At 36.3% G+C, this 65532-nt stretch overlaps 1 protein-coding gene across 1 annotated transcript; it reads left to right on the top strand.

The window, feature by feature from the left end:
- Positions 1–9152: 9152 nt before the first annotated feature.
- On the top strand, positions 9153–50508 carry TPO (thyroid peroxidase). The gene is given in 15 exon segments (XM_072332758.1): positions 9153–9213; positions 9962–10055; positions 10187–10237; positions 11640–11721; positions 15626–15795; positions 18026–18158; positions 21842–21971; positions 24510–24716; positions 31465–31980; positions 40659–40917; positions 41444–41614; positions 42222–42459; positions 46306–46514; positions 47036–47206; positions 50348–50508. Coding segments are annotated over 14 exon segments (2592 nt in total). The 5' UTR covers positions 9153–9213.
- Positions 50509–65532: the final 15024 nt, after the last annotated feature.

Genomic DNA, 65532 nt, shown 5'->3' with positions numbered 1-65532 from the left:
TTTTTTAAGCAACCTCTCTTTGTTGCCTCAACATATTCCCGAGCCCCTGGAAGCTATGTGGTAGCAGACTTCTCCATCTCAAAAGGCAGCACTGGCTTCCTGCTGAAGCACTGTGTAACCCAGCAGTCAGGGCTCTCAGATGGGGAGGTGTAATCCTTAGCTCCATTCAAAAGGAATCACTCATTCTTCATCCAATGGCGCTGTGATGCAAAATGCAGAGCTGCACGGAAGGTCTCATTTACAGGCAGTTTATATTGTGTTTTACTGTGACATATCGACATACTGAACTTTTTCAGCTCCCTGTGGTAGTAAATTTTGCTTCTCGTGGCAATAGATGTAATTGTTTTGCACTAAATTATATTAACTATTTAAGCTGCTTAGTTTTCTTTCATTCTTGGAACATTAGATCTGAATTATTTTCTGCCATTCACAGTCCAAAAGAGAAGAAACTTCCTGCTGATTGGAAAAAAAAAATATATATATATATTTATTTAAACTGCAGCCAAAGTGTTTAGACAGTGGCTAATTTCAAAGTAATAACATTTATTCTTTTCTTAGGTTTTTTAATACTGGTTGTTGCTGGTTTTAAACTCCCTTCGGGGGAGCTATTTTCTGATTTTCTCCACAGTTCATTTCTCTGAAGGTAGGTCAAAGACAGTCTTCGCAGCAGTACATGAAATGAACTCAGAACTAATAGTATCACAGTAGGCAGAGAAATGGGGTAGATTAGTTTTTAACTAACTTAAGAGAAGCTTTTTTTGTTTTTGTTTTTGTTTATTTTTTCCTTAAAGCTGTGCTTTGGTTTTCCCATGCAGCCTTATTTAATGATGCAGCTTTAGTACATCCAAAGAAGAAACTTAACAAGACTATATTAAAAGTAGAGCTAGAAGAGTTTAAGACTACTTGTTTAGTATCTGTACTATCTGTGAAACTCCCATTGCCTGAAATACTTATTGCCTCCTGTAGTGGAAATACTATGTCACAGCCTGAACCAGTGATTGAGCACCTGGTGGGAAAGCAGGGCCAACCCAGGGGAGCTTAGGTGCATGCAGTGCAGCTGAGTGACCAGAAGAGGTGGAGCCAGGATCGACCCTTTCACAGATCTCATTTAAGGGTTGGCAGTGGAGGTGAAAGTATCTCTTGCTGGAGATTCCTACTTGTCTGAGTTCTTCTTGAGGTAAGTAGCTCTTTTCCTTCATTTGCGTGGTTGCTGCACTTGGGCTTGTTCTTGTTTGTTGCAGCCAAAGACTTTGCCACCTTATTATTATCATCACAATCCTTTTCATCCCATTATTGAGTTACACCTACTCAGCGTGGAGATAACAGATCTTAACTGAGGACCTGTGACAAGCACAGGTTTGAAGAATAATTGTTTTGTGGTCTCATACTGGGTAGTTTCCAGTTCAGCAGTAGCTCTGGGTTGTTTCTGCAGATCTACACCAGTCTGTGTTAGTAGGAAGTATTACCTAATCCAAGGACTCTACCTTAAGAGTTTTTTTTATGTTGTTGTTGTTTGTTTGTTTGTTTGTTTTTTCTAACTAGCATAAAGCATTACCTCTTCATATTTTTTAAAGCATTCCTGTTTGATCTAAAGTCATGGTGGAAATCAGAATGGGTAAGTGATAGTTAAAGGAGACATAGGACAAAATGAGCAAAGTAAGGGAAAAGAATATGAGGGAAAATAGAAAGGAGCTAAAATCAGAATCGGTCAAGGATTTGGACATGAGAAAGGATTGGAAAAGTAGGAATAGATGTGTGGGGTCAGCAAAAGAGATCTAAGGGCAATGATAGGGGTAAAAATGAAGGGAGGCCTGACAGGAGAGTGTCCTGCCCCAGAAGGGTGGCAAATGTCTGTGCCTTTGACTGAGAGTGAGAACAGTGCCTAAAGCATTGGCCAGTGTGAAGAACACAGAGTCAAGTCAAAGAGAAACTTCAGGTGATAAGTGAGCTAGAGTTAACACAAGTGGGGGGAAAACTTCCCCCCCCCCCCCGCCCCCCCAAACTTGCACATTGGATATATAGGCCCATGGCATTCTAGAGACAAAGTAGTTTATGTGTAGATATAAAAGTTGTACATGCTGGAATATTCATAGCTTCGTGAGTGTCTCCTTCCTGGCTCTTAGGGAAACTTTCCTGTCTGCTGTCCAGAAACCAAGATGAAGCATCTGTTAAACCATTACCAGACCTGGCACATACACTATTTTCAAAAGAATGTTATGGCACAAGCAGTGGAGTGCAAAAGTCATCATGAACTCCGTTTCCCGTGGGGCTCTTGCCATCTGCTTGCTAGTTATATGTACCACAGTCTATCTGTTGTACAGGAAACAAACAGTGCTTCTGGCAGCTTTCTTCTGCCATATAATTACTGCTACTGGCACAGGCAGACTTCCAGGAACGTTATGCCTTTTCCTGCCCATTACTACTGCCACTTTTCATGTGTTCACACTTTAAAAGATAAACTTTCTGCCTCTGCTACCTTCTACCATCCTTTAATCTGTTTGTTTCTGCCTTTCCCAGCCTGTGTTAATATCTCTATCTGTCAGAGAAAGTACATCACATTACCCAAGATGAGTTTCCTGTGCTGCAACAAATTTGCTCATATTCATATAGTGATATAAAAGTGGAGTACTTTGCATCTGACAAAATGATGGTAACCTTGAATAAAAATCAACTTCTTGATAAGGCAGATATATTCACTGTTTCGGTGAATAAAGCTGTTTGTCTCAGAGATCTTGAGGAGACAGGTAATTCAGGGCAATCTGGGCATGCTCCTCCGGTGGCTAATTCTCTGGGAAATAGGAGATCTACACTCCTAAGCATCTTCCTTTCTTCTCAAATGCTTTTCCCTCTGCATGAGTATCTCCAAATACCTGTCTGTTGGGGGCCATGACTACTGTGTTTATCTGTTACAACTAGATTTGAGAATAAATAACTTGTGAGAATGTGCGTTTCTTCACCCAGGGCATAGGTTATTAGGACCCTGCATTCTAATGGTGGATCTGCATGGGCATGAAAATGTGATGACTTTTTTTTTAATTTAATTGATGTAAATTCAAGTACTTACATGCTGCCATGGTTATTGAGTAACAATGCTCAGCAGCTGAACAGAAATAGAGGATCGAAATTTCTGTGTGTTAGGGGAAATAGAGGTGACATCATTTTTAGGCTTATATGTTTTGAGGAACATATAGCATTTCATTTTAAGTTTATAAACATATCTGCATGAAGTTTATAAACATATCTGTTTGAGTTATGCACAGGACTTCAGGCTCTGCTTAATGTTTTCTCCCTTGTCTGCAGAAGAGTGACTTCTTGTTCATGGTTCTTCGAAGGTACTTCATTATCTTTGTCACATCACCAACCGTTTCCTGGTTCTATCATGTGGTGTGTCCTTATTTATGGCTGAATACCCAACCAGAACAGATTAATCATGTACTCCCATTAGAGTTCTGAAAAGCTCATTTTTTATTTAGAGGGCATCAGGAAAGCCTAGGAATGTTATAATGGTATATTCCACCTCAAAGGGAGGAGCCTGAGATACTTCTGTCTTCTGTGGCATTCAATCATTCTGAGAAACTGAATAATGAGATTGATTGATTCCCAACTGTTTTCCTTATTGAAGATCCTTTTCTTACTTCAATGCTAGTAGATTAAACTTTAGCAGTTAATTTTCAGGGGATCTGTGCATCTCTGTGGTATAATTGTGAAAATCATCTCTGATACAGGTTTTCTCACATCTGTTAAAAACAGCCCATTGACATGACTGAGGAATTAGCAGGGTTTATTACAAGCAGTTTATTTACATACATCATGATTAGGGAGTTCCACTAGCACTGGTGAAGGCTATAGTGTCCCAGGTGCATTTGATTTAGTGTACACTATTAGCTTTCAGTTCCAGAGACTCCAGCATTGATGTAAAGCATTGATTAACACATTTAGTTATTTCTGAGGGGCAACTATGGTCCTCTCAGGAGACAAGCAGTACTGCTGTTAAATACAGTTCAGCTGACTAGGGCGCAAATTTGCTGTCAGTAGTGAGAGGACAACATTTTGCCTCAAGATTCAATGATACACCAAAAGAAGCACTGGATACATTTTTAAGAAAAAATATTTTCCAACTGTACTACGCATAGAGTGTCCAGGTGGTTTGCATCAGTGTACACATGAGCAGGTATCAGCTAATGTGCCACCTTCTCTCAGATTGCCTGTAATAGATACCTGCCCACATGCCACTATAGACCTTGTGTTAAGCTAGAGGTTAAAATAGAAGGAGTAGCTGGATTTATCAGTCTGTCACAGTGTGTATCATTATTTTTTGTCTTATTTAGGCAAATGAGACCTTAGTGAAAGATGAGTCATTTTATTGTGACTATTTGCATGTAGTCTTACGTGTAGACCTGCATACTCTTATACAAAGACATTGTCTCTCTCATCTCTTCAAATATTTGAACTATCTTTTGTTAAATCTTTGATTGTTTTTTAATATTCATTTAAATATGATGATTTTCATTCTTGTCTTTAGTTAGCATTTCATGCTGAGTGCCCGTTGTCTATCATGTTCATTTTGCCTGTGTATATTTAAACGCAAATATGTGAGTTACAGCATTGCTTGTGTTTTTGTTGTTGGTTTTCATTTTTCTTTCAGTCTGAGACTTTTCTAAAACATAATTTATTAATCCACAGAATACTCTGAACTCAGCAGAGCATTAAAATCAACAGCTCAAGTTCAGTGGAACCTTGACATGACATCAGATAGCCAAGATGTTTATATTACACAGTCATAAGATACACTTGAATACTAAATGTCCCAGAGTGGTGCTGTGTGACCTCTTAATTTGTGGAGTACGTTTAGTTGAACTTCTGCAAGTCATTTACTTTCTTGATTTGTGACACACCAATAAAAAACTGGAGACTGATTCAGAGTCATGCACATTTACTCAAATGAATATGAACTTGGCTGAAAACAGTTTGAGAGTATTTCTTTAGATTTATAGTGTGTTTTTCAATTAATAAAATGTTTTAATAATGTAGGATGTGTCTACTGAACAATCTATTTAATGATCTGGTAGCCATATTGTGAAATAATTTTATTACTACTTTTACTGAGTAAAAATCAATGGCTGTTTCCTTTCAATACCCCTTTCTACAAACTGTTTGACAATTCAATTCCAAGACAGTGCCATGTTTGGGAATCATAGAATCCTACCAGGCAATTCAATAAAGCAGACCAGTAAAAAATGTTTTAAGTGTGATGATGAGTTCAGGCACTGTTATTTCAATTTAATGAAATAGTTTTGCCAATGGATTCTTAATCATAATGTTGATAACACAAACTTGACAGATGCACTGTCTAAGGAAAGGTATCTAGCCAAGCAAAACTGAGGCTTTCTGTACAGTGTGGAGAGAGAATAAGGTTCTTAAGAATAGGATTCACTAATGCCATCATACTGACTCCTGATGCAGCGAATAATAACTGCCAAGAACCATACATATAGCATAAAACAAGTTTAATGGTATAGGATTCTCTCTTCTCTCTCCGAATTACGGTCTTTGTCCAGTCAGGATTCCCCACTCTTCTCCTTTTAATAGATATTTATGTCCTTTACTTGAGCACTTTTGCTACACCATCTCTTTTTGTTATTTTGCATGATGGATACAAAATGAAAGTGTGCTGCCACTGCTAGAATTTTCAGAGTAACTCAGTGTTGAGAGGTAGAAGATGAAAGACATTGGACAAAGTTCCAATTGATATTGACAGATCTTCTGTCATGAGAGATCTATATGTCAAAGCACCTACTAAGACTTCTCTGAATATTTCACTCACTGCAGGGCACTTCAAAGGGAGGACAGGAATACTGCCCAGCTATACACACTTTAAGTACAGCAACAAATCACTTTCAGCACCAGCACTTTCAATTTTCCTTCTGGGATCTTAAATCCTCTTGTGGATTTATCACTAATTACACTAACTGTCATTCACAGGCAAAATACCAAAGCTTGTCTTCTGTAATTGTATTTTATGGTCACTGTTTTTGTCTTCTGAAGATACTTAATTTTTAAGTTACAAAAGATCATGCTATTTACCTTCTTAATATTTGATCAGCTTTATGACAATGATGTATTTACCCACCACCCCGAAATCCAAGCCATCACCTTCATTATATGTTATTTCTGTGGTCTCTGCAAGAAGGCTATTAATTATAAGTTGGAAATCCTGCCATTAACTTTCCCTTAATTCCCTTAAAATGCTATGACTGAAAGAGACTGAATTTTTCAAAATCAATGCTTTTTCAAGATGAAAAATGATTTTTTGTCACATTTTAAAAATAAAAATTTTTGTCATTCATGCCATTTGATTTTAGATTTTGAGCATATATATCTTAAAAAATTGTTCATCTGTTCCACGTGCTTCCACATAACTCATAATTTGCTATTTAGTTGAGGCAGAGTTTTCATACAGTGACATGCAAGGTTGGTGTAAGTTCAGACACAAGGAATACAGTAGAGAAAGCTTAATTTACCTTTGTAGGTTCTTCTTGAAGTCCCAGAGTGGCCTGACGTCAAGATATCAGTGAAACTTGATAAACTCTTCTTGTAATCTACTTTTCTTTCACCTTCTTATTTATTTATTTATTTGGCTTTGTAACACTTTGCTGAATTAGCTGGAATGCGTCTGATTGTTGGTAATTGCAAAATGCTAAGCTAGGAACCTAGGCAAAACTGGTTCTGCTGAGTTCCTTATAGTCATACTTTTTGCCTCTCTTCTGCAAAGTCATTCAAGGAATTTTCATAAGCAGAGGGATCAGAGACTAATTTTTCTATTACAATTTAGACACTCACCTTCACGCCATGCTAGAACCCAAGATAACTACTAAATGCTGAAAAATATTGTTTTCTATTATCAAAAATAGCTTCTGTGGCTGCTCAGATTTATCTTGGAGGTCTCTCATTCTAACCCAACATTTGTAAGGGCTGATAATGTCTGAGAGAGCCTAGTAAAGCTATAGGCTGTTACAGTGCAAATACAGGAATCTTTATAAGGTTAAATAAATGTCTATTTATCTAATTTAATGTTCCCTGTATCAAATATCAGTTGAAATTGCTCAATATTTTGATTATGGAATATTCATTCTAAGTAATGTTGTAAGGCTGCAGAAATTTGTATGTGGGGATAACAACATAAATTCTTTTGCTTAGGGATGTTTTCTTGAACTGAATTTATTTATTAACAGTTCAAGGATTTGACTTTTAGGTCTTTAACTTTTAAGAATGCAAATAGACACAGTGCTGCTCTTCACGTATAAATTCAAATCTCGAAAATATAATAAATTTAATGTGTTAAGACCTTTGTGCTAATGTTCTTAGCTGTTAGGATTCACTGTTGCTTTTTTCAACAGTGGTGCTTAATGTAGGTATTATTTTATACTTGTCTTTCATGTTTGGACAGTCACTGATGGGCTCAGCCACGGTTCAACAGAAAGGTATGACATAGTAATAATGGCTGAAGAAAAGTGAATAATGGAAGATTCAGTATAGGAGGGATTCATTCAGCAGGATATTTATCTAACTAATCTTCACTGACAAGTAGGCAACATATGAATCTTGAATTCAAAAACTGAAGTTGCTCTTAAGCCAATGCGTTCTCTTTTGATGGTGTACAATGACAGGATTCTGAATGAGCTACAGTAAGAGTGAGAATATATGAGAATGTATCTGCTTCTATCTGTGCTGATCCAGAATAATGAAGATTTCTCGTAAAGCTGTGATCAAGACTCAGAGAGCAGAAAATATTTATACTCTTTAAACAATTAGTTATATTACAAACTGTATTTATATTTTCAGCAAAAGAAGCAACATAGGTGTTGCCATTCATGTTTTCCTCCTAGATGAATTTGCTGCTGGTAACAAAATACAGTTCAATACTTACCATTACTTCAAGTGTAACAAATGAGCAAAGGTTGAGGTTCTGATTTAAATGTTAAGGAAAATCTTCTTGAACTCTTCAAGAAAGTTCCAATTTTTTACTGTAACTGCGGAGATAAGCACGCCCATTTTTATGTGTTAAGAAAGTGCCTAAGTTCTCAGAAGTGAAACCCATGGTACTTGTGAAGTATGTGAAAGGAGATAGTTGAAAGCACTTTATTCTATTAGGAGTTCGGAATGTATCTGCTTTTCTCAGTGTTTTGCTGTGCCATGCAAAAAGTCAATCTTGTTTACATTTGCTTATGTAAGGAAAAGGCCCCTATCTAAGTAGCAGAAGCCTACTTATCCAGTAAAGGTCTTTCCCTTTTCCCTCTCCGCTTTCTTTTCACCCAAGTCTACTTATTCATGTAGGGAACAGGATTTAACTTAAGTCTGCCATAATAGCCTTATGTTTTGCCTCCAACCTGTTCCCATGTTCGTGAGTTTTCTTTGGTCATCATATATGATGTACAGAAGTTCTAGGACTCTTCCTGCTACACAGCCTCTGCTTATTATCTCTGACACAGAGTAAAGCACTGATCTTTGGCTCCACCTTGTGATTTCCCTGTAAAGACCAGCAAAAATGAAATGGAAATCTCAATCCTGATTCCAAGGCTGATTTGATCTCTCTGCCTAAATAGGAAATGAAAAACAAACAAAAAAACACCTTAGGTCAAAATATTGACTTCAGAAGAAACAATGGTGTTGAAAAAGTATAAATAAAAAGAAGCAGCCTAAAAAATGTAAAATAAATTACTCAAGAGAGCAATGCAAAGTAAATGGCTATTCAGGAAACTTAGTAGGCAACCTGAGGGCTTTCAGCAGAGGAAATAAAGATCATTTTGTTAAAGAGTCAATACCAGAAAAGATAAAGTAGGACACAGATTTACCTTCTTTTCCAAACTTATTGACAAAATGAACTAATGAAAACTGTACTTCAGTAAATTTCCTCTGCATTTCCTTTAAAAAGAAATCTGAGAAATAACTACAAAGGTAACTGTTTACCTATTAGGGGGGAAAAAAATAAGGAACTAAAGCTCTGACATCAGTTTCTGCACTGTGTGAGGATACTGTGTTGAAAAGAGGATTTTTGAAATCATTTGCACTTTTAAAGCTTGAGTGAGTAGCACTGCATCAAGCGGATAGTGTAGGCTGGGCCCCAGGAAAGTACTTCACTTTAATATTTCAGGAGAGTTACTGCCATCAATAAAGTACAGAACTGTGGAAGATCAGCTGCTCAGCAGACAAAAGGTCAGACTATGAAACTTTTCTTGCCATTTTTCAGAGCAACTTTGTTATATTAACTTGTGGAAAATAAGAGGGGCTTTCACATTGACTTCCTTTGGGTCTACTACCCTGAAGTTGTAGTTGATTTGTTAATTTATTATTTTCTTTATTGATCACAATGTAGCATGTAAAAAATATTGCTTTTTGGATACTTTACATTTGTATTTGCACTGCTGTAAAAACTCAGCAAGCAGCATATTGAAATGGAATATTTGCAATGTGAATGTATTTATTGCACAGCTTTGATATTACATTTATACATGGACAGGACTATAGACAGGTCTGGTAGATGTTATTCTTAGTTTGTCCAGTTTCACTGTCTTGTGTGGAATTCAAAGTTATAATCAAACCATATTAAGACACAGAAGTTCAAAACAAATGGTGAAATATTACTTAACTTCTATTATGTAGGCTAAACATTACTAATAGTGTCAGAAAATATCATGATGTAAAGAAAAGTGTTGTATTACCTTGTGTTAGAAGTTTCCTGAGGGGGAAAAGAATTAATAAAGAATGAAAATATAGAAATGGAAATACAGTTATTTCTAAAAATGAGTATTTTAAATTTCAATAACACACTTAAAAATTTGTCTACAAGTCTAATTTAATAGCAATATTTACTACACACAAGAAATTATTTATAATACGGCTTATAATTATCTATAAAATGAAGGCACATATTTTGTAAACATTTCTCTCTTCTTTCTTCTAGATGAAAGTGTTCATTGTTTTGGGAATTTCAGCAGCTATAGCCTTCACAGCTGTTTTCTTCTCTTCCCTTCAGACTGGCAAAGATGTCCTCTTCGGTAAGTAACAGACTAAATATATTATTTTATTTCATCGAGCAATTTAGCTTAATCTTTTATTTTCTTTTTAATGTGCAAGATATCTGACTTCCATGAGAATTATTCCATGAGCACTTTCTTTTGAAATGCAGCTTCATCACTTGACAATGGAGAACACGACACATGCTGTGTATCTCAGTTATGTATGTATGTATGTATGTCTAAAAGTGATTGAATTTTCTTAGTGGCATCCATATGTCAACTGTAATGTTTAGAAGCATGATGGCTGGATTTCTCTGCCAGCTGGCACACTGCTGCTGTCCCACGAGGCTGCACATCTCCATGGATCTATTCCCATTAGCACCCTCTGGTTACTGCAGGGACTTCAGAGCAACTCAGACTGCAGGAGCACCTATATTCGAATGATAAAATCCCACATTTTTAAGTACCAGAGCTATTTATTTTACATCTGATCAATCTAAATCAGTGAGGTTTGGTAGACTAGTACAATAGATACAATACCGATTTTTGAAAGGATAATTTTCAAGAGGCTGATTTTTACTTTAGTAGAGTAGAGATTGTGAAGAAACAGGATTTTTTCAATATTTATTTGTCAATAATTTTTGCAATATTTACATTGCCTTAACTGTTAGATAAAGTTTGAAAGGGAAAGATCTTAGGAATGTTTTCATCTGAAGTAATTGTAGAATCACAAATAAAATAAAATAAGTAAATACAGTGATATCCAGACTATAAAATAAATAACCCCTGAACCAATATCCAAGACATTGCTTTAGATGGTAAATAGATTTTGGGCTTTCTCTGTGAAACAGGATCAGATTGATTTTTCTATAGTGGATTTTCTGCTTGATGCTCCCATATTAATTGCTGGTAAATGTATAGTTTAAAATGAGGTTACATTTTAAGTTAGTTAACACAAAATGAACATATGAATAAATGGAAAAGAATGAGAGAGAGTGGAATTTAGGCATAGAAGATGGATCTTCTCCTCTGGATTAGAGCCTAAATCAATATGACAAGATGAAAAATACTTAAAGCAAAATATATTTCTCAGAGACAAAACCCTTAAGTATAATTTAAAATCTTGCTGTATCAAATTCTAAAAGTCTGTGTTAACTGTAAAGATCAGTCTCTAATTTTAACTTAGACTTAAAACCATTTTCAGATGTAACATTAAATGAATCATATATGCAGGCTCATGCTACCTGCAACGGGAGCTTGGACTTGTCCTTTCAATCCAAGGACAGCCTTATGCAACATACACATGAAGTCTATAGAGCATAATCCTCACGTAATACCATGTTCTCAGATGGACTTGTAGGTCTGGTACTACACAATGTATGTAGCTGGATTTATGCTGGAAGAAAACAAGGGAAAACCTAACACTTCATACGTGATGGAAGAAGTGATTTACTACTCTTAACTTATTTTTCAGAAAGATCAGAAAACACAGCATTAAACAACAGAGATATGTTTAATGGGGAATGATTGCATATGACAGTATCGCAAACCTATTTTATAAGTGTATTTCAATAAATATCTCTTTTTTTTGTTGTTATGTTGTTTGGTTCTTCTGTTGAGAAGAAAGTGAAGATAACTGCATTACTGAGGCTATTCAGAAGGCTTCTAATCTGGTGGATTATGCTACACAATATGCTCTGAAAAGGTAAAAAATAAAATATAAAGTGAATTTATTCAGCAAAAGGGTTTCCTAATAGAAGTTTAATTAAAATGAAACTATATATTCACCCCAGATAAATCACTGGGTCACTGGACTTTTTAACTTCCCTCGAAATACTGAACATGTGGAGATATAGACTATGAAGTGTCGATGCCTTTATGATAGTAACAGTCACATACTGGCTGAGGTTCGCATCTAGCACAGCTCCTGCTCCAGCAGGGACACCTAGAGTAGCGTGCCACACCAGCAGCACATCCAGGTGCCTTTTTTGGGTATCTCAAACGAGACTCCACAGCTTCTGGGCAGCTTGTGCCAGTGCTCCATCACCATGCAGCACAGAAGTGCTCCTGGTGCTCAGACAGAACCTCCCATGTTCCAGTTTGTGCCCATTGCCTCTCATACTGGGTAGCAATGAAAAGAACCTGGCTCCATTCTACTTTCACTCTCCTTAATGACACTTGCAGACCCCACTTTAAGCCACCTGTTCTCCAGGCTGAGGAGTTCCAGCCTTGCCTCATAGGAAAGATGGTCCAGTAATAATTACAGATATATTACAGAAAAGGTAAACAAGTAAGATCTCTCTCCTCCCTTCCTCTACCCTCTCCTCCTTCACTCTCCTTTTTTCCCCTTTCCTTTCCTGTTTCAACAGCAGCACTTGAAAATTAGATCAGTAATCCAAAGCCTTTAAATAAAGCATTTGATCTGACAGGAAGTGTTTATAATCTTTGGATATTTTTTGGGTAACACTGCTAGTAAAAGCAATGTGTGAGCTGTTTATGTCTTTTGCAGTTTGGGTTTAACCAGCCACAGGGCGAAGGCTTACACTGTCAGCAGAGCATCTAAAGACGTGTATTAGTATCAGCACTTGCCTTCCTGTTTTGCGTCATCAGAAGCACAAGTGTCCTGTGCCAGTGTTAGAAACCTGATGTCCATGAGAATGTAATTTGCTCTTGTGTTAACTGGTGTAGAATAGTAGGACTGTTAAACAGAAGTAAAAACTATTTCTGTTGCATGCTCTTATTTAATTCAGTACCTCGTGGATTTAATCAGCTTATTGAGAGACTTCTTGCTGTTTTAATCCAGGCTGCTATACATGCTCAACACCTGCCTCTAAGACACAAGTCTTTGGCAATTTGCAAAGTACTGAGGACTGAACTATTATCTATTCTCATTATTGTCTTGAGGAGGGGATGTGTTTAACTCCTTAAATTATATAATTCTACATTTTTATATCATATTAATCTAGAACTGCTAGGGTTTTTTCCCTTTGTAACAAAGAATACTGTATACTTGAATTAAAAGCTTTAGTCAGCACAAAGGCTAAAACAAGAAAGAAGTGCTTCTGACTGCATATTTGAAATTCTGGAAGTTATAGAAGTCTCAGCACTGTGAAAACTTATTTTACTTTGGCTTACAAATAATTGAAGGAAGCTACAGTGCAATACAGATGAGCTCTGTGCTATCTTTGAGACTGAAAAGGCAGTTCTGAAAAGAAAAGGCAATATCTTTTTCAGGTTAGAATAGGAAAACTCTTAATCATTCCATGTACAGTAGTCCAACCTGATGTTTGCTGAATTCCTGATCTAGGGGTCTGAGCTACAAGCTGTCTGAGACAAAATAACTGTTTGTTTGTTTTTTTCCTCAGACCTCAGCTTAACCTTGAAATGTGGTTGAACTGGACAAATAGGTTTCCTCATATCAGGTGTTTAATATAATCACTTAGATTCCTCAATTATTCTTTGCTTACCGTGTCTCAGCAGTTTCAAAGGATCTGAACTGTAAAACCCCAAACTTAATATGTTTTACTGTATTTTGTCCCAATCTATGCCAACTCAACTTGATTGTCTATGAGACTATATGCATAATGAACTTCAAAATCATTTTCAGTGTTTTGAATCCATTGTTATAGTTACAGTTGGAGAAACCCACTTGACATCATACTTCAGTTAGTGCCACCCTGGTCTTACAGCAACAGTAGCCATGTACATACATGTTTTGAGAATGAAGATACTCCCTTTATATCCTGCACAATGCTGCTGTTATGGGAGATCAGAACAGCAGCAAATGTCTAAGGCATTTGATCTGGCTTGGAATCTCTAAAAAAAAAAATTACTTTATAAATACATTAATTAAAGATGGAAAGAAATCTCAGAAACTGAATATCAGATGCTGGATGATGATGTATAGCTTGTACTTTGGAGAATTTCTTTTGTGTATATAGATATGCATATATTTTAATGTTGATCTGAACTGAGACTCAGTAACTGAGCATCTGATAAGTATAAATCATCTTCCTTCTAGATATCTCTCATCTTCCAAATTATTATATCACAGGTCATTGTCTTAGCTTCATGCGGCTATTTCTTCTTTACAAATTAAGAATACAATTTATTATTTAATTAGTAACAAGAAACAGCATCTCCTTCCACAATCAGAGCTCATCTCTGGGAGAATGAGTATGAACTGGAAGAGACTAGCATGAATACAATGAATTAGGAGGTGAAGAAAGGGGAGGAAAGAGAAGTTTGACAAACTATTAACCACTGTGATAATTTTACACAATCGATAAGATTAGAAACAAGGTTGAAGAAATTGTATGGGACATACCTTGCCCTTAAGAGTAGTTGGTTTTGTGTTTTTGTTCTAGACAGTTTTTACAGAGGTTGTCATGTAACTCACTGATACAGAAATGTTTACTTGGTCATGCATATGTTTTTTTATGGGAGCCCCAGTTTTTGCATCTTTCTTTTCATGGTTATGGCATCTTTCTTTTCTTCTACCTTACAAGATGTTTCAGGACTTTTAATACTCCAGATTCCCAACAGAATTCCTAATTGTATATCATAAACTTGAAGAATATACTGCTGAGGAGCAGGATAGTTCAGTCTCATAATCAGAAGAGTTCTCATGTTCTTTTTCTGAAAGGACGTGAATAGTTTCTGTGTAAAGGATATCTGAGAAGGTTAAGACTCTTGTATTGTATCCTTAATTGTAAGGTGCATTCAAGATCTAGAAAAGCCTTTGAAGTCACTTGACTCCCACCCAGTAAGCATTTATGAGCATTGATAAGATCCTGTCTCAGTCTTCTCCAGTCTGAACAGTCCCAGGTCCCTCAGCCTTTCTTCATAAGGAAGATGCTCCAGGCCTCTAACAATCTTGTGTCCCTCCACTGGATTCTTTCTAGAATTTCCCTAGTTTCTAGAAATTTACCTAGTTTGGAACTAGGTAATATTTACAGTTCCTTCCAACCCAAACCATTCTGTGATTCTATAATTCTGTTTTTCTTATATTTAAGTTCAAAAGATGTTGTCTAATGCAACATGAGCTGCTTAAAGTTAAAGGTAAGATCGTACTGGTTAAGTAACGTATTATCATGGAGTTATATAATTAACTCCTGCTAAACTAATGCTGAAACTCCATATACAGCTAATCACTACAAGGCAAGTATTTGGACCATCTCTGAGACATGTTTGTAATTGTCACCCGCAGACAGCATCTAGACAAGTGTGATTGTTTCCTTGGTGATAGGTCAAGTCAGGAATCTATCTGTAATGACTGAGGTGGTTGATCATATTAAAAGTTACATAAAAATGAAGCCTGTTCACTTAGATGTCTCAGAAGGTGAAGTTGGATGGTGTGATTATTCTGCTTGAGTCTTCTCAGCTACTTTGTGCTGCAGACTTTGTCCACCATAACAGATTTTGTTTCATCCTGACAGCTTCACACAAACTTTAATGCTGTTGTGTGTGCTCAACAGAAGGGCCCTTTCCAGAATTATCCTTGCAAAACAAAGTAAAAATGTAGTTTTCATTTTTGCTTTTCCAGCAAATTCTTTGATTCAAGTACAAGTACACTTATTAATGAGTTCATTGTTTTATTTTCATTATAGAAATATCCAAGCAAAGGGAATAGCAAGTCCTACCTCACTGCTGGCCTTCTCAAAATTTCCTGAACAAGACAGTCAAGATATTTCTCAAGCAGCAGAACGAATGGAAATGTCAATTCAAGTGTTGAAACAAAAAGTTTGCCAGAAATACAAGCGTTCTTTGCATCCAACTGGTAAACAAATCAGTATAAATCCCTGTTGATTTCTTGAATATTGTCTTTTAGATTAAAACTGTACTAGCTTCACTTATTTTTTACTTTAGGCAGATACACATATCTTGTCCCCATCCTGGGGCCAGGATGCTCTCCCTGTTCTTCTTAAAAGCACTCCATGTAGACTCTCTTACATTTTTCTTTACTAAAGAGTTGACTATGTTCCCACAGTTGAGGAGAGCAGCACTTTGCTATTGACTCATGACCATATTGTCTATAAATAGTCTTGCATATACATATTGTTGTAAACTTCTTGTTTATAGTGCAGTATCTTTGGGTTTTGTGCTTCTGTGGCAGAGCTTACAAGCAAAATAATACAATTTCTATCACTCTGTGATGCAGGCACTTTGAAATGTATTACCTCTGGAAATAGACAAACTTACTGATAGCTTATTTAAAGAAAATATTTTCACATTTTCAAAATTAATAATACATTGCAGTTGCAAATTTTATTTCAATTTGTTTATATTTCAGCTGTTTTTATGTTAGATGAAGAAATAAAGGTAGGTAATCAAGAAGGTTCAATGATGTATAATTATCTAAGTAAAGCATTGTTGCTGTTCAAGATTACTTTCAAGATTAATTTCAAGATGAGTCCCTCATGTCAGGAAAGCTAAAAATTCAGATATTTTTTTTTCCTTCAAAATATAATTCCTTCACTTAAAGCAAGGTGGAGATTTATAATCTGTGTTGTCTGTCTTGATATTATACCATGACAATATTATTCAAGATATCGAAGCATTAGAGTGTTGTAGGCAAACAGAAAGATATATTTTTCATTTTTTTTTTTTTTTTCCTCGAGGAAGTGTCTGATGTACTAAATGTATGGGACTTTTGTAGAACTATAAATATTTCTGTTTCTCTATGTGTATATTTATACATTTACAGACTCACAGAGATACAGTGATCTTTCTACTGGTACAGTTTCAGAAGTACTAGTGTTTTCAAGTCACAAAGTCTACAAAACTCATAAATTTACAGAACCAGTGCAATCTGCACAGAAGATGGATAGACCCGATGCATTTTATTTGTTGTGTCAACAGGTAGTTTTCTGTGAAACAAAGAACAAAACATTCTAAAGCAAACATGAATCAAAACCTAAGAAAAACTGATGGTGGGAATTGAATTCAGAGCATGACTTTGAACCTGAACTAACATGTGAATGCATCTGTATCCACAAATTCAACATGGGTAGCTAGGACATAATGCCAACATTATACAGCTGGTCAAGCAGCCCATTCTCTCTCTGCTCTCCCCACTAACTCGCATAGGTTCTAGTTGCTCAGAGGAACATTTTTCAGCTGATTTGATCCTTGAAACTTTTTTCATTTGTTTGTTTCTCGCTTACATTTTTCACTTGATTAATGGACTAAATCAGTTTAGTTTGGGGTTGGATGGGCTAAACTGATAAGAGATGAGACTGGCTGACCTGCAGCAGGCAGTGAGGAGGCAGGGGCAATAGTCACTTGGTGCTTCTACCATTTTTTTTATTTTTTTTTTTTAATCACATGAAGGTTACAGTCAGTTTGAAAGACAAAAGTTTCAGGAAGGATTCTGCTCTTCCTTCATTTTCACCTTTAATTCCAGCACTGTGTGTGAGAGAGGTTGACAGCTCACAGAGTAATACGAGTTTGCACCTCATCAGAAGGACTCTCATGACAGAACTTGCAGTGTAAGAAATGCAGCCTGTTTTTCCCTAGCCCTCAAATTCTGGGCAATAATTCTATTCCTCTCACTCTGCAAGTAGCTATAGATGTATAGCTATCTTAATTTTAATTTTCAGTATCCTTCCCGTCCCATGATTTTGTTCATTGGTATATACATCTGCTCCTGAACATTTTTTTTTACACCTTTGTTTTAAGTATAAGTACTTGCCAAATGATTTGACCACAATGCATGGAAAGAGAAGAGAATGCAGGGGAGAAGATCAAAGGAGAGGAATGAGCAGGTCCACCTCAGGTCTCAGATATGGATAGATGGCTTCCCTCTTATTCTCTACTCATGTGATAATAAAAATAGTCTTCCCCTTCACTTTATATGTCCTCTAAGTCCCTAAGACTACCTACTGCAGCACATCTAACTAATGCTCTTTCCCAGGAAGAAAAGCAAATGCTGTAATTGCTGCTGACAATAATGTCTTTTCTCCCATAGAAGCCGTATGTCAACAGAATATTTGGGTTCTTCCTTACAGATCTTTTATCAGCTGATCTGCTTACTATGATTGCTAACATTTCTGGATGTCTTCCTTATATGCTGCCACCAAAATGTCCAAACAATTGCTTAGCTAATAAGTATCGACTCATCACTGGTGCCTGCAATAATAGGTATGTATGATAAGGATTATGCCCTGAAAAATCTTTCCTCTTTCTTTTGTCTTTTCTCTCTCTCTCTCTCTCTCCCCTTCCTTCTCTCTCTTTAAACTCAATAATTTACCTTTATTTTTCCTAGAAAAACTGGGTGGGTGAGTTCAATCATCTGACATCACTGTCTCTCTAAATGAGATGCCTCTTAGAGCTCCCAAGGGTAAATACTCTTCATTTCAAATTAAGTACACTAATTTTTGCAGAGAGGCTCTACCTCTGAAAGCTTCTAAGATTATGTAAGGAGCTTTAAACATAGGGTGGACTTATTCAGTAGATATAAATTAAACAGACTGAATTCTAACCCAACTTCCATCTTTCATTAAATTAGAACAATACTGAACAGGAAAGAGTTACATCTTCACAATGAACAATAACAAAATCAATTAGATTCTCATTTTTTTTTAATTCTATCACAACCTTAATACTTAGTGAACATACACATAAAAGTTATAGGTGATATATTTAGTTTTATATATCTATTTTTATGAATGTGCTGATTGATTTATCTAAATGTTTATTGTTTACTTACTATCTGCTTCTACCCTAATACAAGTTAGGATTGTTTCCTACAAAACTCACCATAACATACGTAACTATATTTTCAAAATACTTCAATACAATAAGGATGTAAAATGGAGAATAAGAGATCTTTCAAGTATAAGGATGAATTGTATTTATACTTGTTTCAGGTTACCTAGGCTTAAATTCACAAATGGAAAGGCAGGCTGCAATCATACACTACTGCATACCAATGGAAGACCATTAGCATTACACAGGTTAAGGCATTCTGCAATACTGTTACTGAACAGTGGTAACATTCTGCAGTTTTGTTATTCAATCACTCAGTTTAAATGAGATGAATCAGTATTTCTGCATCATCAGTCGTTTGTAAGGAGCTTGCATGTTAAGCTTTTTGTTGAAAGGACACAATCCAATATGCATCAATGTCATAAATCTATCTGGATACACATGAATTCCCCCAGGCACTTGAAGAATTGCTTGGAATCTGAACTAACAGTTAGTATACTATTTGCACTGACAACTCTGTTGGAGCTTGAAAATATTGGCCAAGCAGCCAAATAGAAGCACACAGCTGAAGCTTCTAATACTCAAGCGTTGTTGCTGAGGTCTTTCTCTTAATTTTTGGGGAGAAAAACAGTTGTGAGTATACTAAAACATTGTTTTCTCTGTGGTAACTAGTAATATAATGATTTGTATAGAAGTTTCTAAAATTGGCTGTTTAAAAAAATAATAATAATAAAAATAAAAATAAATGATAATATATTTAAAAGTGAACATGGAATTTCTTAATGCATTCTTTACTTAATCAATTTGTGTATTTTGGACAGATAAGTGCAGTTACAAAATATTTATTCTGCCACCAAAGAATTTATTTTTGCATAAAATTCCTAGAACAAATGCATAACAGAACAATATGAGCATGACTTTCTTTGGAGACTATTGTCATGACATCAAAAAATGAGTGTCATTATCCTCATTCACTAGTAACACATATCAACAAATTTTACTTTTCTGTGTGTCTGAAGGCTTATGTGTGGAGCAAAATAAATGTACAATAGTAATTAAGAAAACTGGAAGATAAGGTACACCCAAGTTGGTTTTGTCTGTTTTCATTTTTATCCCAACTAATTGCATTGATATATCTGTTTTTTTAATGTTTAGGGCATTGAAAGTGATTCAAAGGTAGGGAAATTACAGTACTAAAGAAAGGCATCTCATGGTGCAAATTAATGTTCTCTAATCTTACACTTCTGAGGTACTGATATGTCTACTGAAGGATTTTGTCTTCAGTTGTTCCTAATAGTGAGAGAGAGTACAGGATGACAGGATGGCACTCACAAGTTGTCTCTTTTTCTGGTTTAATGCCAGGAGTTTAGATTACTATATTTCTTTTTTTTTTTTTTTTTTTTTTTCGTGCTTGCTATTTGAGCATCTACAAGGAAACTTATCTGTCAGCTTTTTGTTTCATTTTTGTGCCTTTAATAGTTTTATTGGGCAAGGACCCGATGGTTAGTTTGAAGCTCTAATACTATAGGAATTATGGGTTTGAATATGGTATACCCAGGGTAAAGAATGGCCTGTCCTGACTGAATCCGTTAACTATGAAAAGAAATCGGGGTGTTTCCTTTAGAATGGCTGCTTCACTTACATATAAGCTAGGTGTCATTCAAAAGACATAAATATGGAGAGTAAGCAGTATCTTGAAATTCCAGTTTCCTCCTAAGGGAGTCACAACAATATCCAGACAGTGTAATTCTACTGTTGCACTAGTGAAGGAAAAGTTCCACTTCCCATAAGCAGAATGTATCGTTATCAAATTTGACTACAGTCTGAGCGTATGATATCAAATTCTTATCATTTTGTCTACCCTAGATAAAACATTTATAACTCATGCAAGATTCCAAGACATTAACATGTTTAATAGAATAATAACAAGGCATCTAAGAGGGGTTTTACTGAAGTAGCATTCCAGTGAGCTGCTACAATATAAAAGCAATCAGGAGAAAAATCACAAGTTAAGCAGCAAAATTAACATTTCATTATTTTTAATTGAGTGAAATAGCACTACACTATGTGCAGTATTTTATGCAATTTCAATAAAGACAAATCAACTGTAACTAATTTGAATGCTTTATTGAAACATACTTCAACTTTCAAATGTGAATTATTGTGGATAATTAAGTGCATTACTCTGTCATATCACTTGGCAAATTGAGTCATATCAGCGTGCCAGAGATCAATGGAGGATTAATAAAGTAACTGCTCCCTCTTTAGTACCCAATAGAAATATAAACATATATTATAACATGCTATATTTCTACTGTCAGAGATCACTGCGTACATTTCTAAAACTGTATTTTTTCTTTTATATTTAGCAATTCTTGTATAGTTAGCAATTTCTTATTTATTGCATAGGTCATGCAAAGCAAATCTGCACTAATCCCAAGGTGTGTGCAGACAGGTGTTGATTGGAAAACTGCTGGATGATGTTAACAACTAAATGCACACCAGATCTTAGGCTTGTACGTAGGCATTTCCAAACAATAGATGCAACCAAAAGGAGCTCTGACACTGAATCCAACAGCTTAAGCTATCATTCTCCTTTCATTCTTTCTTCTTAGATCTTGTTAAGTGATCACCTTTGTATGACTAGTACCTTTTTTCTTTTTTTTTTTTCTTTTTTTTTTCTTTTTTCTTTTTTTTTTTTTCTTTTAAGCTTCCTTCACTTTTATAGTAAGGCTCCATCATATTCTCCTAAATCTTGATTCCCAAGCTATTTCTCTAAACAAGCATCTTTTTTAAAAATGTGAAAGCCCTTACCAGTATTTCTGACTCCATAGGAATGTGATTTCATTATCAGCAAGTCACAACATGGCAAGTACTTCAAAGACATCAAAAGGTAACCAACATAAATTAGAAACATGAGTCAGATAGCATGCCTTCTTGTTGAATTGATGCTGGCTTACATGAAGACCAATAACTGATTCCTTTGCTGAGATCATTATATGAACATCTTGTTACAAGGAAATATTGTCCTGTGGTTGACGATTATTTTATATTCAGCATTATTCAGAGGTGAAGGTTCTTTGTGTGCAATTCTTTGTTTTCTTCTTTTTTCCCAGGGAACACACTAGATGGGGAGCATCCAACACAGCCTTGGCTAGATGGCTCCCACCAGCCTATGAAGATGGACTCAGTCAACCTCGAGGATGGGATCCCAGCATTCAATACAATGGAGTCCAGCTACCCCTGGTTAGAAAGTATACCATGTGAAGTATTGGCTGTAAACACACCTGCCACAAAAAGCCTCCATTTATATCAAGAAATCAAACAGCAAGAAAAAGTGGACCATAGAATGAGCAGGCAGGACTCCCTGTGTAGACACAGGGTTGTTATTGCTCAGCCTTGAGAGAAAAGGAATCATAGGGTAGACCTAGACATAGTCCCCTCATGCTGAAGAGGCTGTTACAGAAAGAGGAAGGTACTTTCTTCACAGTGATGCACACTGACAAATCAAGGGCCAGCAGCTACAAGTTGCTCCATATTTTTTTCTTGATATAAGAAAAATGCTTTCCTGTGAGAACTATTAAATGTCACAATAGACTGTCTAGACTGCTTCTAGAGTATCCCTCATAGCAAATATCTAAGAGCCAAGAGCTTGCTGCTCCTGGAGCTTTAAATAGCCTGTTTGTTTCTTGTAGCAGAAAATTGCATCACTTGGTCTCCAGAATTTTGTTACTACATAAAGATGCTGATGATTTTGTGGCTCCTTATTCAGGAAAGGAAGACAAGAATGGCTATTAAATAAATAAACATAATGCATATACAACAATCTATATGTATGTGTACAAATACACAATGTTGTCACCTTGATTAACATACCTTACTTGGAAAATATTATTATCAAACCACAGTTTTATTTTTTAGAAGGTTCAATTTACTAAGCTAAGAAGACTTTGCAGTATTTACAAATATTTACAGCCATTGTGCTTAGAAAATAGCAGGGAGGAAATTCTGAACAAAAAGTATCTGCATAGGGAAATGAGTGAAAATTTCTCCATTGCAGTGTACAATGATTTCAGCTAGGCTTACTATTCCTGCTTTGTCATCATTTCTTGAAACTTGACTTTTAATGGGCTCAAAGTCTTGTTATTTTAACCACCACTTGTTTAATAAGGATGAAGAAGAGAATTTAGTGTTAATGTCACCTGCAACTCATGTTATTAATTAAATAACATGATCTCTAATCTACATAATTTAGTGCTTGGAGAGGAAAATCTGACATTTGCACAACTAAATTTCCAGGCTTTACAAACTGCCTATTTTTAGGTTCATTAGAGTACATTCTTGTGAAGTAAAACATGTTTAAAAACCTTACATAGTTTCATAGAATTTGATCATATCTGACAAGAAAGCTTCTCTGTTACAATTTGAATATATGATAAAACTAGTGCCATAGCTTCCCCACTTATATTATTTCATATTATTTCATCTTATATTATTTCATCTTTTTTTTTTTTTTTTTTTTTTTACTATTGACTAACTATGCATAACCTTTGAAAAGAAACAAATAAATAAAGTGAAGGCCAAGTTGGGTGGTGCAACCTGATCTAGTGATCAGCAATTCTGCCTATGGCAGGGAGTGGGAGCTCAAGGATCTTTAAGATCTCTTGAAACCTAAGATATTTTATAGTTCTATGACTTTATGATTCTTTCAAGGCTGAGGATTATTGTAGAGTGATAGAACAGAACATAGTTGAGAAATTTAACTCCAATTACAAAATCTTCTGAACTGAAAGAAAAAAAACTTTGAGACTTGTGACCATCAAAGTTATTCAAATACTGATATAATGACACGTATTTCTGATGAGTGGCATGTATCTCTACTCTTGACTATTTCAGTATAAAGACTGTTCTTAGCAAGTCCCATGTTGACTCTTGTCCTCACCAATTCTATTTTACTGTATCTGCCTTATGTGTTCATTATATAACCCTCAAATTTATTACACTTTTACTCTGCTACCCTTTCAGTTGCTTGGCTCCTAATTGATGGAATGTTATGCCTCCTGAGGGAGGAATTTGTGAGTGATATCAATATCCTAATCGTATCAAACCGACTGCTGATTTTGCTCCAAAGGCTCCAATGTCAGCTGAGCCTACAGCATTGGTGTTTGCAATTGTTCCGTCAAAGATCATATGTATCTCTGTGCAATTTCCACAGAAGTGATTCAAGAAATACTTAGTAGCTTCTCCCTGCCTGGAATAAGGAAGCAGAGTTTCCAGTTACTATGTATTTGCTGCCATGCCTGTCTTCTGGGCTGCGCAAGGTGCTCTCTTTATACAAAACAGCCCAGAACTGCCGCGCATCCATGCTGATCTGAGATTGCTCAGCAGAATTCATTTGTTAAAGAAAAAGAAAACAGGGAAAAAAAAAAAAAAAATAGGAAGAAAACTTACAGGCAGTATTAGAACAAACAAACAAAAAAACCCACAAGGTTTGCAAAATTATCTGTGAAGGAACAGATCAAAGATAAACAGCTCATTTGGTAAATATGAAGAAAACTTAACTGAAACATCTTAAATCTCCATTGGGCACTGGTGTTTTGTTTTGTTTTGTTTTGTTTTGTTTTTTCACTTCTTTTCTTCAAGTACTCTTCAATATGAAGTATCCCAAGGAGGGGCTGTGGGAGGAGATAGCTTTTAGTACTGTTCATCCTGATTTTAGTGTTTTATCAGATTGTGAGAAGTAAGTACTACTTGACACTCAAGGTAAATTAGTTCTTTTCCCAGGTCCGAGAGGTGACAAGAAAGATAATTCATGCATCGAATGAGGCTGTCACTGAAGACAACCTATATGCTGACATCATTATGGTGTGGGGACAGTATATAGACCATGACATTTCATTCACACCTCAGAGCATAAGTAGAACCAGCTTTTTAACGGGAAAGGAGTGCCAGATGACATGTGAAAGACAAAATCCCTGCTTTCCAATAAAGGTAAGATTTGAAATGAATTTCTTCAAGACAAATTCGAGGCTCTAGACAGGTGAGTAACATAAAATGTATTAGAGATATACATATGCTAAAATAATTGCAAAGGAAATGGATAGATCATCAATAATACAAAAGATGATAGAAGTATTGATATCTAGTTTATCAATCTATCTGTATATCTGTATATCTATATATCATCTTATAACATGAAACAGGTATGGATTTAAATTACTTTACAGAGATAACAAACTACAGCTACAGTACTTAGTACAAATATATTTTTCTACTTCTCAGGTTTATGTTGCAGAGAAACCTTATGTCTCCCCCACTGTTACTGTTTTTATGCATCAACATTCTGAATTCTATCATAGAAAATAGAGAAAGAGATCATAAATAATTCTGTTTTTTAAACTGCTAGCCAGGTAAAGTAAAAGGATTTTACCTTCACTCAGTGCGAGCAAAGATATTTCCAGCAGCTAATGCAAATTTTTGCAGAAAGATATCTTTTCAATGTACATATAAAACAATCTCTGAGGAGTTGCTGAAGCTTACATACATCACATCTTTGCTTTGTATAGATGGAAAATTTGAATTCAAAGCTTGGTAGTGAATTAGAAGGAACATAAATTGGTAGAAATATATAATTTTATCTTGTCAATTAATTTGAAAGTACGGGAATTCTTTCACTCAAAAAAAAAAAAAACATAAAAAAAAAAAAGTGAGTAGCAAAGTCAAAATACATTTTTTGTTTCTCAAAACACAGACCATTACTTTATTCTGCAGAAGGTTACTCTTGCTTACCATAATTCTTGAACTGACACATAAATTTGTGTTCAGAGCAATGTAAATTATGGACCTTAAATGGACCTTAATTACTGATAAGTTTCCTTGTGTGCTGAAGTTTGCATAGGGTGCAAGTTTTAGCAGAGCAGAAAACTCTTTTCCCAATGCAGCTGATGTGTGTACCAGAGTCTCCTTTTGATTTAAGTGCCTCATTCCACTTCAATTAAACACAAAGAAAAATATTCTTCTGACTGCAATGAGAACTGAATTAGGCCCTGTGTTGAAAGGTGGCTCTTCTCCTAGTCAGTGAGATAATCCCTAAGGAGTGCAAAGTGAAATTAATGACTGCCTGCATTTTTACCAGTCAGGTAAATTTATTTTCTCTTAGAGATTTGGACTATTGGAAGTCAACAGTCATAGCTTGAGAGTGTTCAGAAAGAACATAGATGTCTTAAGGAGTCAAATTCTCAGATCATATTTTAAGTATTTAATGTATGAATCTCTGGTTGAGCTGATTTAGCCACAATGACAAAAATGTACCAGTTTCTATCTGCCTCAAATTTCCATCTTTTGGCTAGTATGCGATTTCCTGTCTTTATACTCTTAATTAATAGTCATAGAAATATTCCCATTCCTTTATTAGGATATGCTAGGGCAGAAAGCCCATCCCTGATAAACAGTGCTTCATATGATCTGATGAAGGAGGTAGAGCATGATTCCACTATATGACAGAATAAGGTTACATATTGTATCCCATTAAATATGGTTTGCTTATGATACCATAGATATAAAACTGCAGAAATATTTGAATGACTATGATGCTTGTTTTTCTACATGATATATGTACAAGCAGTGCTGATCTTTAACTTCAGAAAGCCCTCATTCTCATGTGAAGGTAAAAGCCCTCATACTCATAAGAAGTAATTAGTAATTAGACTTTTAAATTGAGAACAGGCTCATACTGTTGTTTATAGTTTGAATCAAACATGAAACACAGGAACAACGGGAGTATAGTCATGGCTTCAAACTAGTTTAAGCTGCCTAGTAATCCCACCAGCTCAAAGAGGAAGCAGTTTAACAGATCTTCTACAAAGGACTCCTAAAGTAATGTTACCCATGTATCAGAAACATTGCAGTATAGGAAGAAGTTGTAAATGTAGGGTGTTGTGAAGGGTTTCATCACTGAGTATGTTTCACCTTCCTGTGAAGACTAATGACATGTACATGTCCTAAATTTAGATTTGAATCTGTCCTAGGAGCTGCTCTTGCTCAGTATTATATAGCCCAGCAGAGGAGTGGAATCATGACAGAACTCATGATCACTTTTGGGATTCAGTGTCTGACAGCCAAAATGGCCATGGGAAACATAAGTAAAGAAATTTGGATGCAATCCTGTTTTAGATAAGTTTCCTGACTTGTGGGTTCATTACTTTCACAGTATCACAGTATCGTGCGAGTTGGAAGGGACCTTAGAGATCATCGAGTCCAGCTCCCAGGATTCGAGCCCCTCTGTGTAGCAGAGCAGCCTTTCTGCCTCTTGCGCCACAGGGGGGATTCAAACCCTGGGCCTCTGGTGTTGCAAGCAGCAACTTATACCACTGCACCACCGGAGGCACACACTATACTTTAGTATAGTTCCATTAATTTTCAGCCTCATTTTGTTCCACTGTTACTCACAGCTTAAAGAGGGGCAGATATGAAGATGGTGGTTCTTTTGCTTTTTTTATATACCAGTATTTTGTGACTATTTTTGTCAAATCTTCAGTAAAGCTAACATCTACCTGTCAAATATTTGGAAAATGGCCATGGTTAGTTTCATACATTCATTTTTTATATGAAGACACTGCAGCTGGTTTCCAAAGGTGTTGAAATGTTTCCAAAGGTGCTGAAATGTATTATCCAACAATGCAAATGCAGAGAATGCTGTTTGCACTCCTCTTGCTGTGTACCTAGAACAGTGGCCCCCAAGGGAAAATTCAAACACATGAGAGGATAAATGTGCTCAGCCATATGGCCATGCCAGGGCTTTCACTTGGGAAGGCAGCTCTTGGTTGTGCAGGTTAGGAAAGATGTCTGGAAAATGTTATGAGACAATGCAGTTCAAATACAGATTGAAATTTTCAAAAGTGCATTAATATTAATGACAAGAATAGGTAAATTATTTACAGGTTAGCAGGAAACATTATGATTTCCTGTTCTGGACATTTCATAATAAAGGCTATAGAGAGTGAATCACTCAGTGCACACTGAGCCTGTACTTATCTTGTGGGACATTATCTGTGTCTCTTTGGAATACCATAGTGTGAACAATAATAACAGTAAACTAGATTTTTTTAAGGCCTGACACATGGAAGTGAGATGCTGAGAATTTGTCATTCTTCCATTGATTATTTTAGGCTAGAGCTGAGATACGGTAAAGCATTAGAAAGACTTTCACAGGAGAACTCTGTCTTTATTCAATATTAATTATGTTGTTAACATTAAGGTAGGCATGGCACACAAATATAATAAGATATGATTCTGAAATGCTTTCATTTGCTTAGTTCCACTACAGAAAAGCTGGAAAAGAGAGAGAAACAAAGAAGTGAAGTGATTTGCAAAAGGTGTCATATAATTTGACAAGTTCCTGTCCTAGCTAAGAACAGATCAGTCTGTGTATTCAACAGCCAGCAGAATGAGTATCTGCCTTTTCTTCTGCATTTCAGAGGTATCAACTACCTGTTAGGTGGGACCACTGACTCTTTTCCAATCTTCGTGTCCAAGATCACACATTTATGTCTTCCTTGAAGACAAACTTTCTTAACCATATGTAAGTTTTCTTTTGCTTAAGAACAAGAAATCTTTTTGATGAGACTATTTGACACAGTTCAAATTCACAGAAAGAAAGGTTTTAATTTAAGTGTGGTCATGGCCTAGACATTGTGGTCTACTGAAACAACTGCAGATTCCTACACACTGAAAAATTTCACTGTAAGCCGATTCTACCATGCATAACTGTTAACATTTAATTGGGTTAAATCAGCATGCAGCTGTACCAGGAAAACTACTGTGGCCAGAGATTGATTTATTTCTGATTTTTTTTCCTAAAGAATCATAGAATTACTCAGGTTGGAAAAGACCTCAGAGATCATCAAGTCCGACTGCAGCCTAACCATAGTACCCTAACTCAAACAACCCTCTGCTAAATCAGATCTTTTTTACATTTGTACAAGGAAAGGAAAAAATGATATGAATTTAGTACTGGAAATAAATAAATAAATAAATAAAAATAAAAATTATTCTATAATCATTTCAGAAGGAAAAAACTTTTTTCTCTGATTATTTCTGATGTAATTTGAATAATAACATAAGGAATCTCTTATTTGCACATTCAGCTGCTGGCTGCATATTGGTTGTCTCATGAAAAGCTAAAAGACTACAGTTTACAGTTCTGCAGTCCCTTAATGCTGATTGCTGCTGTTTTTCTCCACTGGGACACAGAACAGTTTGAACTGAAATTGCAGAGGCAGTTAACTAAAGATTATTCGCTATGAACTTCATTCACTGTTGTTATGTTTTGTTGTGAACCACAACTGCTCAACAACTTAAACACGACTCTTACATTTTTCCCAATGATAGCTGATTCATTCCAGGCTTTCCTCTTAACTAGAAGCAGGAGGCATTCAAATACATGCAGCACTGTGGCTGTCAAGTTCAGGCATTTGTACTGTAAAATGATCTTCCTGCTTACATTACCAACCGAAGAGAAAAAGAAGCCACAAAAATAGCAAGAGACTTACTTGTAGAGAAAAATACTATATGGTAAATCTACAGGAGTAAAGTTACTGACTTTAGCAATCAGTGATGAAAAGAAAAATTATAATAAATTAGACATTTTCCTCAAAAATAACCTACTTCAATTTGTTATTACCTAACATGTAGAAATATTTGTATAAACTCTTCAATGAACAAAACTTTAAAAACATGAAATTCTTTTTCTAATCTAAATGTTTTATTGATATAAATCCCTGCTGCCACGAGTTCTCAGTAGTAAGAAAATTACTTGGTATAATAAGTGAGGTAAAGTTTTTGTTAAATGAAACTCATTTACTCTATTCCAAAGTTGCCTTGATATTTTATTCCCAATTTAATGACTACTGCCTTTGTTTTTAGAAGTACAAAGAAGAAATTATATCATTTTATATATTATTTCTATAACATCTACAGTATTAACTGTATTCTGCCAAGGAGTTTTCAAAAGTGAACAGCAAGATAGTACAATATAAAGGAAAAGGATTTGCTCACTTTTCCACACAAAATATTTATTTACTATTAATCAATTATTTGAAGACATTTTTATTTTTGAATATTGAAGCAACTTTAGTGCTTTCTACATCTTTTTCATGTTGACCAGTTGGTTAAAAAAAATTAAAAAATTAAAAAAATTATATTCCCCAAAACTCAGAATCCTCCATCTGGTAACATTTTTAACTGATATTAATCTTTCTAAAGCTCCTGGAACTAACTCACTGCTAGGACTCATTGTTAATTCACAATGAAAAGCTACTACCATTTACGACTTCTCTGAAAGAGTGGACAGGCAGTGGAATGGGCTGCCCAGGGAGTCAATGACTCCGAAGGTGTTGAAAGAACGTTTGATACATTGTGTTGAAGGACATGGTTTAGTAAGAACTATTGGTGATTGGTGGATGGTTGGACTGGATGATCTTGTAGGTCTTTTCCAACCTTGGTGATTCTGTGATTTGGAAATAATGTATTTTTCAAAAAAAACAAAGTTCGTAATGTCAAATATGCATTTGACAATGAAGATAAATTTCAGTCATTTTGAAAACTGGTGATTTTTTATTTAGATATGAACTCTGTTCTTTGAAATAGAATTGTTCATCTGAGCCTTCCTCCTAAACATCATACGGTGCACATCAAAATTTTCTTCCATTTCTCTCTCCCCCTCCAACATTTCTGCTACAGTTCCTATAGCTGTTAAGCTATTCACATACCTTTCTGTATGTTCACCTCTGGCAAAGCTTCCAGGTGTCTGATTTGGGCTGTATTCTCCCCTCATGCCCTTATTTGTACCACAGGATTCCATTAGATAATTTCCACACATCTATCCCATGCCCTTTACCTGAATTTGGAGTAGCTGATTGAGCAGTAGTCTGAACTAGCCTATATCCATGATGACTAGCCATTCACCTCTTGGCTTTCTGAGGTTCAAAGCTTGGGAGGAATGTAATGAGAATTCTTTGCTTTTTATAAGGACAGTCAAAAAGGTCAGGCTGAATGGGGCTCTAAGCAACGCAATCTAAATGTAGGTGTCCCTCTTCACTGCAGGGGAGTTAGACTGGATGACCCTTAAGCATCTCTTCCAACTCAAAAGTCTCTATAACTCTGTGATTTAAAACTTCTAAGAAAAGCTGTCCCCATAAAATAATGTGGGAGCTGCTTGTCAGACCAGCAGAAGGCAGAGTAAATAATTATGTATGCCTTTTTTAGTTTTGTCACCAGATTAAAATTGAGTATTGAAGCAGTGCTCTATGGGATGCTCCTGCAGACACTGAAACTCTTCATTACTTTTTTATGTACAAATGTAAACCTGCTGTTTCACTTGGTGCTCAGCAGAATGGAATTTGACCAGATGTTTGCATCTCCACTGTGATGCATTTTGTGATGAATTTTAAATGTGAAGATGGGCTAATTCAGGCATAGAAGTATTCAAAAGGTGTTACACTGGTAATTTGATCTAATGGTAGAGTACATGATTTAATTTATTTCTGTCTTTTTCTTCTTTTCAATCTGAGGAGATAGAAGACCATATCTATGAGTTTAGAGAATGTCACATCCTTGCATTAGACCTGAGAAACAACTGAAAATGGAGACCATGGATGGAAATACTTATGATACTTATGCAAAACTTAATTCAACATCTGTGTTGCCTTCAGCTCAGAAATTGCATGTTTTTGTTATACAGGTAACAACCAATGACACATTATCCAAAGGGATGGATTGTCTGCCCTTCTACCGCTCATCTCCTACATGCGGCACTGGTGATCACAGTATTCTATTTGGAAATCTATCAGCTCTAAATCCAAGACAGCAGATCAATGGTTTAACCTCTTTCATTGATGCTTCTACTGTCTATGGAAGCACTTCCACTGTGGAAAATAAGCTGAGGAATTTAACAAGTGAAGAAGGCCTTCTCAGAGTCAACAGTAAACATCATGATAATGGTCAGGAATACCTGCCTTTTACAGACAGGGTTCCATCACCATGTGCACAGGACTCTAACGCAAGTGAAGATGAAAGGATTGAATGCTTTATGGCTGGGGACAGCCGATCAAGCGAGGTCACATCATTAACAGCCATGCACACACTATGGCTGAGAGAACACAACCGTCTGGCCCGGGCCCTCAAAGCCATCAACAGCCACTGGCAAGCTGAAACTGTCTATCAAGAAGCACGGAAAATTGTTGGAGCTCTCCATCAGGTGAACTGCCTATTTGCTTATTGACACATTGCAGTGAATATCCTAGAACAGAATCAATCACAGAACTTCAAATATGTTTCTGTGAGTAGTTTCAGAGATCATGCTGCATACTCTGTGCAAACTCTGTCCTATGCTTCCCTTCTGACATGTTTAAAGTTTGCTCTGTCCCATTCTTCCCCAAATGCAATGTTCTCCCTATTCACACCTCAGATCTTACTGCCCTGATTTTACTGCAATTTCTATTTTTCTTCATATTTCTGCATATTTCTCCGTGTCTATTTTGTCTGTTGAAGTCTAAAGTAGCTCTTTTAGATACATCTCTTTATAGTTTTTGGTAAAGGAAATAATTTGAAAACTATGTCTCTGCATTGATGTGGTGCCCAAAATATTTACTTTCTTATGGTAATTAAATAAACAAGTAGTTGCTCTGTATAAAAATACTTGCTGGATTTCTCAGTACTGTATTAATGAAACTTCAGGCTCTAATCTCCAACTCTTCTCTCACCCCTTCCCTCTGCCCTCTTTCCCCTTTTTCCTTTTTCATTTCCCTTTTCTTTTCCCCTTTTCTTCCTGAAATAGTCATGCAGGCTTGTGCTTTCCGCAAAATTCTCATTCTTCTCCTGCAGAATATAGCATAAATTGAAGCAGTCATGCAAAGGGCTCTGTCAGATAAGCATTCATATCAGGAAGTTCTTCAAGCTCAAGCAACACCTTTTTACCCCCTTTTCCCTCTGTTTTCCCATGTTTGTTCATCCCCAGTCCCTTAACCCCTCCCTTTTTCCACCTTTTTTCCTGTTCCTTAATACCCTAGCATCTCACACGTTTAACAGTCCCCTTAAAACATATCTTGCAAAATTCTACAGAGATTCTTTCTTCCCTGTCTCCCACAGTTAGTGCTATCTCCTCTCAGCCCTCACTCCTTTAGCATGCCTGACATTCAGAGGACAGTTTCTCTCATTGTCTTATCTTTCATCCTTAGGTTTGTGGTCAAAACAGTGTCTTTAGTGGTCTCATGGAATACCTGGTCCCATCAGCCCCTTTTTGATGGCTTGGATAAGCAGGCTATTCTACCTGACATTTCTCCAATTCTGACTGGGGCTTTTGTGTTAATAGAGATTCACCATTACATTATCAGAGCCTGGATAAACTGAAATCTAGTTGACTTTCATATGTTTTCTGATTCATGGAAACAGACATTTTGATATCAAAACGTGACCTTTTTGAAAGCTAATTGAAGAGGGAGTAGAAAAATTTCTCTATTGCAAAAATTTCCTTTATTGTTTCAGAAGTTTTAGTCAAGAGAAAAATGAAATAAAAAATTTTGAATTCATTTAAAAAATATTTTATTTACATTAATCATGTAATCTTCTTTGATGTAAATAGGCTATTTGCATCAAATAATTCCATTGATGAGTCAGAATGGCTGTTAGTATTTGTTAGAATCACAGAATTGTAGAGGTTGGAAGGGACCTCTAGAGATCATCAAGTCCAACCCCCCTGCCAAAGCAGGTTCCCTACACCACATCACACAGGTAGGCGTCCAGGCGGGTCTTGAATATCTCCAGAGAAGGAGACTCCACCACCTTCCTGGGCAGCCTGTTCCAGTGCTCCGTGACCCCCACCATAAAGAAGTTCTTGCACACATTCGTGCGGAACTTCCTATGCTGAAGATGTTGAACAAGACCGGACCCAGTACAGACCCCTGGGGGTCGCCGCTAGTTACAGGCCTCCAGCCGGACACTGCACCACCAATGACAACCCTCTACACTCTGCCAGTCAGCCAATTCTCTACCCACTTCATTGTCCACTCATCTATCCTATACTTCTTCAGCTTTGTTATAAGGAAAAGAAAAAGAAGAAAACTGAAAATCCAAAATAGACCTCTGCATGTTCAACTGTTTCTGAACTATGTCCAGTAATGTTATGACCTGAAAGAAAATTCCTTGTGCAAAGCATTATACAGCATGAACCTAAGATACTCATTATCTCAACCAGTATCACAGAATAATGAGATTTGCTTATGGCTCATTAGAACTGTGTTTCAGTTATATCTGGCTGGTTCAGAGATGGTCATTCAAGGGAGATAATTGCAGTATCTCTATTAATGTGGAATGTTAACCAGCACACTAATGACAACTGTAGTTGAAGTCATCTTGAGATTTCCACTCTAAATTTTGTTTCAGTTGCTATGCATTTCTCAAATTCTCTCTTTTTTGAATGAATAATTTCAAGTGTAATTTTTGCCTGTGGGTGTGTAATTATAGAGAATTGAACAAAAAGCCTTCCTTTCTTTCTAGACTAGGGAGAATTTAAAAATAAAATAAAATAAAGTAAATCTTTCTCTAGACCATGTTTTTCCTCCTAGATATTTTTTATCAGCAAAAATAGCTCTCATGACAGATGTTTAATAATAGAAGTTTCACAAATCTACCATACATAACAACTGCCTGTTGATATCTTGGACAAAACACATTTTTTGTTGCATTGTAGACATGCTTCTTTGATAAGTAGTTGCTTATGTAAGCCAAAACAGTGATTAATTCAATTCTGCTCTTGAATGTGAATGACACAAGCTTAACTCTCCACTATCAACTCTACAATATGCTGTACTAAAAATATATACCCTGACTGAAGAGTGTTTCCCGTTAATAGACATTTTTCACTGTCATCTGCTAAATGAAGTGAAACTATCTCCTTCTTTTAGTTGTTCCTATTTTGTTCTGAGATGTCCAAATGAGAAAAATTACATTACAGAATCACAGGATTATAAGTTGGAAGGACTCCTCCTTTCAAGTTTTTGAAAGACAATAGTTAAAATTCATTCTTCCTTTAAACAAAAAGTGTGGACAAAACAGGAAAAAGTCACTATGTTCTGGAACCACTACTGTCTTTCTATTGCTATTTTGTTGTCCTGGTTTCAGCTGAGACAGAGTTGATTTTTTTCCTTAATAACATCTGGTATGATGCTATGTGTTGGCTTTACGAGAAAAAAGCACTGTTGATAACAGACTGTTTTAGATGTTGCTGTACAAGTGCCAAGGACATTTCAGTTTTACAGGGTCATGAGATGCCCTGTCAGTAAAGGGCTAGTTGGAGGGCACAAGGAGCTGGGAGAAGACAGAACTCAACCGGACAAAGGAATATTCCATACCATATGGCATCATGCAGAAAAACACTTGGCTGGGCTTGGAGACTGGCTGGGCAACAATCAGTGGGTGGTGAGCAACTGCTTGTGCATCACCTGCACATTTATATGATCAAAATTACTGTTGTGCATTTTTTTTCCTTGTCATTTCTGTCTTAGTAAATGGCTTTTATCTCATCCCACAAGATCTGCCTTGTTGGGTTTGTTTTTTTTTTTTCCGATTCTCCCCCATACTCCCTTGGGGAAGGCAGGAGAGTGAGCAAAGAACTGTGTGTGTGGTGCTGAGGTTCCTGCCAGGTTAAACAACAACATTTATGGTTTGAGAATTGAAAATGCATGCATGTGTACCAGTTTTGCTCTGATGTGCCATTGTGACTTGTGAATGTTGAGTGAGGAGATGCTAGTCAAAGAGCAATGCAGGATAAAGATCAATCTGTGTCATGGTTAACCCACGACAATCTGATATAAGCTCTCTTCTAATTACTGTGATTTCAGAGAAGGATCTCTGAAATGATGGTGTTACAGCCAGTAGATCGCAAGTGTAGTTGTCAACTGAATTTAGCTTTCAGTTTTTCACTTCCTTCTATACTTACTTGTGTTTTCTAAGCATCTTGCATTATTACTTCTCTACCATGTACTTATACATGAGCTTAAAATGGGTCTCTTCTGCAGGTGACTTGAATGAAAATTGTTTATGAAATTGGATGATTAGTAACTCCTCTCAGAGTTTAAATTTTATGAAATGATGAATGATAAAAAAGATAAATGATATGTATTATAAAAAAAAAAAAAGTGCTATAGAAAGTATAGTTCATACTATTCACTGAACTACAAAAACATGTTTATTTTTAATTAAAACTTAAACTGTTTTACCATCATTCTTTAGGAAAGTGTTTAGGACTTCAATGTCAGGACTTCATCTGAAAATTTTTGAATATAACCATAAGAATTTCAAACCAACTGTGCATAGCACTTTAAGAGATTACACAGTGTTGCTGTGTTTGATTGTTCTGTACAATTTCTGCAATCTTTCCCAGGCATAGGTGCTCGAGTTAATTGGCTCTTTGCTATCTCAGTGAGATGCTACTTTTTTGCAGTCACCTCTGGCCAATTGCGAAGATTAGTTGTCCTATCAGTCTTACCTTTTTCTTACAGTCATTCATATATTTTTATATTCTCTTTTGCAGAGTTCTTTTTATCTTCCTTTCAATCCATGTTACCTTTACTCGCAACTTTTTCGGAAAATGCTTAAGGGGTTTTGAAAAGTCTGCAGAATCTAATGAGGAAGTGATATGAATTTCTTCATCTTTTGCACCTCATTTGAAATAGCTTTTGACATGAACAAAAAAAAAAAAAAAAAAAAAAAAATCTCAGCAAGAAGTCGAGAGTTTCAATTAACTAGTGTATGGAAGAATTCTGCTGAAGGTGGTCCACCCTAGAGGGAAATTGAGTCAGGATGCTGCCTGCGTTCCTAAAGACAGTTCAGAATCCCTGATACAACTCTGCTTTCTGAATGAGAAGGATAGTACTTTTTACACTAACAGCCTGTTTGACTTCAGATAATGTTGTGTTTGCAGGTCAGGATTTAATGATGCTGTGCCAAATCCGTACAAAACATTTTCTGACAATCTGTTATCATTTAGATTCTGTCTGTATAATTACCAAATATTTGGTTGTATTGCTAGGAAATCAGAATTTTCTTTTCTCAGATGTGACTAAATGAATAATATACAAATACTCTTAATCCCTGTTACTTTCTGACCATATTGGTTATTACAGAATCACAGAATCACAGAATTATAGGGGTTGGAAGGGACCTCTAGAGATCATCGAGTCCAACCCCCCTGCCAAAGCAGGCTCCCTACACCACGTCGCACAGGTAGGCGTCCAGGCGGGTCTTGAATATCTCCAGAGAAGGAGACTCCACCACCTCCCTGGGCAGCCTGTTCCAGTGCTCCGTCACCCTCACCGTAAAGAAGTTCTTGCGCACATTCGTGCGGAACTTCCTATGCTGGAGTTTCAGCCCATTGCCCCTAGTCCTGTCCCCACGCACTACTGAAAAGAGACCAGCCTCGCCACTATAGCTCCCACACCTCAGGTATTTATAAACCTGGATCAAGTCCCCTCTCAGCCTTCTTTTCTCAAGGCTAAACAGACCCAGTTCCCTAAGTCTCTCCTCGTAGGGGAGATGGTCCAGGCCCTTCACCATCTTTGTGGCCCTCCGCTGGACTCTTTCCAAGAGATCCCTGTCTTTTTTGTACTGGGGAGCCCAGAACTGGACACAGTATTCCAGATGAGGCCTCACCAGGGCAGAGTAGAGGGGGAGGATCACCTCCCTTGACCTGCTGGCTACGCTCTTTTTAATGCACCCCAGAATGCCATTGGCCTTTTTGGCTACAAGGGCACACTGCTGGCTCATGGCCAACCTGTCGTCCACCAGGACGCCCAGGTCCCTCTCAGCAGAGCTCCTCTCCAGCAGGTCTTCCCCCAACCTGTACTGGTGTATGCAATTATTTCTACCAAGATGCAAGACTCTACACTTGCTTATGTTAAACCTCATCCGGTTTCTTACTGCCCAGCTCTCCAGCCTGTCCAGGTCTCTCTGAATGGCCGCACAGCCTTCAGGCGTGTCAGCCAATCCTCAATCCTTACAGTACTGAGCATATGGCATCTGTTTAAAAGACAATGGCCATCTTTTTTTTTTCTACTAAATTGTACTTCTGAGGCAATTACAGCCATGAGACAGTCAAAATATTTACATTATTGATTAAAATTAATTTCTTAATGAGGCTTCCCTGTAAATCTGAGCTGATGCTATCATATGTCAGATGTCTCCTAAGAGGAAATTGGATTAGCACTAATATTATAAATGTTACAAGGAGCTGAGATCACTCGGTTGTTGAGCTCAGTCAAGTCAGAGAGCTCTCTTAATTTCTTGTAACATCAGAATAGTTCTATTTATTGTGTTCAACATACATCTTGTATACCATTTACTTACAAGCAAGACATTCCTGTTCCTCTAACAGTTCCTCCAATCAGTTAATTGGTCCTAGCTTCTCCCAAACAACAGTGATAAAGGATGAAAGGTTTCTTCAAAGTAACGGGATTAACAATGCATACCAAAGGAAACTCCTGTCTACCCTTGGACACAGACACTGCTTGCTCTTTGTCTCAGGCTCTGGTCTTCCAGGGCTTCACACTGATAAGGTCTATCAGAGAGTCTGATAAGCTCTTTGGTGACTTGCTCACAGTTACATCTTCTCCCACACTCAGTACCTTGCAGGTTCAGACCCACTACACCCTCATAAAGCTCTTATGTTCTTGCAAACACCTAAACTGAACTTACTGCTCATAAATCAAAATAAGTAATAAATGGTAGCATAGTTCATTGTAGTTTCTTGTAATGCTTTTTCTATAAAGAATTACCACATTCTAACTCTAATTTCATTGACAGATTTTTAGACAAGAATATTTCTTTTCTTTCCACAGAAGAATTTCAATTATTTCAAATCTTTCAAAAATAGTTCTGTCATAGCAGGGAGGAGTTCATGCCAAATAATTTTAAGAATTTTTTTGTTTGTTTGTGACCTATTTATTCCTTCTTATATATATGCCAGTTACAGTGAGTTTATCCTTGTCTTCATGCAGGCAAATTCACTAAGATTGTTCAGAGTCTATATCGAGGATGCTGCATGCTGATGTGTTTTGAATACAGTTCTCTGTCAGATTCCAGATTCTTTTTTTATTTTTATTATTTTAATTTTTCTATATCATCTTAGTCTGCATTGTCTAAAACTTGCTTTTACTTAGTGGAGTCTTATTCAGAAGCTGTAAGTTTCCATCATACATATGTCTTGCCTAGCTGAAAGCAGGCATATTACTCTTTATTACCTTTAGCCTTTTAATTCTTATGTTTTGAAACAACAATTCCTCTTTTGCTGCCAAGGAAATTTGAAATTAAGATCTTGCCCCTGGAGCAAATGAAAATTTTGAATTGACCTTTCAGTTGGGCAATCCAGCCTTAATGAGCTGGTTAGCCTGGGGTTTCATATAAAAAGAGCAAAAAAGAAGAAAAGATTGCCGAATTGCCATATCAGGATGTTTGTCTTGTCAGAGTTGATGTAATCTTATTTAAGGTCTTTGCACAGCTTTTAAGATGTACCTATATCCTTTTCTACTCGTGCTTTTGAGTTTGTGTTACACCTGCCTCATTCATACTTCCAAGTCGCACTTGACCCCAAGTCAAGATGAACCAGTCTTTGAAGTTCTGTATTCCTGCCCTGTGAAATGATAAGACAATTTGCCATATCTTGCCCATAAAGACTAGCTAAATCTAAATTTAGAAAAAAATGTTGCCTTGCAAAATGTTTGTGAATGTAGCAGAAAGGTAACTTCTCAAATGCTAATGTCTGTATTAATTTCCAACAACTATTTGATTTTTGTTTTATGCTGTATTTAGGGAGTTCTAAAAGGACTCCTCACCTATTGTCTTTCAAATATTGTGTTCACTGCATGTCCTAACCTCAAATACCTGCAAACATAAAGATGTTACCCCTGCCTTATGAGAAAAGTGACTGAACTCTTCAGGGGCTTTTTTGCCTCTTTGTGATGCCTAAAATAAAGATGCAAGTTTCTCAGTTCCTAATTTTGTGACAGCTAGCTTTTCAATATCCTCTTCATTAAGCTCAAAGTACATTTTTCTCTGTATTTTCTTGTACACTATATTGAATCTATAGTATATTATATTGAATTCACTGTAGTTTATATTCATCCCTTTGTGCTTTATTGAGTGCAGTGTACTCTTTCACCTATAATGCACTTTCATTTTACTTGGTATGTTAGATCTTATTACATCTTGTGTGTGTGTATGTGTGTGTTTGTGTGTGTGTTTGATAAGTACCCATATACTTTGTCCACGTAATAGTAATATTATTTTGTAATAATATATTACATAAACTTTTGGCAGAAGATGTTTATCATCATTTTCATTTTTTGAGTGTGTTTTTATAAGTCCAAAGACTTTAGCATAAAGTATCTACTAAAGGATTCTCAGAGCCAGTATTTCAAAGTCTGGTCATTTTAAATATTCCGAAAAGAGGATTTTCATCACATATATATGCCTGAAAATAGAATATGTCCATAACAACAGCTATTCATGGGAATTATAGCTTATGCCCAGGTTTAAATCTCAGCAGAGCTCTTGTGAGCTGGATTTACCCTCTTGAACTGGAAGTGAGCAATACTGGTAATCTGCCCAGTATGTTTTTGTCGAGCATTATTGTAGGATGCTAAATGAGCCTGGTTAGTGTACAAGGTACTAAATTTTGCCACTGGTTTTCTCCTGTCATTTTTTTCTAGGCTACACAAAGTACTAACATCTTATTACTTTCAAATTACCACTGCTGTTAGTCATGTTTGGGAACAAATGAGTGATGAAAAAGGCATTCTGTACATGGGAATCATTACCATTCATCTATCAAAACACTGACTGCACTGAGTGATGTTTCTTTTTTTTTTTTCTTTTTTTCTTCAGATTATTACTTTAAGAGATTACATTCCTAAAATCATTGGCCAAGATGCTTTTAATCGATATATTGGCCTTTATAAAGGTTATGATCCCACAGTGAATCCTACAGTTTCTAATGTATTTGCAACAGCTGCTTTTCGTTTTGGGCATGCAACAATCCAACCAATAGTAAGGCGGTTGAATGCACAGTATTTAAACGATCCAGAACTCCCAAATCTTCATTTGCATGAAGTTTTCTTTAGTCCTTGGAGGCTTATTAAAGAAGGTATGTTTTTATTTAAACTGTTTTTTGTTGGTTTGTTTGCTTTTCCCATAAATATAAGTTTAATGTTGCTGGTCTTAAATTAGGAATAAAAACATTTATTTAACTGCACAACTGATTTAGGCTGTTGAACATGTTCCATAGAATTAATACTAACTGAAACAATTATTTTAGGTAAATAGTACTCTTAATAAAATAGATTACTCTCCAGATTGAAACAGACTGATAAACTGACAATAAACTGATCTTTTGTATGCATTTTCTGTGGACAATGTATTATCAGATAGCCAAATTTTGTATCCCAGAGAAGGCAGGTGGAACATTTTCATTGCATTGCCACAATTTCAATCTCAAGTAAATTTTTCCATTTTGCTTTTTATTATTATTATTATTTATTTATTTATTTATTTTAATGTACAAGGCTACATGGCCAATGTTTAAAAACAGAGAAGCATACATGTATTCACATTTGTTGAAAACGTTATATGGTTTATATACATGCTGTAACATATTATTTTTGTGCTTGAAGGAGGCTTGGATCCATTGATAAGGGGTCTTCTTGCACATCCAGCAAAACTGCAGGTGCAAGGTCAACTGATGAATGAAGAGTTAACAGATAAGCTGTTTGTGTTGTCCAATAATGGTTCACTTGATTTAGCATCACTGAACTTACAGCGTGGCCGTGATCATGGACTCCCAGGTCTATTGATTTTCCTTAAATCTTCTTCCAATCACCAGAAGCAAGTTTTACTGGGAGGTGGGGAAGGTTTTTTGCAGTGATGTGAAAGAATTGGGAAAAATAAATAAATATTTTCCAGGGAACTAGGCATGTGCTACAGCAGTCTCCTTAGTGAAGAGCTTTAGGTGCTAATGCAATTCATAGTTGTTTGGGTGTATTTTTTATTATTATTATTATTGTTTGTTTGTTTGTTTGTTTTTCTTGTTGGTTTTTGCCCGGTTCTTCATCCAAATCTTGTATTCCTGGATTTGAAAATCTCCAAATGAAATGAATGCTCCTGCCTGGATTACCTCAAAATATAACCCTTTATTTCATATTTGCATTGCTTAAATATGGGAGAACTTACACTCTTGAATTCCTTCATGAGACTGGTCTTTGTATACCTTGTAGTTGTGGATCCTGGTGTAATTTCTCCAATCATTTTAATCAATAACAGCAGGACTATTTTTAGTAATAACTGTCCATGATTGTAATTAAGGTCATCAGAATCCAGTGCTTTTGAATTAATTAATTTCAAATATCATGCCTAATTGTAATCTAATCTTCCTTTTAATCATCATATTTATAGGTTATAATGACTGGCGAGAATTCTGTGGCTTACCAAAACTGGAAACTCAAACTGACCTGAATGCAATAATAACTAATCAGAAAGTTACTGAAAAAATCATGGAATTGTACCATAACCCTAGTAATATTGATGTTTGGCTTGGTGGTTTAGTGGAAGACTTTCTGCCAGGTGCTAGAACAGGTCCCCTGTTTGCCTGTTTAATTGGAAAGCAAATGAAAGCACTAAGGGATGGTGATCGGTAAGTTTATTCATGATGCTGAATCTTTTGTGTGCCACTCAGCAGCAATTGTCATTTACAGATACATTTGGATACTTCTTTGCATGTGAGGCATTATGATGCTTAAACATACTTTTAATTATGTAAACAAATTATTCACTGCCAATACCTAATTTTTGCATTAGTCTCTTCAGTTTTCTTGGGTTTCACTTCACTTATTCTTCTTTGATCTGTATATAGTCTCAAATTCAGATATAGGGATTGATTCTGTAACACTGAGATGCCCACCTTTGAAATTCTGGAGGGAACTCAAGGTGCCAACAGGAGTTAATTGTGCCAGGAACACATCACCTTATGTGTGAATGGATGTAATGATATGAACTATCCAATCTGTGAGGGAAGCACTAGGCTGAGGATCCTTAACTGAAAGGATCTAAACATTTTACACAGAAAATTCGTAAGAGAGAGGTGGAGAGTTGCAGTTAAGGCTTCCTAGAAAGGTAAATAAAAACACCGGGTACATAGTCTTATGGGTATTGCGAATGCAGAGTGCTTCCAGAACTGCCACATCAGACACATCAGAAGAGGCTGTCTCTTCACCTAGTCCTCTACAACTATTACCATGGTCTGTCTTGTGCTGGTACAATGCTTCATATCAGGAAGGCAGAAGAAATGCTATTTCAGGCTTCAAAAGGGTTTGAGATGCTGCTTTTATTTTTCTTACTTCTGTTCCTGAAGCAATTATAAAACCAACCTTTGTTTTTCATTTTTGTCATATTCTTGTGGCAGCAATTTTGAATCTCATGAGAAGACTAATTTTAAACACCACCTTAGCAGTAGTGTTTAAGTACATCTGGCCCTTATCCTCACCTTTACGCACCCCTCAAAAGTCACTGCTGTGGAAAGAAGCCACTACGTAAATAAGTATCTGAGATGGAATTTAAATTTGAACTTTAAAAAAATGTTAATTAATTACCTCACAGGAAAGAGCAATATTAATCAAAGTTAGTATCTTATTAAGACAAGACATATAGACAATAAACATTTCACTCAGTTGCAACAAAAACATGGTTGTAATTTTTCTGAATTGTAATGGCATACTTAAGTCTATCTGGAGAATTATGATCTACTGAGGCCCTTCCAGGCTTTCTTCTTTTAACCAGTGTTGCATGATACTACTAACATTAATTAAACTTAAGCATAATTGAACATGTTATCTTTAAAGTGAGAAAAGGCTAGTTCTAATAGTAAAAGAGCACCTCAAGTTTATGGAATAAATTTTGTGTCCACTAACTTCAGTGTGAAATGGTGTTCAGTTATTGAGAATATGATATGCAACTATTTAAGAAAGTTAGGAGTGTAGAACATGTTGTAGTTGTCATAGAGCAAGGATAAGAATTAAAAAGTCTCAAATTCATCTCAGTGTCTTGCTGCATAATGTGCTGGATATTGTATCTGCATTAGTAACACCACATGCATGCTAGATAAACCTATTTGTTAGATAAGCCTACATGTTAGTAAGTAGGAATTTCAAAATATCTTTTTGAAGTTGCCAATTTAAGTTCATCAATCAAGACTAAGTAGAATTTTTAATGGACCGAATGCCATCCTCCTAACCTTAAAATCTACTGTCAGTATCTTGATGAAAAAAAGGAGATCTTTCCCAACTGTAATAAACCTAGGCCCTTATGCTGGGTTTGACCTTAGCCTGTCTTGACTTCAGCCAAATCACTTGGAAACAATTATTTTGTTCCATCAGCTGTTACCTTCTTTTCTGTTCTTGCTCTGAATCCTTGTCTGATCTCAGGGTTTGAAATAGCAGCGTGAAGATTCTGTACTTGACTTTACATTCTTAGCACAAGAGGCTTGATCCTCTATTTATATTTTTGTTCTTCTTCCTCTTTTTGTTTTTGTTTTGTTTTGTTTTAAGCTAATCTTGCAAAATTCACCTGTAAAATTTTCACAACTCATTACAGATCTGCTGGAGCAACCTTTGTTAGAGCAGTCATCTAGCTGCTGGGTAGATTAAAAATAATGATCTGCTCAAACTTTCTCAGCAGTGCAGATAAAACTGAATTTTCTGATGAAAGTAGAACAGCTTTTAATGAAAGAGGAAACCGAAGGGTGTAGGGAAGCTGAGTACAAAGCCTTTCATGGCTTTGGTTATAGGAAGGAGTCCAGAAAAAGTCAGTGACATTTCAGAGTGTTCTGAGAAGTTTGGGGATACTGTGTAGGTGGGAAGCAGAAGGGAAATGCTTTTTCTTTTCTCTCCAATCCCCCACTCACTTCTGTACCTCTTATTGTAGTGCTCCTGATTTGTGGAATATTTGACCTATCCTTGGTCATGTAGATTTCAATCTACTCCAACACAGGCAGAGCAGGAGAGTCTGTCTCTTCAGACAGTCCCACTGTAGGTAACTATTTGCTTCTGTCTAGTTCTGGTTCTGCAAATTTCCATATACCCACAATTTATTTAAGTGAGTTTTATGACTGAGTGGCTTCAGACTTCTGAGTAGACTTCCATTAGCAGAAAAGTGAAACTAGTCCTGAAAAGCCTCCCAGGGCACACTAACAGCCTCTACATTTCCCAGAGCACAGAAGGCTTCTCACTTTCATTGAACAGTTACAAGGTGTTTGTATAAATTTAACACATGATACACTGCAGGTTTTGCACAATGTCCTCAGCCAACACTGTGGTTCACTTCTCATCAAAGGAATGTAAGCATTAAAAGTACAGACATCTCCAGAAATCCCAGTGTTTTTCCTCCAGTATTGCAGATGAACAACTCCTATGTTAAATCTGAGACCAACTGGTGATAACATCCATACACTACAGGACCTAGGTCATGTTAGCCCAGATCCTGCCTAGCAATAGGGAAAACTCCATCTGTCCTGAGCACCACTGGGAATTATTTTAGCAATATAGCAGTTCTTAATATGGCTAAATACAGATGTGCTATCAAACTCTACAAAAATATTATTTTCTATTCATTATATCCTTATCTGTAAAACTACAACAAACACAGTCCCTGTGTTCTTTCATAGAGCATCCCTTCCTTTGTTATGAAATTTATATCTTGTTTATCTCTTTTCTTTTTCAGTATTTCCTTTTACTTTCTCACTATGCTTCCTATTAATTTTTATAGTTATTTGTACATGTGCATATACACGCATAAATTGTAGATGTATAATAGATACACCTTTTCACCAACTGATTCTTTCCCTCTACCAGCACATTGCTGGTGTGACCAAAAGGAACAAGAAGCTCCTCTCTCTAATTTGAGATCAAAAACACAATTACTGACAGCATAACTACAACTTCTTAGCAGATGAAAAGCCCCGTGTTTTACAGAGAAGCATTCAGCGGTTACTTCATAGCAACAATTCTGCAATGGCAAGAAGGGTTCAAGTGATATGATGTGTATCTATTATGGCTACTTCTGCAACTCTCCTGTAATTATGTTTAAAACAATTTATGAATGCATAAGAATGCTGGTTTATATAAGATTAAGTATCCAATTCAAATAATTAGCATCAATTTTTATTTTTTTTTTCTCAGTACTTTTGTGGCTACAAGCAACTCAGCACATGTGAATTAATTGTTTTACTTATCTTACTTTAACAAACCACCTGAGGTGATCAGAACCTTCGACTCACAACAGCCTTTGTGTGACTTGTAAGATGGATGTGAGAATCTTCAGATTATGGAATTTCCATTTATTGTTTTTGTATCCATTTAGATTTCGTTATAATTAATTAATTTTTTTATTTTTTTTTATATGTCTTCTTGTGTAGGATACTTTGACAGTAAAATTAATCAGCTCTGTGAATTTAATCATTTAAAAATATTTCTATTAACCTTTCCAGATTTTGGTGGGAAAATGATAGTGTTTTCACTGAAGCTCAAAAGAATGAACTCAAAAAGCACTCATTGTCTCGCGTGATTTGTGACAACACAGGGATTTCTGATGTGCCAGTAGATGCCTTTCAACTTGGAAAGTTTCCACAGGATTTTAAAGATTGTAGTAATATCGATGGAATGAATTTAGAAGCTTGGCAAGAAATCTTTCAGGAAGGTAATTTGGTAATTATATTTTTATTTTATTTTCTGATGAGGGAGAGAGTAACCTGTAGTTGGAGCACTGACTGTGGTTATGCAGGTCTTGATCTGTCATGTAGCTTTAGCATTTCTGTCACTTAGAAATGAGATCTTGATCTTTCTTTCCTTTCTCAATTTCCCCCTCTTTAAAACGATACTGTCTGCCACCTTCATCTTGATAAAACAGATGGCTTAGTGAAATACACAAACATGGTAACTGGGGCAGGAGTTCTTAGAAGCATAGAAAATACACTAAGCAAGATCTCTGTAGACCATGCTGTTTGGAAGTAAAGTTATTTTTACAAGAATTGTAAGACAGACATGAGGAAACCCATATACATTCTTGTCCAAAAATGGACAATAAAATTCTTGATCATCTTAAAGCATGTGAGTAATTTCACTGAAGTTAATTTATAGCAGTAAAGGCAAATAATGTCCATTTTTGAAGGTAAACTGGTAGGTTTTTTAAAATATGATTTATTTTTTTTTTATTTTTAGAAGAAATGTGTGGAACACCAAAGCATGTAGAAAATGGTAATTTTGTTTATTGTTCAGAATTTGGGGAATCTACAGTGACTTATTCTTGTCAACATGGATTTCAGTTACAAGGAGAAGAGCAATTGACCTGCACAAGTAAAGGCTGGAACTGTCAGGCTCCTGTTTGCATAGGTATCTCTCTGGATATAAGCATTTCTAAAAGCTCATCCAACAATGTTTAAGAGAAGTGAACTCCTTTAATTTATTGTCTTGGAATGTATTGTTTAAGTGTCATTTTTCCTTTGTGTTCCTCATAAATGAATGCAGTTTGTGAGAGAAAGATAGTCAGTCTGGTAGGTTTTTAAGTATGATGACAAGATAACACAAAACTTTCTGTGATCTAGAGTTGCTATCTTAACCACTACCTGTGCTTGACAGGGAAATGTCAATTAACAACCAGGAGGAAAAAAAAAAAAAAAAAAAAAAAAAAAGCAAGTCAGTATTATATATTACTCCTTCCTACTTTCAATGTAATAATGAATCAGACTGTTGCTTAAGTCATTTTCCTAAACTGAACAAAGTGAACTCAGCTCTTATAGTTAGTAAAGGTGACAAAGAAATACTGAATACAAGAGAAATTAAGCAATTTAATCATCATTCTATTCCAAATTCCATCCTTCAAATATCAATGAAAAACAACTGAAATCAGTTGGAAGACATTTAATGAACATTTAAAAAAGAATTAATTTCTGATAATTTATTTAGTGTTTATCTTCTCTTCTTTTTGCTCTATTTTTGTAATTGAAAGAAGGGTTGAGAGAAAGTGAACCTGGCAAAAAATTTGTTGCAAGACGTTCCCTCTTCACTGCACTGAGGGATGAATTCTCTCAGTGTTCATATTCCTAATGAGAAGGTTCTTAATGATATATATGTGTGTGCATATTTCTATATGTATACTCAAACTGTTGCATCTCATAAGAATGTGAGAGAAAATCAAACCTGAAAAGGCTGTATTTAGGAATATATTATGGATGGTGTTAAATTACTTTGAATGTAAGGGCTGCAGCTGATCTGCAATAAAGTGTGCTTATCAGTATTTCTGTGATAGCAGAATAAAAAGCTATTGATTCTAATTGCATACCTGGTATATCAAAAGTTAAATGAAATTTGCAGCTCTTTCCTTTATTCATATCCTATTTATTTGCTGAATCCCACACACATAAATACCCTACAAAGAAATAAAGCCATTAAATGAATTATAATAAAATCTTTTCAGTAGAATAATATTCTGGCTACAAACTGAATAACTTACATGAATGAATCATTCCTTGTCCTAGTTTCTTTTAATATGTTCAGAAGTGTAAACAAAAGACTTTATATATGCTATAGGAAAACAAGCTTCTGCATATACTGAATAAGAAATGCATTTATTAAAAGAAAGCCATCAAACCCCACTTATGCAGATGTTACTTCAGTTTTACAGTAGAAAGTACTTTGTCCCATGCATGTCTGTGCAATGTGTTCCCATTCTTTTAAATGTTTAGCAAATTAGGAATAAGTCGAGCAATATAATGAGGAGGATAGAGCTTAGCATTTCTGCAGATGGTTTCAAAATTATATGCTTCTCTCAAAAAGACAGAGTGGCCTGCTGACAAAAGCACAGAAATTTGAGAGCTGTTAATTCCTGCTTACTAACTTTGGCTTCGATAGAAATCATTTCTATTGATTCAGGAAGACATTTAGTGCTAGATTGTGCTACCTTTATAATAAATGCCATCTTACATTGGATAAATAGCTGTGTTTACTTTGCTTTAATAAGGTACCACAGTCTTTGAGCAGTAAGGTAGGCTTGTTAGATTTGACATACACTATTTTGTTGCCATTAAACCAAATAGTTAGTTAAGAGATGAGTATGAGCTGGAATTGAAACACTGAATTACAGTACAGAAAAAGTCTGTTCAGGTTTTTCTTTCCCAGTGATGAAAATGTGGTCTTGAAGGTGTAATAATTACTAAGGACACTTCATCCTGAACAACAGTCTAGTTTACTAATTCACTGAGGCATTATGGGAGATAGTATTTCTTAAGGATTTTTACATCTGTAAATTTAAGATTATTCCTTGTGTGATTACTCTTTTGACTGTCTCAGTTGACAGTTAGCACTGGGCACAGCTGTTGCTTTGTATTAAAATTTAAGAAAGGATCAGGTTTGATCCCATTTTTAGTGACAGATTTCCCCAAGTAGTCTGAGCGACAATGTGAAGCAAAGACAGTAAACCATTTTTACAGGGTTACTTTCTAATACTTATACTGATGGAGAAAAATAAATATATAAATAAAATTTAAAAACAAAACAAAACAAAACAAAAAAACTGTAGGCAGAAGTAGCAGGAAAAGAAAAGAAAAGAAAAGAAAAGAAAAGAAAAGAAAAGAAAAGAAAAGAAAAGAAAAGAAAAGAAAAGAAAAGAAAAGAAAAGAAAAGAAAAGAAAAGAAAAGAAAAGAAAAGAAAAGAAAAGAAAAGAAAAGAAAAGAAAAGAAAAGAAAAGAAACTGTGATAGAGAATGAAAGGAAAAGAATATAACCAAAAAGAGAAGGCTCTAGGCTCAGTGAGTTGTGTATATATGGGCTTGCAGTGTTTCCCAAGGCTAGGAATCCAAGGTGTTGCATTCTGGCAGTTATTGGGCAGCACTGATGGGAAATAATCTAAAACAGTGCTGGATGTTTTTAGGTAATCGAATGAAGTTGTGTAAGCAAATACTACACAGAAGGAAAAGAGATGCAGATATATGTAAAAAGACTTCTTTCTCATTGTGTATTTTCTTTCCTTACTCAATACTAATTCCCCTTTCATTGCATAAGACTGAAAGCAAAAGGACTTGAATGGCCTCAAGGAAAATGCATTTATGTGCATCTTCAAATGGATAAAAATGGATAATTGTTCATCTACTCATCATTACTGCCATTTCACAGAATTTATATACCTTCTAGGAGCAATACTTTTTTCAGTACTATCACAGATATATCCAAATCTAACCTGAATCTTAGACTGTTCAAAATAATGTCTGGAAACGTGTAGAACCATTTCAGTCTTACTATTTTTTTATTACTTTTATGGAGCAGGGTATAAAGTTTATAGAGGAATTGGAAGTCTTAGGACATAAACCCATTCAGCTCAAAAAGTAAAAAGCAAATAATAATTTAAAAAAGGGTAAAAGCAATGAGTATCAGTGTGTAATGCACAAAAATTCACTTATGAATACATGTTGTAGGTGTGTATATGTTATTAATCCTTCTCTAATTTGTAATGATTATTGATCATTGTTTGTTTTGCAGACATCAATGAGTGTGAAAATGAAACTAATCCACCATGCTCTCCAACTGCTAAGTGCATTAACACTAAAGGCAGCTACAAATGTCTCTGTACTGAACCTTACAAGCTGGCAGAAGATGGAAGAACATGCATTGATAGCACTTGTGAACCTACTGTCCATTAAAACTTTCTCAGTTCTTTTTTTTTAACAGTACTGTAAAGATGTTAAAATTGAGATCTCTGGAAGAACAGTGAATATACCTAAAAATTTCTGCAGACACTCTTAGTCATAAATATACCATCAGATTCTGTAAAGTAAATAAATGTACTGGATAAACAACATGGAGAAGGTTGTCATTTTCCATTCTTCACTTATAAAAAAACATTATTTTCTGACAGTGTATATGAAGGGAGATATAATCTCAGTTAGCCTATTTTGCTCTACTTTGTACATTGCAAAACAGTTTACTCTAGCATAAATTGTACGTTTTCTTGTTCTTCATAATTCCAGCACCCCTAGAATACATATTGTGTCTTAAAGTTTCGGTGGGGAGCACTAGAATAGTTGCCCACTGATGCTGATTTATACTTGTTCTGGGGAAAGAGAGACTACATCTGCCAAAAGTTCCATGGAAATCTACAATGCAGACTCAAGTGGTTAAATATTTTCTTTACCAAAGCACTCAAAAGAAGCACAGGAACTTTAAAGTGCTCAAAGCTTACATATTCTGTGCTGTATATTACTAATTATAAATAGATTTGGAATTTCACTGACAACACATACCTTGTTACCTGTTTCAATGAATAAGTGAATTATGATGCTGAACTGAGCTGTCCATCACTGTTATTTGCACAAAAAAAAAAAAAAAAAAAAAAAAAAAAAAAAAAAGATTCTGCAGAAAATTTATCTTCTCACAAACAAACAAAACAAAAAAAAAATAATCAGGAATATGATGAGGCATCATCTGGAGTGTTTTGCTTTCTGTTCTGTAATGTCCAGTACAAGAACAACATGGAGACATGGGGTTAACAAACTAATTCTTCATTTGAGTCCAGTGAAGAGAAATGAAGTTGATTAAGGAAACAGATCATCTTTCACTCAATAGGATGTTAAGAGAGCTCAGACTGTTCAGCCTGAAGAGGACAAGTCTCAAGAAGGCCTTAACAATGTGCGTAGGTTTTTTTTTTAAGTTGAGGAAGGAAAGATAAAGGTTGGATATCAGGGGAAGTTCTTTACAGAGAGAGCGGTGAGGTGCTGGAACAGGCTGCCCAGAGAGGTTGTGGACATCCCTGGAGGTGTTCAAGACCATGTTGGATTGGGCCCTGGGCAGCCTGGTCTAGTATTAGATACAGAGCTTGGTAGCCTTGCATGCGGCAGAGGGGTAAAAGTCTCATGATCCCTGAGGTCCCTTCCAACCCAAGACATTCTGTGATTCTGTGATTTAGATCAGGAAAATAGGCAATGAACAAAACCTGAGAAGGGCTTTCAATCAAGTTATGTTTATTTACCTAGTTTGTTCTAAATCTTTGAGAAAATTGTCAACATAAGTGGTAGTATATTGCAATGCATACTGTCACCATTTTTTCCCCTCTCAATTTAAATATGTCTTTAAAATGTAGCACATATGAGATTCAGTTTTCAAACAGATTTTAAATATTGTTTAATTACTATATACGTTCTCTGTTATGAATTAGGTTCTACAACCATAAGTTTGCTTTTTCCTGTTAATAAAACCAAAATGAGGCCTTGCATTTTTTAACCAACTCTCCCCCTTTCTTGCTTTAGGAGATCAGCTCCCCAGGCGCCCAAGACACAGTGGAAAATTTCTCCTAAAAATACATGCCATGGTGGCAATGTGACCCAACTGTAGTTATGATCCCACAACCCAGTATTGTGAATGTGTTCTTCTATTTCTACGTATTCCAAGCAAAGTTGAGTTCTTGCTTCCTATAAACTGTATCTGCAGTGCTGCAGGCTTCACCTAGAATAAAAAATGTCCTCTCCTTCCTTATTGCTTGACATTATCACAAATGTGGATTAAAAGGGGAAAGGCAGCAGAAACCCGGGCACATCTCATGATATCTCAGCAAGAATGCTTTTCATTTTGGAGTTACACAAGCACAGTATCTTCTTCTGACAAGTAATCAAGACAGGCAGAAAATTTTGTCACTAGCCCATTCTATGCACCCTACTTTATTTTTTGTTCTGAATTTCATGACAGTAGTAGACTGTAACCTTTGGAGAAATGATCTTACCTTTTTGTGTGCTTGTACCGTTATGTTTCAGCATCAAAGCCACATAAATTCTGAAAATAATACTTCTTTAAACTTTTATATAAGTAAATTAAAGGAGAAGATGCAGGATGCTCTAAGGGACTTGTAGCAGGTGCTTTAGCTGACAAATTCTCTTGGTACTCTGAAACACTGTACCCTACAGGAGAAAGAAAATCAGCTGATTTGAAGTGACAAAACCTGTGAGTTTTGACATCTTTGTCAAAGCTATGAGAAAAACCCATTCTCTCTTCAAGAAATTTCTCCTTAAGGAATCTTCTGATTCTGTGCCATTCAGGTCTTTAAAAACAAATCATTTGACCTGCTCTATTTTTTATTTCCCAGTATATGGGTTGATGTCCTTGTAAATACTGAAGTGAAATCTGAGATAAGTACTGAGCTTTTTTTCAGAGGATGATGAAGAGGATGGACTGAAGGAAAGGACTACCCCACTTCAAATTAGGGGTATATTAAACTCAAACTGTTATTTTATTCCACTAAAGATTGAGATGTATGAAAGCAAAATGAATTGCATGACCGTAAGCAGAATTGGAGCTTGTTTTTAAAATGCTTAATAGTTGTTATATTTTTTCCAGATATGTCCTCTCTATTACACTATTGAAATAGAAAATACTAAAACTGAATCATGATGTGAAGTATTCACAGAAGTTGCTTTTTGGCATTGCAGGTTACATATGAAAAATTTGCACATTTATGGTAAGTTAAGAGTGTTGAAAGTGACACAGCTAAATTACCATTTTTATCTATATTTTAAATCTTCTTTGAGGTTTTTTGAGGAAAGCTAATGAAGAAGGACCTTTCTTACTATTATTCTTTCCTTCTTGGCTCACAAACTACAAAATAGCTTGTAATACCCAGTCCAGAATTCTGTTGGTCTTGTGGTTACGGTCTCTGAATATTGAACTTTAAAATGAACCAATGATGTGACTTCCATGTTGGTGGATCACCTTTATTTTACGTGGTGTGCTACACTAGAAGCATACATACCTTCTGAGCTGATGGATGCCCACTCCCAAGACAACAAACCAATTTTACTAGGATACTGATGGCAGATGAAGATGTACTGCATACTCATCACTGCAGGGATGCAAAATCCACCCTCCAGGAAAGCTTTGCCTGCTAATCACACTTTACCTTTTTATAGTTGATGATACTTCTGTTTGCATCAGAAAGACAGCATAGTAGAGTGAAAAAAGTAAAAGATTCTCTGGCACTTGACCTAGCAGAATAGATTTGTTGAACTGGGCTTCTGAATACATACCAGCACAGGCTGAGTGGATATGTAAATTTGGATCCCAAGTCTGTGCACACAGCATGGACAGCCAACCTGCATATAGACTCTGTTAACACAGGCTTAAATTATGAACTTCATGAACTTCAAGGCAACCAAGTCAAGAAAAGCTAAAGGTGTTTAGAGCATTTTCCCAGGGAGATGTTTTAAACTTTACTACATGGTACAGAGCAAACCCTATGATTTTAGATGCTGTGCATTTGCAGAGCAATATTGCCCATCTGTGCAGTGCTTGAATAGGCAGCCAGTGCTCAGATAGGATTGTTATGCTCTTCCTATTCTCCTTTTATATACTTCATACACTAGCTTTTTTTTGTCATATATGGCCTGCAAGGTTCTGTACTACATTTTTATCATGTTGTGAGAGCCCTTCTTTGTTTTCTGGATCAAAGCTTGCTTCATGTGGTATTTCTCACAGATTTATCGAGGAGGCAAGTGATGGGTGCTACCGTGTGACGATCAACATCACTTTGTGGACATTTGAAAGTGCCTCCTTAAGAGCTGTTTGCCTCTGGAAGAGATTGCTCAGGGGTGTTTACTGGCAGAAGTAGTGGCCTGTGTCTAAATAGCTCCAGCTTGGTATGGGAAAATTGGACAATTATACCATCGTGTCCTGTGAAAAACAACATGCAGGTGGGCATTCCTGCTCCCTCTTATCTGCTGGCAAGGCCCAGAAGATGGGAACATAGAAATTTCTGCTGAGATCCCAGAGCCAGAAGCTGCCATTCCAAGGAGAGATGACTCAGTCACTTTGGATTCAAGCTGCCACTCAAAAGAGAGCTGAGTCAAACACTTTGGACTTATTTATAAGTTTGTACTACCATTGGAAATTGTCTCCACAGTCACTGTTATTGTCAACAGAACAACAATGCCTGATGAACCATCACTACTAAAGAGCATTGACTGAACTACAAACCATGCTGGATCCATGGTGGTGACTATCTCCCGCTTGCTTCCTACAAAGACTCCTTGCTTCTTTTTCCTATCTTTTCTATTGCCCTTCTTCCTTTCCTGATCTCACTAACTTGTAATAGTGTCTGTCCTCCCCTTCCCCATCTCCCTGATTAAGATTTGTTATAAACTGGTCAGACCAACATTTGAACTGCTGTTTCTTAATCTCACACCAGGTATACATATATCAAAGAACATCCCCTCCCACCTATACATTGGAGCGAGACTCGTATAAGTGTGGAGTGCTGATCCTTTATTTCCATTCATTGTTTCCTGAGGTTACTATATTAGGGGTAATTAATTATCACTTCACTGTTTTGATTGAGGTTTGAAATCTGGCCACAAAGGACAGGATGAACATTATCTTCTGAAGAACACAAGAAACACTAAAATTGGTTCAGTAACATGGAAATGGCAAGAGAGATTTCAGCCAGTGTTTAAAATAAACTGTTATTTCTTCCCAGCGCTTATCTGCCATTTAGCTCAGGTGAACACTATATGTTACAAGCACTCAGTTTCACATCTTCAATAATTGTTGACATGACAAAAATAAAAATATTGTATTTTTTTTCTTTAGAGCTCATAGCATGAAGAATCGTGGACATTGCCGCTCTCTATAAAGTCCAATAGTAAAAGTAAACAAGCACGGGCTGAGGTTAGTGCCCCACTAGGTGAGCTTTAAATCAAAGGTATTGACCCATTTGGACCATTAAAATTCCATGATCCTTTGTATGGAGAGATTTAGAGGTATGGTTCAAAGTTCTTGGGTTCCACGAAGCTTCAGGGAGTTCCTGACATTTTTCACTGAATTGACAAGTAACCAAGATGTCAGCTGGAAAGTATTGTAACATTTCCTTATTTGACTATATCAAAATATTGGCCTATAGCATTAAGAATTTTATCTTTTTTTTTTTTTTTTTTTTTTTTTTAAAGTATTCTTTTAAAACCATTTTCCACTCTTTTTGATTAAATTTGCAAGACTTACCTGCTTTCTGTTATTTCTTTTTAGGAAAAAGACAGAAGACAGGCTTAGATCATCTTCCAGTTAGAATAGATCTGGAGATTATCCTTAGATTTTTTTTTAACTCTGCCATGATGAACTTTTCCCTGGGGGTTCTTATCTGCTGCAGATAATCTCCAAATATCAAGCGGTATTTTGTGACAATTGACTGCCCAAAAAATTTGTGACCTTTGGAGGCATAGTAACATAGCAAAGCTGTTGCTGGCTACAGAGAGCCCACTGACTAAATAATTGGTGATGCTTAGCTCTGTCCTGTGTATTCAAATTTGAAATCATCAAGTAAAATGTAAAAAACATGACGAAATCACGGTTACAGTTATATACAATTTTACCAGAACGAATTAAAATAATTATGTTTCAGAATGATGCTATTCATAATAGTTGTGACCTATTTTTGCCTGTTTATGAATGAATTATTCCATTATATCCGTCTGACATACTATTCAAATAAACTCATTACATGAAGTTATTTCTCATGGAATGAGAACAAGTCCTCACACTGTAAAATTCTGACATTTTCTTCCACAGGAAAAGATAACTGCCTTTGGGCTGTAACCATGTAAAGCAGTACTGTTCCCTTTGACCTGTTTCTAAGCTTGTGATATCTGGCTTCTATCTGGTTATGTATTACACTTTTAAAATAAAGGCAATCATTCTTAGTTGAGGTAAGTACAATGGGAGTACTAAAGTAAGTGTATCATACAGTTTGATGTATGCTTTCGTCACCTAAACCGGTTCCCTGCATTCAGAAATATTAGACCTACTCTTTCTTCCAAGTTATACTATATATAATATTAGAAGCATAATAAAACACATAAGGAAGAGTGATGGACCAGCAGATTAATGCATTCTGCATCCTGGATTTACCTTTCCTCTCCCTTGTACTGTCCTGAGTCAGATGTGTTTTCTCCACCTCCCTGCTCCTAATCTTCAGCATTCTTCCACTTCCACTCCAAGAGCTGATATATCACGTACAAAAGACTTGTTTAAAATTTATTTTCTTGCAAAGGTCTAGGCCATCCATGGGTAAGTCATTTGTTGAATAAAATTCAATCTTCCAATTGACTTTCATACAAAACAAGGATTTACATAGCTGAGGCTCAGCATGTTTCCCTGTTTTAAACAGTGCTTGTTCAGTTAGCAGATCAAGTCAGTGAAACACGCTCATGTACAAAGTTAATCTACCATGCTGATCCAGCCAGTGAGATGTAAAGCCCCCTAAAATCAAAACAGAACAGAATAGATTTCTGAAGTAAAATCTTACATCCGATCCAAGTCTTCATTAATAATAATAATAATAATAATGATAATAATAATAATAATTCAGTGGAACTCCAAAAATAAAGTTAAAAAAGTGTGGCTGATTTCAGTCTCATACACTTAGAGAGAATGATCCAGCTTCCAAGTTCAGGGTAAGAGTGGAAGATATGGGAACAACAGTAAAAATGAGAGCCACTGTTTAGCAGTGGAAGCTGAGACAAGTGCACAAAGATTTGCCAGCAGGGTCCATAGCTGATGGCTTATAGCAGAACAAACTGAAAGTTGTTTATGAGATAAAAATAAAAATGGAAAGAAAGAGGGAGAGACAGAGAGAATAGGAAGGGGTCCCCTTGCAACTGTCTCCTGTAGAAACAAATAGGAACTACCAACTAGACTATGTAGTCGATGAATCCTGTGTTTTTAAAGATCCTAGACTTTGGCAATCTTAGTCCAAAAACCAAATTAGGAACATACAAGCAAGATAGATGTACATGTGTGGATATTATGATTAAAATGTGATAATTCCATTTACACCAGTGTATAGCAATATTTCAGATTGTCATATTTGATGATACTTACATCCATTATGATCTCTGCATATGACACTATCTCTTGATGCTGACTATCTTCTCTTGAAGGTTGGAAGGTGACTTTTTAGTCTTCCCCCTGTATACAGGTAACTATAATAATGTCTGTAATTTATTTATTTATTTATTTATTTATTTATTTTACATTTCTGGTATATTTGACTGCATATTTGTAAAAGAGAGCTTGTTTTATTGTTGCTGGATGAATAATAATCCTAAATATTTTCCTACTGCATTCTAATAAAACTTTATCTTCTGTTCCAACTTTTTTTTTTTTTTTTTTTTTTTTTTTTTCTGAGTTTCCTTTTGGAATTTCAGGCACCAACTGTGCACATATTAACAGACAAAATTCTTATTTGAAAGAGCATGGGAAAAAAAAAAAAAAAGTTGTTTGAAATATGTTGGTTTTTTTTAATTATTATTTAAGTGGATATTTCATAGAATCATAGAATGGCCTGGGTTGAAAAGGACCACAATGATCATCTGGTTTCAATGCACCTACTATGTGCAGGATTGCCAACACCAGACTGGGCTTCCCAGACTCACATCCAGTCTAGCCTTGAATGTCTCCAGGGATGAGGCATCCACAACCTCCCTGGGCAATCTGTTCCAGTTTGGTATTTTGACAGAGCACAACATAGACAAAAACATTTGTTTTGTTTCTTTATTTGCTTTGCCTGCCAAAAGCTGCATAGTGTGTTACAGGTTCACCTTCTAGAATTTAAAATGTGTTTGTTACAAAACTTAGAGATTGAAAGCTACTTTCCATTACACCAATGAAGCAAGCATTAATAGCAGCATACAATTTATGTTCATTATAAGTAACATAAGAGACATGAAATACATTTTCAGCAAATGTGCAGATTATAACAAATTAGAGGTGACAGAATAAACAGCAGAGTTTCAGTCCAGGTGGACCCTGATATGTCTAAAGACTGAAACAACAGATATTTTCTGATGCTGAACACAGAATGTCAAGTTCTATAACCAGTGGTGCAAATACTCCCTGCATGGGCATTATACCCTCACCACATTTACTACAAACTAATACCTAAGATCCTAAAGAAAATCTTTATTTTCTTAATAGAATAGCTCAGCATTTGAGCAGGTACTTCAGATAGGTCATGTGCCTCCATCTTTGGAGGTCATCAAGACCCAAAGTCCTGGCAAACTTGCTCCTCTGTTGGCAGTAGTTTTACTATGAGCAAGAAGCTTGCCAGGTGGCAGTGTTTCTGATTCTACAGTCCTGTGTTAACATGGTTATGGAGTTACTTCAAATGAAATTAAGGTGTCAAACCCTCTTTACCATAAACAGGTCAGCTACATCACTGAGATTTCCCTAAGTTACCATGATCTATGCTTCCTAATTATTTTGTCCCACTATGAACTAAGTGTTGCCACTGCAGGATTTGTTCTGCGTCTGAACACTTTGTCTCAAAATTTTCACCTGAAGATGTTCTCTTTTTCAAAAGGAAACAGAATTGAAATTAATTCCTTTCAAATGTAAATTACAAAATGATGACAACTATTCTTTGTAACTATCCATGTTTTGGAGCTGAGACATGAAAATGATAGCAAGAATCATATTTTAAGATATTATTTTTTTTAATATGCCCAGATTTAGCCAGACCATTTACGTTTCCTAGTCATACAAATAGAGCTAAAAAATCAGGTAGTATTATTTGCAACAGAACAAGTACTCTCAAGTCCATAGAAAGCTGAACAAACAGATGCAGCCCAGAACTCCTGTGGTAGGTAGGGTAAAAAACAATTTATCTTAGTATACAGGCTATGTTTATATTAACAGTTATCCATATATTTTGTTAATCTGTATGTAGCAGAAATGCAAAGTCACAGCCTGAACCAGTGATGGAGCACCTGGCAGGAAGGCAGGGCCAACCCAGGGGAGCTCAGGTACATGCAATGCATCTAAGTGATAGGAAGGGGTGGAGCCAGAATCCACCTCTCCCCAGACCTCATTTAAGGGTTGGCAGTGGAGATGAGCCCATCTCACTGGGGATCCTTGTCTACTAGGGGTTTTCTAAGGGTAAGTGATTTTTCTTCCTTTGTTTCTGAGTCCTTGGCTGCTGCATTTGGGCTTGTTCTCATTCACTACAGCCTAGGACTGTTCTACTCTGTAATTATTGTTTCACTTTCCTTCATGCTATAACATTACACCTGTATCAGTTTGCATTCACTTATATAATGCTGAGTGCAGTACATATGGTGTATGTGGAATCACATACTGAAAGATAAGAAAATGCTGAAAAGCACAGATATGCTATGCTGGTTCGTGTGGAAAAAAAGATAATATGTGAATCTTTCACTGAGGAAGTGAAGCATAAACACAAGGGCCTAAAGTGTTATAATTTACAAATTGGCATCCCTATATGAATTTGCATTTGTCTTTTTATGTAGCAAAAAGTATTCTTTTCATATTCTAGCCTGGTTTATTTCTACCTTCCTGCTGTAGAGTTCTGGGATAAGAGGATATATAGTTCTCCAAAATGGAAGCCCTGGGAACCAGGGAATCAGGCTCCAAGATTTAAACTCTCTTCAATATTATGGACCATTCTTAAAGGCTAAAACAAGCTTGGAATCAGAGCACGCTTCCAAGTTGCAATCTCTTCTAGGACTGAGTTACATCCAGTTATCTTTTTTGTGTCCTGTGTGGTATTACCTTCCCTTTCTCCTGTATTTGTATGTGAACTGAAGGTGGTTTGGTACTGATAGGTAATCTCCACTATGCTGTTTTCTCTCTTATTCAAAATGACACGGGGAGGTAATATGACTTTTTAAGCTCGTGAGTTGAGATAAGGACCTGTAGATTCCTCATCAATTGCCATCATGGTCAAAGCAGATTTGGCATAGGGAGATTAATGTAATTTATTGCCTATTGATAACAGACTAGAGCAGTGAGAAACTACAAGCATGTTTAAAACATCTTCCCTCATCCATCCTCTTCTACCTCCTTCCCTCAAGCTGTGCAAGGGAGTGGGAGCTGCAGTCAGCTCATAAAACTTCATCTCTGCCCCTCTTTCATGGTCAGTCTCTGAAGTTCCCTCTGAACTGATCCCACACAGGCTACCTGTAGCTCTTCAAGCATAGAACCAGCAAGGCTCCAGCTCTATACCATGGGGCCAATCTTTCAGAACCACACCATCCCACTATGGGCTGCTCTCGAGGGGCTGCTCTCCACAGGCTGCTGCTCCATCCTGGGGCTTTTCTTAGTGGGGTACCTGTAGGCTGTGGTTCATTCAGGCACCATCTTTTGCTGCCTGTGGGCTCCTCCATAGCTGCATGTGGAGGTTTGCCCGATGTGGTGCCCATGGGCTGCAGGGGTACAGTCTGTTCCACCACAGGCCTCCCCATGGAGCTTCTGCTCTGCACTTGGAGCACAGCCTGCTCTCCTTCTGCACTGACCTTGATGGCTGCAGTGCTGCTTCCCTTTCATTTCCTACTCCTCTCTCCCAAGTGCTGTAATGCAGTAGTCTTTCCCTTCCTTAAATCTGCTTTCTCTGAGCAGATGCAGAATCATTCATAGCTGCACTAGCAGTGAGTGACAGGTCCCTGATGGAGCAACTGCTCTGCTCTGACATGGGGCAGTGCTGGGTTCTGCTCACAGGAGCCTCCCCTGCTATCAGAACATTCCCACATAAATTTAATAAGGCAGTGTACATTGTTCATGCTGAAATCCATCTGAACTTGGCAACTACACTCAGTCCTCATCTCCTTTCCAGTCTATCTTTGGCATTGTTAACATAGTAGTGTGTAAATCCTTGGTAACTTGAAAAGCAGAAATGTAAATCTAATATTTAAAAAGCCATTGCAGTAACAGGAAATTCTGCTCTTGGTCTCAGTGAGACTAAAATGTCATTCTGAATAACTGAGACAGGCTGCCCTGTGGACTCTAATAATCCTTTCCATAAATAATCTATTATATTTATTGAAAAGATTGTTCAAGCAGTCACAGAATTTCCTGTTTGCTTCACCATGTGGGTACTGCAAACAAAAAGTCATCCACTGACTGTGTAAAGATGTTTTTAGTAATTGTTTATTAAGCCAACATAGTTTACCATTCATTTCTAGAATACAATTTCTTTGCAGAAATTCCATCTTGATCATATCTGTCCAGCATGTATTTCTGAGCTAACAGTTTAGGAGTCCCTGTATTGAGCTCTATTTAGCTGGGCAGATGTGTTGGCTACCTGCTGAAGAGCTTATGTAGTGGTGGTTGCTCTGCACAGTTTAAGGAAATAGTATTGTGGAGCAAGTCTGAAAAGAGGAGCACTAGAGACTACGTATCTTCACTATCTGTGTGAAGACCTTAAATGACCTTAAATGAAAGGCATATCAAGTGGGGAAGGAAACAAAAGTAACTCATATAAGAGAAGTTGCTACCGTTTTTGAAAATAAAAAGCAGACATCAATCTATAGAGAATTTCCACTGAAATTTCAAAGTAAAGTGTACCACTGTAATAAATTATCCAAATGAAGCACCATTTGGGCAATCATTTATGTTGGAAAGGATCTCAAAAACCTCTGACACGACACATGCTGAAAACAAGGTCAGACCTCTGAAGGCTTTGTCTAAGCAAGTCTATAAACCTCTGAAGATGAGCATTATGGAATCCCTCTGGGCAATGTATTCTAACTTTACATACAAAATTTTGATACACAACTTTGTATGGTGAGCAACACAGTGGCTGTTCCTGTATGAGCTTGACAACTCACCTGTTTCTCACCAATAGTCTCCCTCTCCATACAGAGATCCATTTTTAGTGCCTGGGTTGCAGATATGTGAATCAGTATTTAATGCACCTGTCAGAAAGCATCTGATGAGCACAGAGAAGTGCCCATTTTGCTGAGAATGGTTTGTGGGAGCTGTAAAGATACAGCTGGGAACTGTAGATTTTGAGGTAAATGGGAGTGAAGTAAGCCTCTTTACTGGTCTTAATGATTTCATGGGAATTTTGATTGCCTGCAGAAGGCTATAAGTTGGCCCCAACTGAAGTACCTTCATCTTTTATGAGTAACTATCAGAAGCTGCCAATCACTGCAGTTTCTCCATGGGATTTCTTAGTCATAAAAAAGGTAAGTGGGCAAATACGTCTGTTCTTTTATAACTAGTTCCAGTATTTTTTCATGTCAACATTGAAATTCAAATGCATGCAAATGTTAAAGCAAGTTCTGTTACATTTAAAAACTAAATGAATATACCATGGATGGAGTTGCACATCATGGGAGCCACTCTAAGTGAATAAGCTGTTAGGGGAAATATTACTGTATGCAATTGAAATGCTCTCTTGTTGAGCTCAGCCCACAGACACAACTGCATCTGTCAAGCAGAGATGAGAGAAAATTTTTGAAGTCAGAGCAGGCATTTTCTTCTTCAGATTTTTCCCACTAGAGCTGAAAATTCACTAGGCCATTCTAAATGAGAGGAGGGAAAAAGTAATTATGTTTCTGTATATGCCCAAACTTAGAGTCATAGAATTATAGAATTGTTTGAGTTGGAAGGATCCATTGAAAGTCACCTAGTCCACTTCCTTTCAATGAACAGGAATGTCTACAGCTTGATCAGGCTGCTCAGAACCCACCTGTCCAGCCTGATCTTGAATGTTTCCAGGGATGGGGAATCCACCACCTCTCTGGGCAACCTGCTCCAGTAACTCACCATCCTTACTGCAAAAAACTTAATTACATTCAATATAAGACTTCCCAGTTTTAGTTTGGAACTCTTTCCCTTTCTCCTATCACTACAGGCCCTGCTAAAGTGTCTGTCCTCTTCCTTCTTATTATCCCCCTTCAGATACTGGAAGACTTCACTCGGGTCTCCCTGGATCCTTCTCTTTTCCAGGCTGAACAGCTCCAGCTCTCTCAGCCTGTCTCCACAGGAGGGAGGTGTTCTACCCCTGGGAACATTTCTGTGGCCTTTCTCTGGATGTGTACCAGCAGGTCCATGTCTCTCCTGTGCTGAGGATTCCACATCTGACGAGAGTTCTCCAGGTGAGGTCTCACCAGTGTAGTATTAACACATGCTTTACAACTGAATTCACCTGATATTAGAACAGGGTTTAAAGGCTCTGAATCAAAGCCTGCCTTGCACTTTTGCACTACTTATCTGACAGAAAATTGAAGTTATGGAAATTTTTAGTATCATTTTGAGTTGGTATATTTGGTGTTGTTTTGTTTTTTTTAAGGTTTTTTTAAGATCACATCTTAGCTATGAGTTGTTTTATAAAAACTGTAAATATTTATTTGAGATAAAAATGGTTCTGACATGACTGTGTCCTAGGGAGTCTGGTGTGCAGGAAATGCAAGATGTGAAAAATGTATGGAAATGTAAACTGCATTTGTGGAGAAAGAGTTCTAAAAAACAAACTTTTAATTGTGCCAGCTAGTTAAGGCACATGAATATCAATTTCTTTTTTATTTTATCAAGAAATATTGGATTTTGTAATTCTGTACTTGCTTTTAGTTGGAATCCTCAATACTGGTTGATTCCTTAAGTCTCAGAGTTGAAGAAATAATTATTGAGGGCAAGTACTCACTCCTCATAATACATTAAAACATATATGTTGCACAACCCAGTGGTTCCTGGTACTTGAGAAAAAATAATTTTTATATTGAGCCTTGAATTACATTTGTATCTTACCTCATTAGTTGCACTTTTGGAAAGTCTCCCATTTTGGTTTTTATTGTAAGTTATGAGTCTAGGTGCTCTAATAAAACCAAGTTTTAAATATAATTCAGATAAAGATACAGATTATATAAATACATAAGTGTATTAAACCAACAAGAGAATAGCAATAGCAAGATTAGTAACAGTGAAATTAATGATTGGGTTCTAAAGCTAAGTAAATACAAAGAAATCTCACTTTCGCGTCAAAATTCAAACATACCTCTTTTTAGGACAGATATATTCAGGTTGATTGTGTATCATTCAGTTTAGCTGCAGCTCTCAAACTTCTGTTATGGCTAGAAATATAAAGAACAGATCAGTGTCATGCTGTGAGGTAGATAAGGTATCTCATCAGAGATGGAACTATTTAAACTAACTAGCATTTAGCTGTGTTATTATTATTTATTTTTTTTTCTTAATGATCTTCTAAAAATACTAAGTAGTTCTTTTATGGTAATGATGCTCATTAGTATTCCAGTGTCCTTCTAGAGTAGAAGATACTCATTACTTTCTCCAGCAGTGGTAGAAAAGCATACAAATGTGAACACTGTGCGTTTGTATAAGAATATGTGGGTGTAATGACATCTAGAAGAAATTATATAGCTGTATTAATCAAGTCTACATGTGATGTGCTGGAAATAACTTTTTTTTGTTGTTGTTGCATTAAATAAATAATCATTAAATGGTCGGATCCCCAAATGTGCTGTTCTGGCATTAAAGATGGTGCATCTAGGCTAGATCAATCTACCATAGCTGTGGATAGAACCCACAGTTCAGGAGACAAAGTACTCCAGGAGCCACAGCTTATTCAAGATTTCCAATGAAACTCAAATTCACTTTTAGAAGATTAAAGAAGTTAGAAGAAGAATGTCTGAATAGAAAAATCTAGGGACTGAATGAAAGTAATGGAAAAGAGATTTGGGGAGCGGGAGGGAATATGAAGTTTAAACTACGAACCAGATTTGTACAAGCATTTTCAACCTAATGGGATTTTAAAAGCAGCAAGAAACAAAAGCTTCAGTATTCAAAAAAGTCGTCTAAGCTCCTGTCTATAACTTGAGCTATAATTTTCTTATTTAAATAATCAGGCTAAACTACTGAAACAGTGACATCAATATATA

The sequence above is a fragment of the Excalfactoria chinensis genome, chromosome 3 (assembly GCF_039878825.1).
Source record: "Excalfactoria chinensis isolate bCotChi1 chromosome 3, bCotChi1.hap2, whole genome shotgun sequence".
NCBI lineage: Eukaryota > Metazoa > Chordata > Aves > Galliformes > Phasianidae > Excalfactoria > Excalfactoria chinensis.
The sequence above is the reverse complement of the archived record's forward strand: the minus strand, read 5'-3'. Positions and strand labels throughout refer to the sequence as shown.